Below are 72,089 nucleotides of genomic sequence, written 5' to 3' on the forward strand. Positions count from 1 at the left end.
GGCTGGGCCCCACCCGAGTCTATGACATGTGGGGCCGACCCTAACTGGATTAGTTAGGTGTTACTTAATGCTAATCATCACTGTTAGGTGTTAATCCCCTCGCTAAACTAACCCTGAGCCACTTACATGTGGGCCGAGCCCTGCTGACATTTTTATTATAATTAGTTTAACAATAATTAACTCAGTTAACTAACTGAGTCACTGACCAGTGGGTCCCACTGGTCAGGTTTGACCTCGACGGCACCTATTGACCTGCTCAGGTCAGCATGACCTAATGCTGACGTAGTAATACATTTTCTGGATTTATTATTAATCAGGAAATTCCAGAAAATAGCTAAAAACTCTAAAATTCATAGAAATTCAACCATAACTCCAATTGGAACAAATTATATATGAAAAATGATCAGAAAAAATCCAATTTATCCATATGTACCATTTTCATGCATGTTAGAACAACTTATAGCTATTGTTTAGGAAAAGGTGCACTAGTTCGGCGAAGAGATGGTGATACAAGTGCAATATGGATAGTAGATAAAGGTTTTTGAAATCTGAAATAATAAAAACAGCAAGGTAACTAATGATAAAAGTGAGCACAAACGGTATTGCAGTGATAGGAAACAAGGCCTATGGTTCATACTTTCACTAGTGCAAGTTCTCTCAACAATATAACATAGATAGATCATATAACAATCCCTCAACATGCAACAAAGAGTCACTCCAAAGCCACTAATAGCGGAGAACAAACGTAGAGATTATGGTAGGGTACGAAACCACCTCAAAGTTATTCTTTTGGATCGATCTATAAAAGAGTCCGTACTAGAATAACACCTTAAGACACAAATCAACCAAAACCCTAATGTCACGTAGATACTCCATTGTCACCTCAAGTATCCGTGGGCATGATTATACGATATGCATCACACAATCTCAGATTCATCCAACCAACATAAAGTACTTCAAAGAGTGCCCCAAAGTTTCTACCAGAGAGTCAAGAAAACGTGTGCCAACCCCTATGCATAGGTTCATGGGCGGAACCCGCAAGCTGGTCACCAAAACATACATCAAGAGGCACGTGATAACCCATTGTCACCACAGATAAACATGGCAAGACATACATCAAGTGTTCTCAAATAAAAGACTCAATCCAATAAGATAACTTCAAGAGGGAAACTCAATTCATCACAAGAGAGTAGAGGGGGAGAAACATCATAAGATCCAACTATGATAGCAAAGCTCGCGATACATCAAGATCGTGCCTTAGAGAGAACACGAGAGAGAGAGATCAAACACATAGCTACTGGTACATACCCTCAGCCCCGAGGGTGAACTACTCCCTCCTTGCCATGGATAGCACCGGGATGATGAAGATGGCCACCGGTGATGGGTTCCCCCTCCGGCAGGGTGCCGGAACGGGCTCCCGAGAGGTTTTTGGTGGCTACAGAGGCTTGCGGCGGCGGACTCCCGATCTATCTTGATATTCGATGTTTTTAGGGTACGTAGGCTTATATAGGCGAAAGAAGTCGGTCGGGAGGTGCTCAAGGGGCCCACGAGACAGGGGGGCGCGCCCTACAGGGGGGCACATCCTCCTATCTCGTGGTTGCCTCGAGTATCTTCTAACGTGAACTCCAAGTCTCCAGGATCATATTCTTCCAAAAAATCACGTTGCCGAAGGTTTCATTCCGTTTGGACTCCGTTTGATATTCCTTTTCCTCGAAATACTGAAACAGGCAATAAAACAGCAATATGGGCTGGGCCTCCGGTTAATAGGTTAGTCCCAAAAGTAATATAAAAGTGTATAATAAAGCCCGTAATCATTCAAAACAGATAATAAAATAGCATGAATGCTTCATAAATTATAGATACGTTGGAGACGTATCAGCATCCCCAAGCTTAATTCCTACTCGTCCTCGAGTAGGTAAATGATAAAGAAAGAATTTATGAAGTGTGAATGCTAGAAGGTGCACAAGTTTGATCAATGATAATTTCAATCACCTTTTCTAGCATGATAATATGTCATAACAGTAGTTCATCTCATAAAACTTCTCACGATAAAGTAACAAGCAATTCACATGTCAAAGCATAGACCATAAACTTTCTTGAAAACTAGCAAACTACATTCCCAGTCATCAAACAATTGCAATTCGTCTTATTTTCAGGAATAGCAAACTCCACATACTCAACTATCATATAGTCTTCTACAATCACTAACACTCACACAATACTAATGGTTATGGAGTTTCAATCGAACACTGAGAAAGATAGGGGCTTATAGTGTTGCCTCCCAACGTATTCACCTTTGGGTGATGTCAACAATAATAGTTCATGCTAACTTACATCCAATTGGATATATATATCAGGATCACCCCAACACAAAGTGCTTGCCAAAGGATAAAATGAAAAAGGGAAAGGTGAAGATCACCTTGACTCTTGCATAAAGGTAAAAGATATAAGGTAAAAGATAGGCCCTTCACAAAGGGAAGCAGATGTTGTCATGCGCTTTTAGGGTTGGATGCACAAAATCTTAATGCGGATGAACTTCACTTTATATTGCCACTTGTATATGGACCTTTATTATGCAGTCCGTCGCTTTTATTGCTTCCATAACAAGATCGTATAAAGTTATTTTCTTCACACCAAAAGATCATACATATTTAGAGAGCAATTTTTATTGCTTGCACCGATGACAACTTACTTGAAGGATCTTACTCAATCCATAGGTAGGTATGGTGGACTCTCATGGCAAAACTGGGTTTAAGGATGTTTGGAAGCACAAGTAATATCTCTACTTGGTGCAAGGAATTTTTGGCTAGCATGAGGGGGAAAGGCAAGCTCAACATGTTTGAATGATCCATGACAATATACTTTAACTGAGATGTCGGAAAACATAACCCATTACGTTGTCTTCCTTGTCCAACATCAACTCTTTAGCATGTCATACTTAATGAGTGCTCCCAATTATAAAAGATTTCTACAATAGTGTATTTATATGTGAAATCTCTCTTCCTTCAATATTCTTTCATGAATTGTTCAAATGACCGATACAATGCTTGCTAACCTTCAATAAATTTACAACCTCTACTTCTTAGATGTGAAGTCATTACTCCCCATGGGATAAGCAAATGAAACATATATAATTTCAGATCTATGACATTCAACTCATTCAACCATTTACTCATAGGATATAAGTGAAGCACACGAGTAAATGAAAAACTACTCTAAAAAGATATAAGTGAAGATCAATGAGTAGCTAAATAATTATGTAACTATGCGAAGACTCCCTCTCATTTAAGAATTTCATATCTTGGTATTGTATTCAAACAGCAAGCAAAACAAAATAAAATGACATTGCAAGGATAGCACAACTCATGTGAAGAAGCAAAAACTTAGGCTCAACCGATACTAACCGATAGTTGTTGAAGAAGAAAGGTGGGATGCCTACCGGGGAATCCCCAAGCTTAGATGCTTGAGACTTCTTGAAATATTATCTTGGGGTGCCTTGGGCATCCCCAAGCTTGAACTTTTGTGTCTCCTTAATTCCTCTCATATCATGGTTTCTCTTTTTATCAAAAGCTTCACCCACACCAAACTCAACAAGAACTCGTGAGATAGGTTAGTATAAACCAATGCAAAACCTTATCATTTTCTACTGTAACAAATCACTAAAATTATTATTCAACATTGCATACTAAATGCCTCTGCGTATTTAATACTCCTATCATCAAATAGAATCATTAAACAAGCAAACATAACAGCAATCTGCCAAAACAGTACAGTCTGTAAAGAATGCAAGAGTATCAATACTTACCTAACTCCAAAAATTATTAAATAAAATTCCCACTGTAATGAATTTATCAGAGCTTAATATGCAAAAAGTTTCAACATTATATCATGCTCTGAATTTTCTAGGGAATTTTTGCAACAGCGGTAAACTTTCTGTTTTCAAACAGCAACATGTATACTAGCAAAATAAGCATGGCAAAGGCTATCCTTGACTCTTTTATTGAAACTAAAGATGCAAAACATTATTCTAAATAACATCAAGCAAATACTAACAAAATAAAATGACACTCCAAGCAAAACACATATCATGTGGTGAATAAAAATATAGCTCCAAGTAAAGTTACCGATGAACGAAGACGAAAGAGGGGATGCCATCCGGGGCATCCCCAAGCTTAGGCTCTTGGTTGTCCTTGAATATTACCTTGGGGTGCCTTGGGCATCCCCAAGCTTAGGATTTTGCCACTCCTTATTCCATAGTACATCGAATCTTTACCCAAAACTTGAAAACTCCACAACACAAAACTCAACAGAAAACTCATAAGCTCCGTTAGTATAAGAAAATAAAACCACCACTTAGGTACTGTAATGAACTCATTCTAAATTCATATTGGTGTAATATCTACTGTATTCCAACTTCTCTATGGTTCATACCACTTAATACTAGCCATAGATTCATCAAAATAAGCAAACAACACATAGAAAACAGAATCTGTCAAAAACAGAACAGTCTGTAGTAATATGTATCAAATGTATACTTCTGGAACTCTAAAAATCCTACAAAATTAGGAAGTCCTAGGAAATTTGTGTACCAATCCAGAGCAAAAAGAATAAGATCATGAGCACGTTTCTGTGAATTAAAAAAACTAATTTACTGGGTGCAAAAGTTTCTGATTCTCAGCAGGAGCAACACATCTATCACCGTAAGCTATCCTAAAGGTCTTACTTGGCACTTTATTGAAACAAAAGCTATAAAACATGATTAATACAATAGCATAATAATGTGAACACACAAAAACAGTAAGGATAAATATTGGGTTGTCTCCCAACAAGCACTTTTCTTTAATGCCTTTCTAGTTAGGCATGATGATGACAATGATGCTCACATAAAAGATAAGAATTGAAACATAATGGGAGCATCATGAAGCATATGGCTAGCACATTTAAGTCTAACCCACTTCCTATGCATAGGGATTTTGTGATCAAACAACTTATGGGAACAATAATCAACAAGCAAAGGAAGGCAAAACAAGCATAGCTTCAAAATTTTAAGCACATAGAGAGGAAAGTTGATATTATTGCAATTCCTACAAGCATATATTCCTCCCTCATAATAATGTTTAGTAGCATCATGAATGAATTCAAAAATATAACCAGCACCTAAAGCATTCTTTTCATGATCTATAAGCATAGAAAATTTACTACTCTCCACATAAGCAAAATTCTTCTCATGAATAGTAGTGGGAGCAAACTCAACAAAATAATTATCATGTGAGGCATAATCCAATTGAAAACTAAAATCATGATGACAAGTTTCATGGTTATCATTATTCCTAATAGCATACAAGTCATCACAATAATCATCATAGATAGCAACTTTGTTCTCATAATCAATTGGAACCTCTTCCGAAATAGTGGATTCATCACTAAATAAAGTTGACACTCTTCCAAACCCACTTTCATCAATATAATCATCATAAATAGGAGGAATGCTTTCATCATAATAAATATTCTCATCAAAACTTGGGGGAATAAAAATATCATATTCATCAAACATAGCTTCCCCAAGCTTGTGGCCTTGCATATCATTAGCATCATGGGTATTCAAAGAATTCACACTAACAACATTGCAATCATGCTCATCATTCAAAGATTTTATGCCAAGCATTCTATGTAATTCTTCTTCTAGCACCTGAGCACAATTTTCCTTTCCATCATACTCACGAAAGATATTAAAAAGACGAAGCGTATGAGACAAACTCAATTCCATTTTTTTGGCAGTTTTCTTTTATAAACTAAACTAGTGATAAAACAAGAAACAAAAAGATTCGATTGCAAGATCTAAAGATATACCTTCAAGAACTCACCTCCCCGGCAACGGCGCCAGAAAAGAGCTTGATGTCTACTACACAACCTTCTTCTCGTAGACGTTGTTGGGCCTGCAAGTGCACAGGTTTGTAGGAGAGTAGCAAATTTCCCTCAAGTGGATGACCTAAGGTTTATCAATCCGTGGGAGGCGTAGGATGAAGATGGTCTCTCTCAAGCAACCCTGCAACCAAATAACAAAGAGTCTCTTGTGTCCCCAACACACCCAATACAATGGTAGATTGTATAGGTGCACTAGTTCGGCGAAGAGATGGTGATACAAGTGCAATATAGATGGTAGATATAGGTATTTGTAATCTGAAATAATAAAAACAGCAAGGTAACTAATGATAAAAGTGAGCACAAACGGTATTGCAATGATAGGAAACAAGGCCTAGGGTTCATACTTTCACTAGTGCAAGTTCTCTCAACAATAATAACATAGATAGATCATATAACAATCCCTCAACATGCAACAAAGAGTCACTCCAAAGCCACTAATAGCAGAGAACAAACATAGAGATTATGGTAGGGTACGAAACCACCTCAAAGTTATTCTTTCGGATCGATCTATAAAAGAGTTCGTACTAGAATAACACCTTAAGACACAAATCAACCAAAACCCTAATGTCACCTAGATACTCCATTGTCACCTCAAGTATCCATGGGCATGATTATACGATATGCATCACACAATCTCAGATTCATCCAACCAACATAAAGTACTTCAAAGAGTGCCCCAAAGTTTCTACCGGAGAGTCAAGAAAATGTGTGCCAACCCCTATGCATAGGTTCATGGGCGGAACCTGCAAGTTGGTCACCAAAACATACATCAAGAGGCACGTGATATCCCATTGTCACCACATATAAACACGGCAAGACATACATCAAGTGTTCTCAAATAAAAGACTCAATCCAATAAGATAACTTCAAGAGGGAAACTCAATTCATCACAAGAGAGTGGAGGGGGAGAAACATCATAAGCTCCAACTATAATAGCAAAGCTCGCGATACATCAAGATCGTGCCATAGAGAGAACACGAGAGAGAGAGAGATCAAACACATAGCTACTGGTACATACCCTCAGCCCCGAGGGTGAACTACTCCCTCCTCGTCATGGATAGTGCCGGGATGATGAAGATGGCCACCGGTGATGGGTTCCCCCTCCGGCAGGGTGCCGGAACGGGCTCCCGAGAGGTTTTTGGTGGCTACAGAGGCTTGCGGCGGCGGAACTCCCGATCTATCTTGATATTCGATGTTTTTAGGGTACGTAGGCTTATATAGGCGAAAGAAGTCGGTCGGGAGGTGCTCGAGGGGCCCACGAGACAGGGGCGCGCCCTACGGGGGGGCGGGCACCCTCCTATCTCGTGGCTGCCTCGAGTATCTTCTGACGTGAACTCCAAGTCTCCAGGATCATATTCTTCCAAAAAATCACGTTGCCGAAGGTTTCATTCCGTTTGGACTCCGTTTGATATTCCTTTTCCTTGAAATACTGAAATAGGCAATAAAACAGCAATATGGGCTGGGCCTCCGGTTAATAGGTTAGTCCCAAAAGTAATATAAAAGTGTATAATAAAGCCCGTAATCATTCAAGACAGATAATAAAATAGCATGAATGCTTCATAAATTATAGATACGTTGGAGACGTATCATGGTTCTGTTCCAAAAATAACTTTTCTGAAGGTTTCATTCCGTTTGGACTCCGTTTGATATTCCTTTTCTTCGAAATACTGAAACAGGCAAGAAAACAACAATATGGGCTGGGCCTCCGGTTAATAGGTTAGTCCCGAAAATGATATAAATGTGTAAAACAAAGCCCATAAACATCCAAAAGGGGTAATATAATAGCATGGAACAATCAAAAATTATAGATACGTTGGAGATGTATCACTATACTATCTTCAGAAGTGCCAGGCAAGCAAAACCCCCTTGTTCATTCCGATACAATCCCACTCTCTCGCTCCTGCTCTCTTTTGCAGCATTAGGACAACAACGATTCATCTGTTACTTGCTGCGGTAGTTGAACCCCTTTTCCTCTGCATGACGTGTCATTGCCACAGTAAATAGATGAAACCCACTAGCATGAGTAGGAGTTGTTTGAGCCCTAATGTGCCTACTCATTCATGCTTGTTTGTCATGCCTGCTACTGCTTAGGGTTGTGTCAGGTCTGATTCATCGGGAATGAATTGGAAAGTGGTGAACTTGTCCTACTGTGTGTGAGCTAAGTGTGTGAATACGATTTGGTAAAGGTAGCGGTGAGAGGCCATGTAGGAGTACATGGTGGGTTGTCTCATTGAAGCCGTCCTCAGGAACTGAGTTCTGTGTTTGTGATCCATGAAACAACTACTACCACACGTTGGGCTCTGAAATATGACCCCGCCCGACTTCTTAACCACCCTAGTCCTCTGTCCAGCGGTTGCAAGTAGTTTTTGGTGTTTGTAGTATGCTGGAGGCCGTGCGCAGCACTGACCCGAGGGGTGGGGTGTGATGTGGTAGGCACGTGGCCGGGTATGCCGGGCGCCCGTTTGGTGTCGCAGAACCCTGTACACATCGTTCGGGGCCGTATGTGGAAACCTCGGCCGGACTCCCTGCGGATGGAACCTGGATAGGCGATAAACCTGGACTAGAGACTTGAGTGTTTAGGTAGGTCGTGGTCTACACCCACGTCGGCTTTCACTTGAAGTCTACCGAGCACATGTCGTGTGCAGACGCTAAGTGGTGGAAACATGTGTGAAGAAGTACACCCATGCAGGGTTATAAATAATACTCTATATTTGAATAGTCGCGTCCGCGGTAAAGGACCTCTGGGTTGCCTATACAGTTCATAGATAAGTGAAAGTGGATACTCTAAAATGCGCAAGATAAGTGTGAGTGCTATGGATGGCGTTCTCGTAGGGAGACGGGAGCGGATCCATAATGGTGTATTGTTATGGTGAATATGTGGACTCGTGTGTGCCACCTCAAAAGAGTTACTTGCAGTCGTAGTTCAGGATAGCCACCAAGTCAAGGCTGGCTTGTTGCTGTTAAATCCCACCATCCCCTTTGTTGATACTGATGCATATGTAGTTAGTTCTGATGTAAGTCTTGCTGGGTACATTTGTACTCATGTTTGCTTAATTTATGTTTTTGCAGAGAGACTTCAGTCTCGATAATAGTTCTGCGTGGACTTCGGTGTTTAGCTTGTTACCTCAGCTACGATCTTGTGCCCTCGGCAGGATCTGGTAGATAGTCAGGCTTCTCAACCTTTTTCATTTGTATATGTCTGTGTAGCTTTTGTCGATCCTTATTCTTAGCACTTTGAAGGGTCCACATCTCTAGTCCATGCCATGCCAATCATTGAACATCCTGAAATATTTATCTTAAATGGACATTAGTTCAATGAGATATATGTTGTTATGAACTACCAAAACCACCCGGGGATTAGTTGCACTTTCAGCTATGAAAACGGCCTGTGAACCACTTTCCGGAGAATCTACCAAGAGATCTTTTTCTCTTCCTCCCCCTCCCTATGCAGAAGCATGAGGGATGGAGGCCCGGGAGAGGGAAGCCATGATGAAAGTAGTTGAGGTGATCCATGCCAAAGGACAAGACAAGGGACCGAGAGGACATGGTTTGTGTTGGGAGAAGATGTGATGAGGACATCAATACCATTGTTACACCCACAGCCCCTACTGCTACATATACGGGACCAATTACTAGAGCTCGCGCACGCCAATTAAATTATCAGGTACTTTCGTTTCTTGGTAATGATTCTAATGTTCATGAGAATATGATGCTGCCTAAATTGGATACATTTGTTTTGCTTACAAATGAAGGGCCTAGCTTGGAGAAGGATGAACATTGGAGCAAGAACAAGCATGGAGATGATGCCATGTGCAAGGGGAACAAGAACGGAGTTACAAGTGATGATTTCAGGACTTTGAAGCCACCATAATTGGTGCATGAAGCCTTGGACGAAATATACAAGATGCCACTTCATAAATTTCGTCCCGAGGCTATTATAGGTGTTGTGTCACCTTTTTATTGGGCCAGGCCCATGTAATTTCGAAATACATAAGTATAGGCTATTTTTAGAGTCCGTATGTGTGGGGAAACAAGAGATAGGGTTGATTTCGGACCCCTCCACCAAGGGCCACAAAATTCCCCTCTCTTCCTCCATATATACAGCCCTTAGGGCACCGTTTAGACTTTGGGTTTTGTTTAGATTAAAAGTTCACCATAGCTGCAACTTCGCGTACTTCGTTTGTGTTCAACGACCAGACAAAGGCGTCACAGAACCCCACCTTGATCAATAAAGCTTTCATCTTATATTCGCAATATCTAGATTGCAATCTTAGTTTCTTGCTTGTTCTTCGTTTACTCGCAGGAAACAGACCCTCGTGGTCAGGTTGATCGTGCTCCGGCGTGGTCAATAACCTCTCAGAGTTGGTTTAGCGATTGCTAAGGCGCGACGTCCTCGCACGTTCGTAGTCGGATCGTCAAAGTCGACTTCCACCAAAGCGATATCCATCATCTCATCGAAAGACGGGACACCTTTGCCTCTATCAAGTGGTATCAGATTTCCAGGTTGCTCGGTGAGATTTTACAGTTTTTCGTAGTTTAGATCGAGTCTGTTCTTCATACCTACAGTCCACGAAAAAGCCACAAAAAAATTAGGGTTAGTTCATCATATCCGAACCAATCTGAGCCTTTGCATAATCTTTTTAGGGTTTTGCTTTGTTGAATTTGCGGTTGCATCGTCGTGTGTAGTTGCTGGTCTTAGAGTCTAGTCTTTTAGAGTTTCGAGTTCTGGTCATAAGTTGTCACGCCGCCGCCGCACCATCATCATTGCCCCTGCCATCTACCACCACCGCTCCGAATCCGTATCCATATACCACCACCAATCCGTGTCCATATACCACCACCGATCCATATCCATATACTACCACCGCTACCACCACCGCTGCCATATACCACCACCATATATCCACCACCAATCCGAGTTCCTTGCTTATTAGGTTTGTTTTCGAGATCCATCTAGATTCCGATTCGTGTTTCCTTGCCGGAGTAGGTTTCGGAAAAAAAAAGAGTCCGGAAACCACCCTCCGTTTAGGCCCAAAATTTTCCGAAAACGCACTTGTCGAAAATTTTTCTGGCTATCCTATTTTTAGGTGCTTCTAAGCGTATTGAGACAGTCGCCGTTATAGAAAGTTTTTTTTTGACCGTTTCCAGTTTTTGGGTCCAGGCAGTCGAAAAAAAAATTGGTCAATTTTTTTTTCGTGCCCATCCTGTCAGTTTGACCTGGGAAGAGTTTTGAGACACTCGCCATTATAGTGATTTTTTGCAAAAAAAAGAGCAGCGCAAAAAAAAGAGCGAGAAAAAAAATTCCAGAGTGTGCTTTTCCCCTTGTTTACGTGCAGCGCCGTGATTTTGTTAGTGTTCTAGGCTCGCGTCTCTAGCACGGTCTAGCCTAGGACCAGCACAGTACCGTCGTTGAGCGTTTATTCAACTTTGCATCTCTGAATTGATTATTGCTTACCCCTTTTTGCTACCATATTATAAGCCTTCCCAGCTCCACATACATCTACGTCGTGCGTTTGATTCTCCCTGGTAATCGCTCTATCCAAGCTTTGAGAGTTTTAACTACAACGGTTGTCGATCACCGCCTGTTGCTGGGTAAGAACTGGTAAGAATTTGAGTTTTGCTTGACGGATTTGTGACATCCACCACCACCACTTGTTCGTAGTCTGTAGGATCATATTCTTGTGTGTTTCTATTGCTGCTAACCATGCCAGGATCACAAGCCGACGAGATTGACTGGGAGAACTTATCGAACAAGGAGCTTCATGATAAGTTTCAGCAAATGATGACTGAACAGGTACAAGATGTGCTGAACAATTTTGAAGAGGCCATGGAGAAGATCACTGGCCTTAAGAAGACGTTCGAAACAAAGCTCGATAACAGATTTAATGAACTGCTTGCGCGTCTTCCACCACCGGCTGCACCTGTCGCACCTCTGCAACAACAACAACTACGCCCCCTTTCGAATCAGTATGGACGAGCACAGCGTGTTCCTATTGAGCCAGGACAAAATTCTGGTGCCGCTGCTAGTGCTGTTGGTGCTTCTTTGGCTCCTGCTACTGCTGCTGTTGGTACCCAGGAGGATGATGAGTATGCGGGCGATTATGAGGATGAGGTCGATCAAAATCAGCACTACATGTAGCCACCTGCACCACCACCAGCAGGTCGACCTCAGGTATATATTCGTAATGGTAGGCCTGCACGACCACCTCAGGTACGAGATGATGTCCATATTCCTAAACTGAAATTGAATATTCCACCATTTGAGGGTAGATATGTTCCTGATATATATCTTACTTGGGAGTTAGAAACTGAACAACGATTTACATGTTTACAATATCCTGAGGAGAGACGAGTTGCTGCTGCTGTTTGTGCTTTCACTAGTTTTGCATGTGTATGGTGGTCTGAACATTGTAGATTATATCCTATTCCAACTACTTGGGCTGCTTTGAAAACTGCTATGCGTACGCGTTGGGTTCCACCATATTATCAACGCGAATTGCTTCAAAAATTGCAGCGTTTAAGACAAGGGAAAAATTCTGTAGAAGAATATTATCAGGAATTACAAACTGGCATGATTAGATGTGGTATTGTTGAGGAGAATGAAGCTATGCTTGCACGTTTTCTGGGTGGATTAAATAGAGAGATTCAGACCATTCTAGACTATAAGGAGTATACTAATATCACTCGTTTATTCCATCTTGCTTGTAAATCTGAACGTGAAGTGCAGGATCGACAAGCATTGGCGCGAACTAACTTTTCTGCAGGCCGACCTTCATCATGGACACCGCGTGCATCTTCTACTTCAACTGCACCAGCACCTCAATTAGGTGCCTCCTCCAGTCGTGATACAAGAAAACAGGCACAACCACCATTATCTGCCAAGAGCGCACCTGCTGGGCCTGCACGGAGTTCTTCTTCTTCCATGGCATCAACAGGGCACACAAGTGATATTATTTGTCGTCGTTGTAAGGGAGGAGGTCATTATGCGAGAGAATGCAAATCTCCGCGTGTGATGATTGCTACCGCGGATGGTGGATATGAGTCCGCTAGTGACTATGATGAGGAGACTTTGGCGCTTATTACACGTGAAGAACACGGTGGAGATGATTCTGATCATGAGACGCAATACATGGCTCCTGAAGAAGCTGACAGGTATGAATGTTTAGTTGCTCAACGTGTTTTGAGTGTGCAGGTCACACAAGCTGAGCAAAAGCAGAGGCACAATTTGTTCCATACCAAGGGAGTTGTGAAAGAACGTTCTGTGCGCGTCATCATAGATGGAGGGAGCTGCAACAACTTGGCTAGCATGGAGATGGTGGAGAAGCTTTCTCTCACCACAAGACCACATCCACATCCTTACTACATCTAATGGTTCAACAACAGCGGCAAGGTTAAGGTAACACGTACTGTTCGTGTGCATTTTAGTATCTCTACATATGCTGATTATGTTGATTGTGATGTGGTACCTATGCAAGCATGTTCCTTATTACTTGGTAGACCATGGCAATTTGATAAAAAATCTATACACCATGGTAGAAACAATCACTATACTCTTGTTCATAAGGATAAAAATATTACTTTGCTTCCTATGACTCCTGATTCCATTTTGAAAGATGATATTAATAGAGCTAATAAAGCAAAACAGGAGACGAATAAGAGTGAAAATCAGATTGTGGCAAAAGAATTTGAGCAACAAATGAAGCCTAATAATAAACCGTCTAGTGTTCCTTCTGAAATTAAATTGAAAAGTGCATGTTTATTTGCCACCAAATCTGATATTAATGAGCTAGATTTCAGCAAATCTGTTTGCTATGCTTTTGTGTGCAAAGAGGCATTATTTTCATTCGAAGACGTGCCTTCCTCTTTGCCTCCTGCTGTCACTAACATTTTGCAGGAGTTCGCTGACGTCTTTCCACAAGACGTGCCACCGGGATTACCGCCTATTCGAGGGATTGAGCATCAGATTGACTTAATTCCCGGTGCTTCACTGCCAAACCGTGCACCATACCGTACCAATCTAGAGGAGACAAAGGAGATTATGCGTCAAGTACAAGAGCTTCTCGACAAAGGTTATATACGTGAATCCCTTAGTCCTTGTGCTGTTCCTATTATTCAAGTACATCACGTATGTGTGTTGATTGTAGAGGCATTAATAATATTACTATTTGTTATCGTCATCCTATTCCTAGGCTAGATGATATGCTTGATGAATTGAGTGGCTCTACAATATTCTCCAAAGTTGATTTGCGTAGTGGTTACCATCAAATTCGTATGAAATTGGGTGATGAATGGAAAACAACATTTAAAACAAAGTTTGGTTTATATGAGTGGTTAGTCATGCCTTTTGGGTTAACTAATGCGCCTAGTACTTTCATGAGACTAATGAACGAAGTTTTACGTGCTTTCATTAGATGATTTGTGGTAGTCTATTTTGATGATATACTGATTTATAGCAGATCTTTGGAAGAACATTTAGAACATTTACGTGCTGTTTTTATTGCTCTACGTGATGCACGTTTGTTTGGTAACCTTGGGAAGTGCACCTTTTGCACCGACCGAGTATCTTTTCTTGGCTATGTTGTTACTCCACAGGGAATTGAAGTTGATAAAGCCAAGATTGAAGCTATTGAGAGTTGGCTGCAGCCCAAAACGGTCACACAAGTGAGGAGTTTTCTTGGCCTCGCTGGATTCTATAGGCGTTTTGTGAGAGATTTCAGCACCATTGCTGCACCTCTCAATGAGCTTACAAAGAAAGATGTGCCTTTTCTTTGGGGTACCGCACAGGAAGAAGCCTTCTCGGTATTGAAAGATAAGTTGACACATGCTCCTTTACTCCAACTTCCTGATTTTAATAAGACTTTTGAGCTTGAATGTGATGCTAGTGGAATTGGATTAGGAGGTGTGTTATTACAAGATGGCAAACCTGTTGCATACTTTTCTGAAAAATTGAGTGGGCCTAGTCTGAATTATTCTACTTACGATAAAGAATTATATGCTCTTGTTCGGACTTTAGAAACATGGCAACATTATTTATGGCCCAAAGAATTTGTTATACATTCTGATCATGAATCTTTGAAACATATTAAAAGTCAAGCTAAACTGAATCGTGGACATGCTAAATGGGTTGAATTTATTGAGACTTTCCCTTATGTCATTAAACACAAGAAGGGAAAAGAAAATGTTATTGCTGATGCATTGTCTCGTCGCTATACTATGCTTTCACAACTTGACTTCAAAATATTTGGTTTGGAGACCATCAAAGATCAATATGTGCATGATGCTGATTTTAAAGATGTAATGCAGAATTGTAAAGAAGGAAGAATGTGGAACAAGTTTGTCGTTAACGATGGATTTGTGTTTCGTGCTAACAAGCTATGCATTCCAGCTAGCTCCGTTCGTCTTTTGTTGTTGCAGGAGGCGCATGGAGGAGGATTAATGGGACACTTTGGCGTGAAGAAGACGGAGGACGTACTTGCTACACATTTCTTTTGGCCAAAGATGAGACGGGATGTTGAGCGTTTTATTGCTCGCTGCACTACATGTCAAAAAGCTAAGTCTCGACTCAATCCTCATGGTTTATATATGCCTTTGCCTGTACCTAGTGTTCCTTGGGAGGATATATCTATGGACTTTGTTTTAGGTTTACCTCGAACAAAGAAGGGGAGGGATAGCATATTTGTTGTCGTGGATAGATTCTCGAAAATGGCACACTTTATACCATGTCATAAAAGCGATGATGTTGTTAATGTTGCTGATTTGTTCTTTCGTGAAATTATTCGCTTGCATGGTGTGCCAAATACTATTGTTTCAGATCGTGATACTAAATTTCTTAGCCACTTTTGGAGATGTTTATGGGCTAAGTTGGGGACTAAACTGCTTTTTAGTACTACTTGTCACCCCCAAACTGATGGACAAACTGAAGTAGTCAATAGAACATTGTCTACTATGCTTAGGGCTGTTTTGAAGAATAATAAGAAAATGTGGGAGGAATGCTTGCCTCATATTGAATTTGCTTATAATCGTTCATTGCATTCTACTACTAAGATGTGCCCTTTTGAAGTTGTGTATGGTTTCCTACCTCGTGCACCTATTGATTTGTTGCCTCTTCCATCTTCGGAGAAGGTTAATTTTGATGCTAAACAACGTGCTGAATTGATTTTAAAAATGCATGAGTTAACTAAGGAAAACATTGAGCGTATGAATGCTAAATATAAACTTGCTGGAGATAAGGGTAGAAAACATGTTGTGTTTGCACCTGGAGATCTTGTTTGGTTACATTTGCGTAAGGATAGACTTCCTAATTTGCGCAAATCAAAGCTAATGCCACGTGCTGATGGTCCCTTTAAGGTGTTAGCGAAAATAAATGGTAATGCATATAAACTTGAGCTGCCTGCAGATTTTGGGGTTAGTCCCACTTTTAACATTGCAGATTTGAAGCCTTATTTGGGTGAGGAAGATGAGCTTCCGTCGAGGACGACTTCATTTTAAGAAGGGGAGGATGATGAGGACATCAATACCATTGTTACACCCACAGCCCCTACTGCTACATATACGGGACCAATTACTAGAGCTCGCGCACGCCAATTAAATTATCAGGTACTTTCGTTTCTTGGTAATGATTCTAATGTTCATGAGAATATGATGCTGCCTAAATTGGATACATTTGTTTTGCTTACAAATGAAGGGCCTAGCTAGGAGAAGGATGAACATTGGAGCAAGAACAAGCATGGAGATGATGCCATGCGCAAGGGGAACAAGAACGGAGTTACAAGTGACAATTTCAAGACTTTGAAGCCACCATAATGGGTGCATGAAGCCTTGGACGAAATATACAAGATGCCACTTCATAAATTTCGTCCCGAGGCTATTATAGGTGTTGTGTCACCTTTTTATTGGGCCAGGCCCATGTAATTTCGAAATACATAAGTATAGGCTATTTTTAGAGTCCGTATGTGTGGGGAAACAAGAGATAGGGTTGATTTCGGACCCCTCCAACAAGGGCCACGAAATTCCCCTCTCTTCCTCCATATATACAGCCCTTAGGGCACTGTTTAGACTTTGGGTTTTGTTTAGATTAAAAGTTCGCCATAGCTGCAACTTCGCGTACTTCGTTTGTGTTCAACGACCAGACAAAGGCGTCACAGAACCCCACCTTGATCAATAAAGCTTTCATCTTATATTCGCAATATCCAGATTGCAATCTTAGTTTCTTGCTTGTTCTTCGTTTGCTCGCAGGAAACAGACCCTCGTGGTCAGGTTGATCGTGCTCCGGCGTGGTCAATAACCTCTCGGAGTTGGTTTAGCGATTGCTAAGGCGCGACGTCCTCGCACGTTCGTAGTCGGATCGTCAAAGTCGACTTCCACCAAAGCGATATCCATCATCTCATCAAAAGACGGGACACCTTTGCCTCTATCAAGATGTCGGCATCCTGTGTCAAACGGATCATCTATAGTGTTGGAGGAGGACCCGCGTGGGCGTGCTACAGGAGCACCCTATGGCGCCATGCCCAGGATGGTCAAAAGGGGCACCCTCTTTTAACCATTAGGAGAAGAAAGGACGATCCTCTTTGCCCATTGGGTTCTTTCCCTCCTTGTCTGCTCCCTAGTTACGAGCAGAGTGGGGAGGTTGGCAAGGACGGGGGGGGGGGGGAGGCAAGAGTAGTATAAATATGGGCAAGCAAGGACCTGAGAAGGGGTCAGATTCATTCACAACACAAGTTACACACTGTAGCCATATTGCATATGAAATAAAGAGCAAATGCAGGAGTTGGGTATTACACCAACAAGGTGGCCTAAACCTGTGTACTTAACCTGTGTACTTTCTGTGTGTTCTACCTTCTAGTCTTCCTTCCTTGATCGATCATGACCTAGGAAGATAGATGCGTTTAGTCCCTAGTCGAACTCTCGAAGTGTTGTAGCTAACAACACAATGTCCGGTTCTTAGACACCGACAAATAGATCACCATTTGAAAAAATACTTCGATGTCAAAGTACGTGCACACATGGAGTCTGGGTTCTCAGTAAGCCTCCGAGCCTGTTTAGCCAAAAGAGCAAGATTGAAACAATGGATATCTCTAAAACACACACCTCCTTGTTGTTTTGGTACACACATTTTTCACCATGCAAACCAATGAGTTCTCCTATAAACATCACCATCTCCCCACCAATAACGCAACACCATGTCAGGTATACCCTTGCAAGTTTTTTTTGGGAATTTTAAAGACTAACATTGCATATGATGGTATAGATCGAGCAACTTCTTTAAGGAGCACTTCTTTCCCACCTGTTGAGAGTTGTCTCTCTTTCCAGCCATCAATCTTCGCCATACGTGATCAATCAAATGCTGAAAAGTATAAGTTTTATCCAAACCCACGTGTGCTGGTAGGCCAAGATATTTATCATTAAGAGCTTCAGTCATGGTATGTAGGATGTTGCAAACTTGCACCCTCACCCCAACATCCGTGCATGGGCTGAGAAAAATACTAGATTTGTCAGCACTCATCATGTAACCCAAGGGTTCACAGTTTTGTGCCCATATATTTATCAAAGTATTAGCATTATTTGAATTTGCCTTCATGAGAATCAAAGAGTCATCTACGACTAGCAAGTTTGTAATAGTGGGTGCCTCTCTGCAAACTCTGACTTCTTCCAACAAACTTGTTTCTTTAACATGATTCAATAGAGTTGTGAGACCTTCAGTGCATAAAAAGAAACAAGTACGGTGATAGTGGATCACCCTGTCTTGGTTTAAAGCTCCCAGTTACTTCAGAATTTAGGCGGATGCGATATTGCACAGAAGTCACACATTGCATGACCATGTCCAGCCAACTGGCATGAAAGCCCAACTTTAACAAAATATTTTCCAGAAATACCCATTCCACTCCATCATAGGTTTTATGCATATCCAACTTAACCACACAGAAGCCCTCTTTACCCACACCTTTAATTTTCATAGCATGGAAGCTTTCATATGCAACTAACACATTATCTGTAATAAGCCCTCCGGGCAAAAAGGCACTCTATGTAGGACTAATTAACATCCGATAGAATAAGCTTAAGACAGGCATCAAGCATTTGAGATTAACTTGTAGACCACATTACATAAGCTAATTGGCCTGAAGTATACAACCTTCTCAGGAGTTTTAACCTTAGGGATCATAACAATAGTGGTGTCATTCCACCCTTCAGGAATGCTTCTAGAGTTAAGAGCAACAAGAACTTCTGCAGTCAAATCATCACCTAACATTGGCCAGAACCGTTTATAGAAGATAGAGTGTAACCCATCAGGATTTGGTGCCTTGAGGTCCCCAATGTCAAAAGTGCCTTCCGGAAATATAACCACTGGATCTAAAGGTCCCTAATGCAATCCATAACCACACCAAACTCTTGCATATAAAAAAAACCTAGGCCCCGGTTCGACCATCACTTTTCAGTTTGATACATAAAATCAAGACCTAACCTAATACCGAAAAAGGCTTTCGCCCCGCTTTATAGATAAAGCAAACCGCCAAGAGAACCTAATAGGAAGATCATCTGCCTTAGTTTCAACACCCAAATGGTTGGATTGTCTTCGATCCAACAACCAACTACTAGAGCTGAATGCTTAACCAAGCCACAGCCAGACGCATCGCGGGTTCGATCTATTACAAGATTTGAAATGTTTGGCAAATAGTTTTTGGATCCAAACATCCAGCGAACGTTAGATTTTAGTTATGGCAAATCAAATATTTTCATGGCAAATTATGTTTGTTGAGGGTGACAAATTTAGTTGACGAGGATGACAAATCCGTTTTAGTTTATATCTTTTGCTAGAAAATTGCCGTGATCGTCAACTAATTTTTTCATCCTCACGTCGATATAAGTTGACATGATAAACGTTTGAGTTGCCATGCCTAAAAATCTGATGTCGATTTTTAGCATTTCCGTAACTTTTTTCCTATTATATATAAATAAATAATGTGATTTTGTTTCAAGTTTGGAAACATGTTATATTACCGCGGCCACCTTCGCCATCAAAACAGCACTTCACATCGTTACCACAGTCCACCACCACCGCTGGCTACTGGCTAGTACCACTCCCACTCTCGCGGGAATGCAACTACGGTTTCCATGGCCTCGCAAACCCTAGCCGCCGGCAGAAGATCCTCCTGAGCGACCGATCCACCACATCGCGGCGGCTGGGTCTGGCTTCCCCATGAATCCGCTTTGCTGCATCGCGCCCGTATCGGTCGACTACGCCGCGGACCACCACCACCACCACCAACCCCGCAGTGTCGCAGCCGCGACACTATCTGCAACGCCAGAGGCGGCTCCGCCTCAGCCCACGCCCCCTGTTGTTTCGGGGGTGCTGCACAAGTGGGTGAACTACGGGAAGGGGTGGCGGTCGAGGTGGTTCGTGCTCGAGGACGGGGTCCTCTCCTACTACAAGCTCCGCGACGGCGGAGGGGAAAGCGGTGAATCGTCGGCGTCGACAGCGGCGGCAAGGGTGATCGGGGAAGGTGACGCGCTACGGCGGGCGCGGGAGGACGCTGCAGCTGCTGGGAAGCAGTGGAAGCCCTTCGGGGATATACACCTCAAGGTACGTTACACTTGTGTTTGGCAGCGCTAGATTGGGTTTGTTCACACCTGGGGTTGCGCCATTAGGAAGTTAGATTGTTGAAGTACCAGTTAGATTGTTGAAGTACCATTGCTCGGGTAATGATTGGCCGAAGGAATATTGTATTCTTATTACTGGGCTAGATGTGTTTACGGCTATCAATGATTTTGTTTGCAAAGAATTTAGTTTAGTGCTGAAATTTACCATTATTATGGGGTTATACGAATGCTTTGACAGAATGCTAGAGGGAAGAACAAGACCAGCATTGCTTAACAGTAAAAAAATTCCTGCTCTGGTGTTCAGGTTTCGTCTATCCGTGCAAGCAGGTCGGATGATAAGAGGTTGTATATATTCAGTGGAACTAAGACATTACACTTGAGGTGTGAAACTGAGGAGGACAGGAATGCATGGCTAGAGGCTTTGTTGGTGGCAAAGGATCGGTTTCCGAGGTCGCTAATGACCAATGATTTTGCTCCCGTGGCTGATATTATGCTGTCCACTGAGAAGCTGAGGATGCGTCTGCTACATGAGGGACTGAATGAAACAGTGGTCAATGAATGCGAGTCTATTATGATGACTGAGCTGTTGGAACTGCACAGTCAGATAAAGTCTCAGCAGCAGCAGCACTCTGTTTTAGTAGACCGGCTCCGTCAGCTTGAGGTAACTTTCTATTTCTAGTTTTGTTTACTTGACAATGTTCTGTACTTTTTATTGCGTTTACCATACTTACATAATGCACTTTCCAGAATCCTGGTAATATTAAAGGTATTTTATTATTTTAGCACACAGTAGCATTTGGTTCTTCACATCACATATTAGTGATGAACTGAATACTAGCAGGGATTTTCATTTCCTTTTTGTCTTAATTGCTTCTTGTATACCATCACCACCACTAGTTTCGTTCTGATTGTTGCATAATTGTAACCTTGTAGACGAGCATTTCTACTTTTCTTGAGACAGGATAGTACTCTGTATGCATGGACATTTTGTGCATGTAATGTTTGTGTGTAAGTCTGAGACATTTTGGTGAACATTGGGATATAAACTGTCGATGGTTATAAAATCCTGTGATAAGTGTGAGATTCATTTAAATTTTATTCATTCATTTGAGAACCAGTCGTTGTTAATTGATTTTTATTCATATATTTGGACAAAGGTTGACAATTGACAGCATATGACATCATTTATGGCCGCAACTAAAATAACTGCCCGTGTTATGGAAGTATGGATTAGTGGTAGATGCATAGAGCACACTTCAATTATATAAGCTGTACATTGTTGCTAGCTGCCATAAAATTCTTCTGTTCTGTAACTTGAGTTTTTTTTTTCAGTCTGAAATGACAACTTTTTAAACATGATCTGAAGGACTAAGATGGTTCAGTTCTTTTGGTAGACAGAGAAAGTTGAGCTGGAGAGAACGGTTGTGCATGAAACTAAAGAGAGGGAAGCACATGGCTATGTTAATGGCAGATACAGTGGTCAGTAGTTTCATCTTCATCCTACCATATCTTGCTTGTGATCCCACTTTTTCTTTGTCTTTCTAACCTGGCATTCTATCCTTTCAGTCCTAACAAGTTGAGTCATCCTACCACCCACCTGCACTGCATATTATAGTTAGTACACCTTATGCATTCATACTGCTTTAGAGATATAATCTTCTTACACTTCTAGCAGCTTGTTCATATTACTAGTCTTCACGTTAGTATTGAAACATGATATTCTCTGTTGGCAAGCGGCACATTCTAATCTTATTCGAGTGCTAAATTTATGTAGTGCTGTCCCCTACGCTTCCAGTTAATTCTTTACTGCATTGTTGAATGTGCAGATTTTTATTCAGTTCTATCAGGCGGGAGTGCAAGCGAATCTGATCCAGACACTGCAAGTCAAGTTGCAGATGCTGAATCCGATGAAGACGAAGTGACATACTTTGATACAAGAGATTTTTTGTCTGTAGAATCTCTACGAAGTGCTTCTCGAAGGAGGGAACTTGTGACAAATGGCTGCAATGCATTAGAATCTATTGGAGACTCCAGATCATATACTGCCAAGTTTACCAAATATCCCATTGTTGAGCGTCGAGATAAGTTACCTGAGCCAAAGGAGAAAGAGAAACCAATAGGATTATGGTCAATAATTAAAGAAAATATAGGGAAAGATCTCTCCGGTGTTTGTCTCCCTGTTTATTTCAATGAGCCTTTGTCTTCTTTGCAAAAATGTTTTGAGGATCTGGAGTACTCTTACTTGGTTGACAATGCACTACAATGGGGAAAGCAGGTATAGTTGATAATCCACTCCAACTCTCTGTATAGCTCATTGATGCAAAACAGTTCTGTTTTCATCTCAGTATAAGATATCCCCGTATATGCTCATTAAGTATTTGTCCATACATTCCATTTTCGAAGCTTTCAGGTTTACATTCCTTTGTTAAATACTGTTAGATAATTTGACTGTAGTTTTATGGTTAGTGCATCATTTCTCGTTGTATTGCAAGACACTTGGGGAATTGTACATAAAAGTCTCTTTGGGACTTGAATGCTTGATCCCGCAAGCTATGGAGTTTATCAGTTCTAAAACATGACTATAGGATTTGCAAGGTTAAAAAAAGAGAGGCATTAAGCCCTCGCTAGGATTTGGGCAGAGACTTTGCTTCTCCTCTTTGGCCTAGGCGGCCTTGCTCCTACTATGGAGCTGCTTGGAAGGGGAGGAGATGGTGCTTCCGCGGGTGAGCAGAGTCAAGTGGCATTAAGGCAAGTGGCGTTGATGCAGAGAGGCATCGGTGTTTCCGTGTTGGTGCTGGTGTAGAAGTGGCAATGCGGGGTTGGCGGTTGATAAGCAGTGTTGCTAGGCTTTGCACATTGGCCTAGGAGGGGTTCCCGCACATGCTTTAACTGAAGACCATGTATCCTTCTATCTCTCAGTCTTCCCTGCGAAGACTGCACTCCGTCTGCAACAAAGCTCGAAGAAACGCAAGCGCTTCTGCTCGTCATCTGCCAGGACAACACACTGGAGCTTCTTGTCGCACCAATATTTCCTTCAAGTTTCCCTCCCTAGATACGGGGCAAACCATGGGGTTGGCCCGATCTTCACGAATTGGAGGTGAATTTGAGGAAGATTGCGAAGGAAAAAAAAAGGGGAGGAGTCACAAAGGAAACTAGCACAAATCAACACACAAGTTGCAAAACAAGATGCACATGGATAAATCCTTGATCCAAATCATCCACAAGGGAGAGAGAGGAGGCACTATAAGGTTCTTCCCCAAGTCCTAAGACAAAGAGTGCTTGAATTCCATGGAGTCTTCTCCACATGTAGAGGTCTTGATACTCCTCCGACGGAAGTCAAGGGGGGGGGGGGTCCGGGGTGCCTAGAGAGGGAGCCATTGTAGGCCCGGAGCTCCTATGGTTTGAAGGCTCGGATCTCTGGGGTGTCGAGAACTTGCAATAGTCTTCCCTTGGACTTGCTTGTCGATGCTTCCAGAAGCTCCCCTTCGTCTTCATGGTTGCTTCTATGCTTCCAAGTTCCCCTCTTAGATGGTGTAGGCGTTCTTTTGTGCTTGACCTTCTCCATGGTGTGACGTTCGACACAAACCGAAAGGTGCACATGGTAGGAGTGCCAAGTACTATATCATCCGCGGGAGAACCAAGTAGACACCCATAAGAGAATTTCACCTCTGCATATATGAAGTGTATGATGCGCATGTCTCTTAACGATGGGGCACTTGCCATGGTGATGTCAGTAGGATGCTCCACATCATCTTCCCCCGCTTGAAAATGATTCGACTAGATTCGACCTCGGATCGAAATCCACATCACCATCTGAAAAAGATGACTCGACATTGTGGTATGGGACACTCACCATGTACTTGAGGCCTACACATGCACAAGACAAATCAAAGAGTGTGTTTGCATGGTGGACAAATGCATCATCCATCATGATGCAATGCTTGTCTTGCATATCACTGTTAGTACAAAACATGTGCATTAATGCATTGTGTATGCATGTACAAGTCATGGCAATATGTGCATCATGCATATTGAGCAAAGAAGGACAAGGAACATGCTTTACATGGGATGGATCAAAATCTCCTAATCATGTGAGAAAGCTATGGGGGCATTCTCATGTTCAACAATAAAAACATTGTTGCACTCTACACACAGAAAAGAGCAATTGTTCAACATGGTAGAGGCAACAAAGGGGGAATTTTGACAACAATTATGGCATGGCATGTGCAAAGCATGGGCATTGTTGTGATCGAACATATGGAAAGAACAAGGAAACAAGTTTGATGCAACAAAGTAAGCATAATCAAAATGGTCAAAACAAAGCATGGCCAAAGTATCATTGTGTTGGTGAGAAGTCCTATGTAAAGAACATTGTGTCATCATGACTCCCCCACCACAAGAAGCATCATTAATGGTTTGTATGAAAAATGGTACAACAACAATAAAGCCTTTTAGTCCCAAACTAGTTGGGGTAGGCTAGAGTTGAAACCCATGAGCTCGAAACCAAGTCATGGTTCTGGCACATGGATAGCTAACTTTCGTGCACCCTAGTCCATGGCTAGTTGGTGATATTCCAGTCCTTCAAATCTCTCTTTACGTACTCCTCCCATGTCAAGTTTGCTCTACCCTGACCTCTCGACATTATCAACACACTTCAACCATGCTTACAAATAAACATACAAGTGGAACTGTGGAAGAAGTATGGAGCATGTTTAATGCAAGACATGGGTCAGAATGGCATGTCATCGGAATAGAAGTGCTCAAAGCATGCAAAGTGGATATGGTAATATGGGCACAAGGTATGGAATGGACAATACCCAATAACCATGTGAGGGCCGTGCAGACGAACGTCGTGAGAACTTGTCGAACAACGTCCACTAGTGTAGATGTGTATAGTCCCCTTTGTGTATATCCCCATTGTATAAGGGGTTTTCTGCACTTTACCACACATGTATATGTATTGGCCTTTGGCCCTCAGTGAATACTAGTTGCTCATTATCCAACAACATCCACTAGTGGGACAAGAACATCACCTATATTGTTACATTTGTAGTTCTACTCACGTGGTGTAGGAGTGGTGGAAAGGACCATCTTGTGGCCATCTTCATCTTTATGGAACCATTTGGGGACTTCATCTTCTTGTGCCATGGTCATCATCTTGTCCATTCGAGGGACGAACTTGTCGAGGATTGGTGCTCTTCATGCATGAGACCTAGCACCAAATGAGAAGACACCGAAGAGGTAGAGATTAAGTTGTTAAGAGTTGTAAATGGCCCCACATGACCTATCAACTATGTCACTCAACTCTTGTGGTGGTTCACTCACTCCGTCAGAGTAGATGATCTCAGTGCTCATTTGGTGGAGTCACTCAAGTGGTGGTGGTTGCTCTCCTCACATGGGAAGTGGGGCATCACGTCATATATGTGGTTAGTGGTGATCACTCACTCTCTCAATATGGGCGCAAATGTCTCCGTAGTCATTATCATGTGTTGCCTTTGTTGAAGGGACAACCCCATGCTCAACCATGTCGCCAAAGATGAAGGCTGTAAGATGTGGCTCATCATCACTCGCATCCATAACAGAAGGGAAATTCCCATGCTCGGGTGTCTCACCATATTCGCCTCCATGGGTGGAAGCTTGTTCCTTGCTTGCCACCTTGTCACTTGTTTCCAAAGAATGCTCCTTGATTGGCTTCATTGTCGTCCTCACCGTGCCCACTTCTCCAAAAAGAGTTGTGCTCGACTTGGCATTTTTGTTATCATGATTGTTAAGCTTCATGCACTAGCCAACACAACCAAAAGTCCGAACTGATGGAAAGGGCTAGGTAATCCACATATACACCTCAACACCCCCTCCCACGTATGACGCGGGAAGTCAACACGTGGATAGACTCAAGAGGTATGGTTCAAGAGGCCTATACGTGGACACAAAGGGGGAACAACAAAGTTTGGATAAACTGCGAAAGCTAGGACTTGAACTCAAGACCTTAGGCCCTAATACCATGTTAAGCTTCATGCACTGGCCAAAGCAACCAAAAGTCCGAACTGATGGGAAGGGCTAGGCAATCCACATACGGGGACATTGATCTTCAAAGCGTCATCTTGGAATATCGTCGCGTTAAGCTTTGACATTTTGATGGAAGTATCCTAGTGCTCGTATTGTTGGGTGTTGGTCGCCCTAAAGTGTGCATGGGCGCAAGTGGCCTTGGCCTTCTTGATGTGTCTTCCCGCCTTGATAGCACCATCGAATAGGTCTTCGAGGAACTTGTACTTGAGGGAGGTAGCCTTGGCGATGTCGTGCTTCAATCCCGTTGTGGAGTAGTACTTGTCGGATTTCGGGTTCCGCAAACCCTTGAGAGGTTCGAACTTTGGGGTGCGTGTGGAGATCTCAACCTCCCCAATCTGCCTACTCGCTAATCTCACAGCCTAGCTCGTCGAACTCAAAGGAAATGGGACACAACAGGTTACCCAGGTTCGGGCCACCTTGCAGTGTAAAACCCTACTCTTGCTTTGTGGTGGATTGGCCTCGAGGGGCCGAGGATGAACTAGTATAGTGGAGAACAACCTCAGGAGGTGTGTTCTTGAGCTCGAGTGAGCTGGCGTGGGTGGAATGAAAATGATCCGCTCTCCCCCCATGTTGGTGGCTAGGTCCTATTTATAGTGGCCTTGGTGCTCTTCCCAAATGAAGGCGGGAAGGGATCCCACAACGGCCAAATTTGAAGGGAGACAACTAGTACATCTTATCCTGACGAAAGTAGTCTTCGCATGCAAAAGCCTCTGGTCGTGACGTCGTGGTGGGCTCGGCGACGACCTCTGTCCTGCCGTCCAGGCGGTCTTGGTCTTGTTGCACGGGAATGGAAACCTTTAGCTGATCCCTCGGGACTCCGCGCCTGCGCTTGCCTCCTTAGCACCAAAGAGGAAACTGGTACACTGCGCCCGCTGGCGCCCGCTGGCGCCCGCTTGGCCTTGGTCGTCATGGCTCGCATCATCTGAACCTCGCGAGGTGAGCCTTGCTTGGAAATCTCCGCTCCTTGGGAGCCAGCCTGAGGAGGCTGATCCTTTTGGAGGTCTTGGTGTCGTCCGCCTCGCGAGGCTTGGCCCCTCGCGAGGGTCTTGAGTTGTTGATGTCGAAGCTGGGCCGTACCAGGCAGCCGATGGAGCCACGCCGTGGGCCGCAGGCAGGCAAGTCTAGGTACCCCCGTTCCCAGAACATCGACAGTAGCCCCCGGGCCCAAGGTGCGCTCGGACTAGGCTTCGATGCGAAGCCAAAGGGCAAGTGCGGAGCGCCGCGGGCCCTAACCGCCTGCGGCCTTGGTCGACGTGGCGATTGATGGGACGTGGGCGTCTTCGCTTCCCCATGCAGCCTCGACAACCGTTTGACTTGATGAGTCCCGGCTGTATGCAGGAAAAACCATCATTGCGTGGGGTCGTGGAGGCTGGCGGTTGGCCTCCCTCTGGCTATAAATGAGGGGGAGGGGCAGAGCCCCCCTCGCTCATCTCCATCTTCTCGCTGCCTGCTCCTGCTTCTCCTTCGTCTTGCCGTAGTTACGGAGTCCATGGTGCCGACGAATAGGCTCTCTGCCGTCGAGAAGGGGAAGGCCCCCAAGGAAGGGCCGGTTTCGTCGCCGCCCAAGAGGGGCCGCGACCGTCCCCGCAAGCACGTTGCGACCCCGGCGGCAGCTCCCAGGGGGCGCGTGCGCACTTCTTCGGGGGCTGGCGTCTCCTTCGGCAGCCGTGGCGGCGCTTTTTCTCGCGGTGAGGGCCGCTGGGAACGGGGCAGCCCCCGCAATGAGGGAAGGCGCGCCGTGGTTGCCCGGCCTCCTCGGCCGCGCTTCCCCTCGGCGAATGTGCTCCCAGAGTTTGTCGTGTGGTCGGAAAGGCCCGCCAGTACCTTGCTCCGGCTTCCACGCTTCTTCGCCGGCGAGCTGCCGACCACGGGGCTCGACGGCCTCTGGCTGCAGGCTGACGACTGCTGCACCAGGGCCTCGTGGGTCGGGGTCGAGGTCACTGCGGTAGGCAGGCGTTTGCCCGCGGAAGAGGCCTGAGCGAGAGGTGCACCCTCCACTTCAAGTACGACGGCCTCGCAACCCTCTACGTGAGGGTGTTCAAGGAGGACGGCCGCCACGCGGGGTGTTGCCCAGAAGACGGCAGCGGCGACGATGAGCTTGGTCTTGACGACGGCCGCGACGGCGACGAGGGTGAGCTTGCCCTTGACGACGGCTGTGCTTCTTCCAGCAGCGGCGGCTCCTCTTCAGGCGAGAGCACCAGTAGCTGCGGCTACGACCAACCACCGCGCCGCCGAGCTCGCATCGGGGAAGACAATGGGTCGTCCCGCCGCCGCGCTCCGGTGAAGCGGGAGGAGGGCCCGAACTGAGCCCGGGACTGCCGGAGCCTGGCTTCAGGAGCTGCTGCGGTCATGCAGGCCACTTCTGTTTAACCTTTCCTTTCTCCTGCATTTGAAAAAAGTAGAGTGCCCCGCTGGGGTGTGTAATGAACTGTGGCAGTTATGCCACTATGCTATGCTTATTATCTTGATGTTATGCCGTGATATCTGTATCCCGAGTAGGCGCGGCTAGGGTAACTTAGCTTGATACGCTTGCGACAGCTTCCCACCTCGCGAGGGCGCGTCCCTTGGTTATCTGGCGGAGCGCCCCCTCCCGACGACTCGGGAGCCGTTGGCCTCAGGAGACGCTGTAGAGCTGCTGCAGAGTTGTTAGATATCTTGACGGGGCACCTCATTCCTCCTTGCGCGAGCCCCCTGACGTGGGTCAGTCGTGGCTCAGTGCATCGCGTCGTGCTGCCCGGGGGGCACGGACATAAAAAGGGTGCCCATGCCCATGAGCTCAATCGAGGGCGTCTCGCGAGGATTAAGAAGGCCGAAGCATTGGGACAACGGGGTTTCGGCGAGGTGCGCTTGCACGCGGATGAACCCAAACGCGCACACCTGCCTAGCCCCCATGCGCGAGACACGCGAGGAGGAGCGACGAGCAATTGCCGCTCGTCCCAGGCCAAGGCTGAGAACGATCGAAGTAAGAGAGAAAATCCAACTTCGGCGAACAGAAACGCGAAAACTTCAAATTTCATTAAGAAATTGCGAACCAACTATAGAAAGCAAGCAAAAGAACAGCCGCGTTCGGCTCCTAGTCTAGTCTTCTCACCAGCGCGGAGCTAAGTGCTGCCACTAGGACGTGGGAGGGAGCCCCCGTGAGGCCCGCGGGCGACACTCAGGAGACTTCGAGGCGTGTACAGCCCCACTCATTATTACGTGAGAGTGTCACGAGCGGAGACCTTCAGGTAGAACTTTCGGAGGTGCTGGAAGTTTCAGGCGTTTTGGATGGGGATCCCGTCCAGTGTCTCCAGGCGCGCGGCGCCAGGCCTGGAGACACAGGCGATCCTAAACGGGCCCTTCCACATGGGTGAAAGCTTGTGCAACCCTTACCTGGAGAGCACCCGCCTCAGGATGAGATCACCCACCTCAAGCGTCCTGGGGCGGACGCTGCGGCGGTGGTACCACCGCAACGCCTGTTGGTATCTCGCCGCTTGGAGCGAGGCTTGACGGCGGCATTCCTCCCCCAGCACGAGATCCACCCCCTGCGTGGCGTCCTGGCATGCCTCGTCGAACGCCAAGACCCCCGTGGAGCGATGCCTGACCTCGTGAGGGAGAACCGCTTCAGCTCCATAGACGAGGAAGAACGGGGTCTCGCCCGTCGGCTTGGTTGCGGTGGTGCGGATGGACCACAACACGGACTGGAGCTCGTCGAGCCAGCCCTTGCCGCAGGCCTCGAGTTTCTTCTTAAAGGTCCTTGCCTTGAGGCCTCTCAGGACCTCTGCATTGCGCGCTCGGCCTGGCCATTGCTCCTGGGGTGTGCCACTGAAGCGTAGCATATTTGCGTTCCATGGTTAGCGTAGTATGTTTTGAAAAGGTTGCTGGTGAACTGTGAGCCATTGTCGGTGATGATGCAATTAGGAACCCCAAACCGGCTCACGAGGCCCTTGATGAACTTGACGGCGTGCCGGCCGGGATGGTGCGGACAGCTTCTACCTCCGCCTACTTGGTGAACTTGTCGATGGCGACGTAGGGATAGCGGTAACCCCAGGCGCTCGAGAGAATGGCCCCAGGATATCCAGCCCCCAGACCGCGAACGACCATGTGAGCGGGATGGTCTGGAGGCCCTGAGCAGGCCGATGGATCTGCTTGGCATGGAATTAGTAGGCCTCATAGGATCTCACCAGCTCGATGGCATCGTTGAGTGCCGTGGGCCAGTAGAACCCACTACGGAACGCCTTGCCCACGAGGGTGCGCGACGAAGAGTGATGCTCGCAGTCCCCGCCATGTATGTCGGCCAGTAGCTCGCGCCCCTGCTCCCTGGAGATGCATCGCAAGAGAACATCGTTTGGCCGCTTACGGTACAACTCACCGTCCTGGATGCAGTATGCAGTGGCCTGGCGAGCCACGCGCTCGACATCTTCCTTCTGTGGCAGGGTCCCCTGAAGCAAGTACACCTTGAACTCCTCGGTCCAGCACCCCTCCCGAGGCTCGAGCGCGAGGAGCAGACGGGCCCCCGAGGTTGGGCCGCAGGCTGGGGCGCCTGTCGCAGGGGCTCGGGGAAGGTCCTCCTGAGGCGGTGCCGGTTCCACAGCGGTGGGGGTTGCTGACGGCTTGAAGAGCCATTCTTCAAAGACGCCTGGCTCCTGAGGCAGCCGCCGGGATGCCCTCTTGGCGACGTCGTCCGTCTCCTTGTTTGTGCCTCGTGGCACATGCTGCAATTCCAAGCCAAGAATTGTTTTTCCATTTTGCGTACCTCCTCCGGGTATGCTTCCATGTGCTCGTCCTTTGGGGTGTACTCTTTATTGGAGAAGTTGACGAGGAGCTGGGAGTCGCCCCTGATGGTGAGGCGCTACACCCCCAGCGCCGCAACAGCTCTGAGGCCGGCAATTAGGCCATCGTATTCTGCGATGTTGTTGGAGACCTTTTCGCCTTGCTGGAAGCAGAGTTGTACAGCGCAGTAGAGCTTGTCCTTAGTGGGCGAAATGAGTACTGCTCGAGCCCCCGCGCCCTGGCGTGCGAACGCGCCGTCGAAGTACATGGTCCATCCGTCTGGCACCTCGTCCTCGGGCAAGAGGGAATGGTCCTCGCATACTTCACGGTCAGGGACGCCAGTCCATTCTGCCACGAAATCTGTGAAGGCCGCGACCTTAATGACCCTGGTGGTGCTGAACTCCAGCTGGAACGCCTGCAACTCGATGTTCCACTCTGTTGCAACATTGGGGCTTCGGAGCACCCTCTCTAGTGGGTAAGCCGAGACGACCTTGATGGGGTGGCCTTGGAAGTAGTGGCGCAACTTTCGGGAGGCGACAAGGAGCGCAAGAGCTTTTAGGGCATGGGGTAGCGCGCCCGCGCCTCACGGAGCACCGTGCTGACGAAGTAGACCGGGTGCTCGATGAGGGAGGTGGTGTTGGTGAGGTCTTGCACCTCTTGAGTATGCTGGCCTTCAGGGGTCTTGTCGCTTGTCGCACCAACCGTGGCCTCATGAGCTCCGTCTTCCAGAGCCCCGCTGCCTGGGAGGTCGGCCGGGGTCTCAGGAGCGATGTTGACTGGTGGGGCAGCTGAAGCCCAGGAGCGCCATCCTGGGACTGCAGCGCGCCGCTTGACGACGAGGCGCCCCTCCGTGTGTCCTCGGTTGGGCGCTCTTCCCTTGGCGCCACTAGCGCCGCGCTGACGGAGTGAGGCGTGGCGGCCAGGTAGGTCTTGGAAAGCCGCGTCAGCTTCAGGGGTCCACTCAAACGGCCCCTTCCTTTTCATCAGCTTGAAGAACGAGAGGGTGTGCTCCCCCAGCATGGAAATGAAGCGCCCCAGCGAGGTCACACAGCCTGCCAGCTTCTGCATCTCCTTGAGGGTTTGTGGCGGGCTCATATTTTCTATGGCCTTGACTTTCTCCGGGTTGGCCTCGATCCCTCTGTGTGACACCAGGAAACCCAGCAGCTTGCCGGAGGGGACGCCAAACACACACTTCTCTGGGTTGAGCCGCAGGTCCACCTTGCGCAGACTGGCAAACGTCTCTTCCAGGTCCCCGATGAGGGTTCTTGCCTCCTGAGACTTCACCACTATGTCGTCGACGTAAGCCTCAACGGTCCTCCCGAGCTGTTGGCTCAGAGCGATATGCATTAGCCGCTGAAAGGTTGCTCCAGCATTACGCAGCCCGAATGGCATGCAGGTGTAACAGTACATCCGCATGGGGTCAGGAAAGCCGTCTTCTCCTCATCTTCCACAGCCATCTTGATTTGGTGATAGCCCGAGAAGGCGTCCAAAAAGCATAGTAGATCACACTCGGCGGTGGAGTCGACGATCTGATCTATGCGCGGGAGCGGGAAAGGGTCTTGAGGGCAAGCCTTGTTGAGGTTGGTGAAATCGACGCACATGCGCTCCTTTCCGCCCTTCTTGGGGACAATAACTGGGTTCGCCAGCCACTCCGGGTACCGCACCTCCCGAATGACACCAGCATCCTGCAGTTTGCGGGTTTCTTGGACGATGAACGCCTGCTTCTCCGTGGACTGCCGTCGTGCCTTCTGCTTCACCGGGCGCACGTTAGGGCACACCCTCATGCGATGCTCGATTATTCCCCTCGGGATTCCAACCAGATCCTTGGTGCGCAAGGAGCTGACCAATGCCTTTTCTTGGTCCGGAGGGAGGCCGACACCTATGGTGAAGGTGGCGCCTGATGCTCCGTCTTCACCAACTGGTACTTGCTTCGTCTCGGCACGATCCTGGGAGAACAACTGTTTCTTCTTTGCTGGCGCAGCTCTCGGAGCCTCTGGGGCTCCTTCCTCACTTGATTGCGCGGCCGCCGCGGACCTGAAGGCGAGCTTGAGGGCCAGTAGCGCGTCCTTGGTGTCCCCTGCCACCGTGAGGACGCCGTTGCTTCCCGACATCTTCATGAGATTGTAGGCTGGATGAGTTGCTGCCATGAACTTGGCCAGGGCTGGGTACCCGAGAATGGCGTTGTACGGGAGGCTGATTCGGGCGATGTCGAAGTCGATGAGCTCGGTGCGGTAGTTGTCATGGGTGCCGAAGGTGACGAGGAGGCGGATCTGCCCCATGGGGCAGGTGAAGCCGTCGACGACTCCGGAGAAAGGCTTGGTGGGGCGGAGCCGGCCATGGGGCACATGAAGCAAGCCGAATGCCTCCATAGAGAGCACATTGAGTCCGGCTCCACCGTCGATGAGGGTCTTGGTAACCGCCACGTTGCAGATGCTAGGGGTGCAGAGCATCGGGAGCGCGCCTGCGCCTGCGGTGGTCGCGGGGTGATCCCCTGAGTAGAAGGTGAGGTCGGCCTTGGGCGCCGCCCAGCCCGAGGGAGCCCCCTGCTGCACGCGGGCGGCACCCACTTGGCGGAAGAACTGCTTGACGTGGCGGTCCGAGGGCGGCGCCTGCGAACCACCAAGGAGGGCTGCGACGACGTGGGGCGCCGGCACCGCGAAGCGCGCGATGAAGAGGCCGCACAGCTCCTTCCAGGAGGCCACTGAAGACCCTGTCAAGCTGAGCAGCCAGGCGCGCGACGTGCCCGTGAGGGCCATGGGGAGCCAGTTGGCCATGACCTTGTGGTCGCCGCCGGCCGCCCAAACTGCCTCCTCGTATGCTTGGAGGAAGCCTGTCGGATCTGCCGCGCCGTCGTAGCGAGGCGGCAAGTCCCGCCTGAACTTGGGTGGCCACTGCACCCGCCGCAGGGCGGGGGTGAAAGCTCGGAGGCCCTTCGCTCCTCCGAAGGCGCGCGTCGATCCGGTCGATGGAGGAGCGTCCGCCATGAGAGCCGACAGCGGAGCGCAGCGGACGGAGCGGAGGATCTTCGATGCACCCCTATCTGGCGCGCCAAATGTCAGATTTCGGGTTCCGCAAGGTTCGAACTCTGGGGTGTGCGCGAAGATCTCAACCTCCCCAGTCTGCCTACTCGCTAATCTCACAGCCTAGCTCGTCGAACTCAAAGGAAATGGGACAGTGCAGTTTACCCAGGTTCGGGCCATCTTGCGGTGTAAAACCCTACTCCTGCTTTGTGGTGGATTGGCCTTGAGGGGTTGAGGATGAACTAGTACAGTGGAGAACAACCTCAGGAGGTGTGTTCTTGAGCTCGAGTGAGCTGGCGTGGGTGGAATGGATACGATCCGCTCTCCCCCCATGATGGTGGCTAGGTCCTATTTATAATGGCCTTGGTCTTCCCAAATGAAGGCGGGAAGGGATCCCACAACGGCCAAATTTGAAGGGAGACAACTAGTACATCTTATCCTGACGAAAGTAGTCTTCGCCTGCAAAAGCTTCTGGTCGTGACGCCATGGTGGGCTAGGCGACGACCTCCGTCCTGCCGTCCAGGCGGTCTTGGTCTTGTTGCACGGGAATGAAAACCTTTAGCTGATCCCTCGGGACTTCGCGCCTGCGCTTGCGTCCTTAGCACCAAAGAGGAAACTAGTACACTGCGCCCGCTGGCGCCCGCCTGGCTTTGGTCGTCATGGCTCACGTCATCTGAACCTCGCGACGTGAGCCTTGCATGGAAATCTCCGCTCCTCGGGAGCCAGCCTGAGGAGGCTGATCCTTTTGGAGGTCTTGGTGTCGTCCGCCGTGCGAGGCTTGGCCCATCGCGAGGGTCTTGAGTTGTTGATGTCGAAGCTGGGCCGTACCAGGCCGCCGATGGAGCCACGCCGTGGGCGCCGGCAGGTAAGTTTGGGTACCCCCGTTCCCAGAACGCCGGCACGCCGGCAGTACTTCATCCAAATGAGGCTTTGTTCATCGCTTCAACTTGAAGTACTTGTTGATGGACTTGGTTCCTTTTGTGGTGCGCTCCAATTGGCGCAGAAGAGTATCCACTTACTTGGATGGCACAACCTCATGCAGCATTGCCTTCTTCAACGTGGACCAACTTGTAGGTAAGTTCTTTGAAGGAAGTTGACGCCACCATTCAGACGCATAGTGATGGAAGTTTCTTGTGGCGTGCCTCACTTGATCTTTATAGGGAACTTGTCAATGGGTGAAGGATGTGTCTGTGCTTCATTCCAACTTGAGATAATCTTCGTGGCCATGAGTCCCATAAAATGGTATCTCAGTGTCGTTGAAGTCATTTTAACTCGTGGGAGTGGTGGACTTGAGCCCGAGAAGCATTTCTTGTTCTTTGTTGTGGGGGGCTTGTTGAGATTGCACTTGATGATTGGTTTGGTGGTGGCCCTTGTCGATGTACTCTCTTGATGTGGAGGTACTTGTCTTGTGGGACTTGTGGGCAGATTTGCCACGACCACCATAGTTATCATTGTTTGTGTGGGTCCCTCGCATAGAGTTCTGGGCGGATGAAGTTTTTGAGGCTATGTCGCAAGTTCTTCCACAAGTGCTCCACTGTTCCTACATGATGACACTAGTGCAAATAGTAAGTGGCTAAAGTGAAAGAACAATATCAAGTTACCCTAGTGAGCAAAGCTGATATGCTAATAAGTGTTCCCAAACATAACACCTACAAACTTGCAAAAAGGCTAATATATGGAGCTTAGAGGGTTTAGCGGACCAAAATCAAGCAATAGCGGATCAAGATATGGAAAAAATTGGCCAAGATCCAAATGAACTCAAAACAATGCAAGTTGATCACAAGTGTAGAGGAAGGAAACAAAAGGAACACATGCAAAGATAGCAGGCTTGTGCAACCAAAGGAATGAGCAATTTTTTTTGGCCAAACGAAGACTAATGCTCGTGTTGCACAAACACAAGGAGAGATGCTAACTTGATTGCATGTATAGGGCAATGGATTTGTAAACTTGGCACCACTGTAACGACTTGCAAACTTAATGTTTTCCTATAAGAAGTATACTTCATGTATTTATTTTGCTCTTTCTCTTGCTTATAAGCTTTTCTTTCTTTTTTATTTTGTTTTTTTAAAGCTTTTTTTCCTTTGCTTTTTCCTTTGTGCCAAGTCCAAGATACAAGACTAACAATCACGAGATATGGCTAGCATGTACATAAGATACCAATTGATGCGCCAAGTAGATATCAAATGATTCTTACTATGTTATTGTTCAAGATAGCAATGATGTATATGACAAAGATGTCACTACGGTACTCAAGTGTACGATGCCGACAATACTCAAATAGCTAGTCTCAGTGGGATCAAAGTTTTCGCAAAGGAATAATTGGCTATCAAAAGCAATATTAGGGAAGAGTAAGGTTACGACGGAATGGAGAGTGTACCGACAGTGCTTCCGGCGAATGTGTCAAAAAGGATGAATTAGTGGCTGTGGATGACGTAGTTGTTGGTGAGGTCGATGTAGCGGTGACCGAATGCTTCACCTGATGAAACTTGGCGGTGACCGAATGCTTCACCTGATGAAACTTGGACGACCAAACGAGCTTGATGGTTGGTGTCGATGAAATTCCTCCAAAAGTGTCTAACGCAAATGATGTGGAAACCAATGTGGTGATCTTGGGCATGTCGATAGCATCAAATCTAGCCCAAGAACGCTGGAATTGGAGTCTAGAATGAAATGTTATGACCAAAAGGTGAATGGTGTTGGCTAAGTCGGGAAGGGAGGGAGGAGGGGGGGGGGCTTCGGGGTTATCCAAAGAGCGTGCCAAAAGAGGTTTGTAAATCCGGGGTAGGCCCAGGGCTGCGGGAGGTCGAGTCTGCGGGGTCTTGAGGGAAAAAACTTGGGTTCAAAATCAAAATTTGACGAGGAAAAGAAAACTTGGGCTAAATCCACGAAAAGGAAGGTAGATCAACTAGATATGCAACTATGCAAGAGATCCATGAAGCAAAACCAACCAATTTGCACGAAATCTAACAAATCACTTGAAATTGACTTTGTGCTATTTTTGGTGGGGATTTTTGAATTTGGGCAGGGAAAAAAAGACTAGCAAAGGGAGGTGAGGGGGTTCCAATTCGTTGCAACTTTGCTCTTGATGCCAAATGATACGGGGAAACCGTAGGGATGCTCTTCACGATTTGGAGGTGGATTTGAGGGCTAAATCCACGAAAAGGAAGGTAGATCAACTAGATATGCAACTATGCAAGAGATCCATGAAGCAAAACCAACCAATTTGCACGAAATCTAACAAATCACTTGAAATTGACTTTGTGCTATTTTTGGTGGGGATTTTTGAATTTGGGCAGGAAAAAAAAAGACTAGCAAAGGGAGGTGAGGGGGTTCCAATTCGTCGCAACTTTGCTCTTGATGCCAAATGATACGGGGAAACCGTGGGGATGCTCTTCACGATTTGGAGGTGGATTTGAGGAAGAACGCGAAAAACTCGGGAGAAAACGAGAGGAATTATGAGGGAAACTAGCATAAATCAAGACACAAGTTGGAAAACAAGATGCACATGGATTAATCCTTGATTCAAATCATCCAAGAGAGAGAGAGAGAGAGGGAGCAATATAAGGTTCTTCCCCAAGTCCTATGGGGGAATCTTCTCGACAAGTAGAGGTCTTGAAACTCCTTGGAGTCTTCACCTTGCAAGGTGGCCTTGTTCTCCATGAGGAACCGTATCGGCATTGGAGGAATCCCACAATGGGAGGTAGCTGAGCAAAGCTCTCTTAGTTTTAGATATAATCTTTGCTAACCCTGGAGAGGAGGTGGGAGAAGAGTATATATATAGTCCTAGGCATGAAGGGTTAAGTGAGGGGCAAAAAGGGAAAGGTACATCCATCAACTCTTGTTGGAGTCTAAATTGAGTTTACTATGAAGAACACGTTTTTTTTTCTAACTCTTGTTGAGTCAGATAGTACATGATTCTCTACCTTAAATAATTATTACATCCATCAATTCTTTTCGGAGTCTAAATTGTGTTTGCTATGAAGAATTGATGGACCAATAGTGTATAATCTCCAGCGGTTCATTCTAAATTCTGGAATATTTGCTTAAGTTGGGGCTTTCCTGTCAATCCTTTCCTTTTGTCCTTGAAAAATATGTGATTTCCATATGTCATCTATAACTGACCGAGGTTTTCTAGTAAATATTTAATTTTAGTACTTCTTGATAATATTTTACTATTTTACTTGTATACCGTATTTTATTTTAATATTTCTGGTTACTGAAGGAAGACACTATTCAATCTTGTTTACAATGCCTTTTTAACAGTTTAACCTTTTGCACTAAGGTTACTTTGCACTGGAGACTCGTCATTTGTATTTTGCAATGAATAAATTCTTGGTGAAATACAATACAGGGTGACAGCTTGATGAGGACACTTCTTGTTGCGGCTTTTGCAGTATCAAGCTATGCTTCAACTGAAGGTCGGCAATGCAAACCCTTCAATCCTCTACTTGGTGAAACATATGAAGCTGATTATCCAGATAAAGGACTTCGCTTTTTCTCTGAGAAGGTTGTGTAGTTGTTTCTTAGATAATTGAAGTTATTATTACCCCTGGTCTCATCGATGCATCCAACCAGACTTCTTACATTGTTTGTTACATAATCATGAAACAACAATCTCAACAGAAAAAGGAAGATACCAAAACAACAAGATCAACCAACACCAGACGATAGTAATATGGCATCCAAGACTACTCTATAAACTAAGAAGCCTAGCACTGGCACACCATCCAAACCGGGATATAGACTCCCTGTTAATCTGTTCGAGCCACTTGGCGCCAAGCTTCATGGATTCCTTGTATTGCTTCTTTTGTAACAATGCCCATGACCACAAGCAACTGGTACACCAGAGTAGCACCTGCATACATGAGTGAAATTTCTTTTTGTCAACATCATTCCTGCATAGCCAAATTGGAAGGAGTCCGTAAAGAGAGATCTGAAGGATTGGAATATCACCAACGAACTAGCCATGGACAGGGGTACAATAAAAAAGGATTTTGGATAGTTTCCTGTTCACAGCAAAAGCTACACCATGTGTCCCCCCTGCCACTTACACTTATTCGATTGTCCTTTGTAAGGACTACCCTCGTGCATTAAAACCACAGGAATTCTGACCTTTAGAAGCAGTTTCAGACGCCATAACTGTTTTGATCTAAATCTGACCCACTTAACATTAAGGCCTATACATGGAGTGTACAGAAAAAACTCATGTGGTATGAAGATCCCACTTAAACAGATCTTGCCCCTGAGTTAGTTGAACCTCTGCTACTTTGAGGACAATCTCATTCCAGTCATTTAAATGCTATCCAATGAGGGCCGGCTGAAATCAACCAGTGGATTCGCCACTGTCAGGACCCAGCCAACACTTCTCTGAAGAATTTGACAGCCATGTTCTTGGTCAGTTAAGTTTGAATCGTCTATCGAGCACGTGAAGTCAAGCAAGCTGTCCATCTACCATCTTACGCCCCTCCTTCCTCGGTACCGCTTCGCGTGTAATGATGAAGCAGTCGATGTTGATTCGGCATAGAAGACTCCGAGGCGTCGCTGTTACTTTACCGCAAAGGCTACAGTAGGCAACTACTCTGTTTTACTTTTTCTTCGTTCTTATCTCATTTGTAAGTAAAGCCAAGTATCTGGAGACAGACATTGGGATCATTCTCCCTGTATTGGGGTAAACCCTAGCCGCCGGTGTTCCTGGCTGGCCCTTAGGTGTATCTTAACTTGGCCTATATTCCCACAATTAAGCTCCAAATTTGCTAAGTTTTGTGATTTGAGTGAGAGTTGTCTGAATCTTGTTCTTCAGACCTTGGTGGGTCTGACAGCCACCCGGAGAACAGCGGCTACCATGGCATCCTTATGTCAGACAATGTTGAATAATCTCGGGTACATAACTGAAAAGGGCATATGCCGATCCGTTTATCCTCCCAAAACCTAGGCGATTCCCCATTTTTCATACTGAGTGAACCGACTTGTAAAAAAGCGTCCTTCAACCTCATAAGGCCCTTCCAAAAATGCGAGTCTGTTGGCTTGTCTTTAACCGAACTGAGTGGTTTTTGCCCCAAATATTTATTTTGCGACAATGATTGTCAATCTCCACCCTCTATTCACAGCTTGAATATCCAATAACCTCCAAATCTTGAATACCCTCCAAATCTTGAATACCGAGGCCGCCCTGGTCCTCAGGAGTACACATAATCTCACAATGTGCTAAACAATATTTTCTTTTATGCTGATCAGATTGCCAAAAGAAGCGAGAAGCCAAGACCAATTATAGTCTAGTCTCTTCAACACTCTCTTAGGGATCTCCAAAAAGTCATTATTTGAAGAGATTATGAGTTATTTCCGAATAGAGCAATTCCTAGTTCATGACATTATTTTTCTTATTACCACGCAACTTTATGTAAGTACGATCTTTTTGTGTCTTGTGAAGTGCTCACTCGGCTGATTAAAAATATGTTCTTATTTTAAATTTGATTATTTCAGGTCAGTCACCACCCTGTGGTTGTTGCATGTCACTGTGATGGTCGAGGTTGGAAATTCTGGGGTGATTCGAATCTGAGAGGCAAGTTCTGGGGTCGATCCATTCAGCTTGATCCAATAGGCGTTCTAACCCTTCAATTTGATGATGGGGAGAAATTCCAGTGGAGTAAAGTTACTACTTCCATATACAATATCATTATAGGGAAAATTTATTGTGACCACTATGGCACAATGCACATCAAGGGAAGTAGTCAGTACTCTTGCAAGCTTAAATTCAAAGAACTGTCAATTATTGATCGGAACCCACACCAGGTAAATATGTAATTTCAGTACAAAATGAATTTATATCAAGCATAAAATAGATACCCGTCTAGTCAGATGCTTGCTCATAAATGTCTGTTTGGCCATAGACTCTCTTTTATTTGGACCGCAATAGGGGGGGGGGGGGGGCGTCAGCTCAGGAGGGATCCTGGAGCGAACGCCTGTGACCCAGAAATAAAGCAAAGCGCGTGGGACAAAACTGGCTAGCCCAATTAACTGCTTTTTGCAAAAAAATGCCGTCAACAAAAAATCGAAAAATTATGATACATGAATTGCCAAAAAAATGTATAATTTAGACATAAGAGAAAAAAAAAGCATGGATGTATACATAAAAACAGAGATAGAAATACCATGACAGTAGGAAAATGCCACCTCTTTGTAACATGAAAATGCCACCTATATGTAACATGAAAAATGCCTTAACACAATGAAAAATTCATCTTATATGTAACATGAAATTGACATGCTACATACAAAAAGAAATTTGCCATGGTACAATACGTAAAAAAAATATTATCTACAATTTGCCATGGGGACATTTCAAAACATACCTACAAATTGACAGGGGTGTGTGGAAGTTTAGCTATCCACGTGCCAGAACCATGAGTTGGTTTCGAGATCTTATGGGTTTCAGCTCTAGCCTACCCCAACTTGTTTGGGACTAAAGGCTTTGTTGTTGTATTGAAATGTAATAAACTTCTGTTTTTAGCAAATGCCTACTAGGCTAAACAATAATTTACATTAAAAGTAGCAATTGATTAAAATTAGAATTACTACCTCCGTCCCATAATGTAAGACGTTTTTCGAGTGTAGTGTCGAAAAACGTCTTACATTATGGGACGGATGTATTAATTCTAAGATAATGCATCTTTTAAAACATCAATATAGGCACTAGGATTTTGTTCCTTCTCTTGGAAGGGTCCCTTGGTCTGAAGCAACCCCCTTGTCGTGTTCTGATGCATTCTGTTGTTGTATAGGACAGTAGGAGCACTGATTACGAGTCGAAGGACTAGTCGAGACTAGTCGATGGACTAGTCTATGAGTCGCAACTGTGGTGTCGACTGCGAATCTCGTGTAGACTAATTCGATGAGTCGAGCGGTCAAGAGACTAGTCGACTAGTCTGGACTAGTCCTGTTGTCTGAGTCGCTCGACTCAAATTTGGGAGGGGAAATTTGGAGAGCGAGCTATGAGAACGAGCCGCCTGGACGAGGCCACCGCTAGCACCCACTGACCCGCTGCCGGAACGGCGGATGGTGAAGCAAGGCGCGGCAGCCGGCCGGAGCTCGTGCTCGGGCGGCGGCCATGGCCGTGCCCCGTAGGCGCGTGTGGCCCTGTGGAGAGAGAGGGAGGGAGGGAGGGAGGGGGGGGGGGGGGGGGAGGGATGGGATGGGATGGGATGTAGGTGGCTACTTGGGCCCAAATGGGCCAGGTGGGGGTGGCGTGCTGAGCTGCACTGGGCTGGGCCTGGCGAGCGTTGGCTAGCACTGCTGGTTTTATTGTATATACTGTAATGTGCTGTACAGTTTACTACATACTGCTACTAGGTATTGGTAGTTGACTACTACAGTACTTTGTCGACTAGTCTAGCACTAGTCTAAGACTAGTCCGATTAGTCTATGAGTCTCAACCTCGGAACGACTCAACGACTCGTCGACTCGTAATCCTTGAGTAGGAGTAGTCTAACTAGCTAGGATTGTCGAAAAAATACGAGTTCAAGATTCTTGGAGAATCTGGGGGGAGGTCTGATTCTCAAGATTCTGAGAGAATCGGCCAAAGAACTGGCCTCCGTAGAGAACTGTGGCTGACGTCCTTAAAGGGCGACATGGTCACTGCAATGTACCCCCTCCATCCCAAAATAAGTGTCTCAACTTTAGCTATGCATTTGCTATTGGTCGTCAGTAATTTATTTGCAGTCTAAATATATTTGGGCACACATAGGGTCAACATCTTAAATAATTTGGATCAATCACACAGGTGCAAGGATATGTACAAGATAATAGGACTGGAAAGAAAGTCGCTATGTTAATTGGAAAATGGGATGAAGCTATGTATTATGTGCTTGGGGATCCAAGCGCTAAACCCAAGTGGTACGACCCAATGTCGGAAGCAGTTCTTTTGTGGGAGAGAGACAAGTCTTTGAATCAAACCCGATATAACCTTTCTCCATTTGCAATTTCTTTAAATGAATTGCCACCTCACATGTTGACGATGTTGCCTCCTACTGATTCTCGCCTGAGGCCTGATCAGAGACATCTGGAAAATGGTGAATACGAAAAGGCAAATTCGGAGAAACTCAGACTTGAACAACTTCAGCGGCAGGTATTCCAGTATTATATGTTTGATTTAATCTTTTATCAATGTGTTTTCTTGTTTCTTTTTATCATAGCATCATTTATAGGAGTTGAGATCGTCACATTGGCCGACAAAGTATCGTGGCTAATATTATAAGTCAGAAACCATGGGTTTGGAATCTCATCTGTCGTGTGTAATTTGCACTCATCAGTCTCATGAATGAAGCATCTTCTAATTGTTCCGTGGATCTGATGCTGGCACAATGTTTGTAAAGCTCAATATATGAATTAGTGAAATATATGATTGTAATTTCCTAAGCGTTCTTCCTTACACATTGGAAAAGAAACTTCCCAGGAGTTCTTTCAATTGGTTGTAGCAACTAGCAATTGAGACCCAGTTTATTAAATCTTATTCTAGTTTGATTTGCAAAGATGACAAGATTCTGACAGGTTGAGAATTTTAAGCACTCATATTCATAATGAGGAAGAAATCATAACTTTGGTGCTTATGCTATTTGGCAGCATATCACTTGTGTTTATCACCAGGCTCATTTTTTGGCTGGGCTTCACTCCTGCTGGTGCCACCTGTAATGGCTTATATTTACAGGCTCGAAGGTTACAAGAGAAAGGCTGGCAACCGAGGTGGTTCAGGAAGGACGAGGACGACAGCTACTGCTATCTTGGGGGATACTGGGAAGCGAGGGAAAAAGGAAACTGGGACGGGATCCCCCATATATTCGGCCAGAGCAGTGCATCGACCGGGTAGTCGCAGCTATAACCCTGCGCCTCTTTCTTTTATGGTAGTGGTGTCCACATTTCCTTTACACGGAACATAACTCGCACAAATGAAAATGTGAATGTATGCCAATTTACTGGAGGTTTCACGTAGCCAGAATGTACTGATAAATACTTATGAGATTGTGTTAGTAGGAATGCAGTTAAGTACGCAGGTTTAATGCATGCAAAATTCAATTATGGGCTCGGCTGAAATATACTTATTTTGGAACAATTTGATCCCCTTTTTTACTCTGGATGTTTGTCTAGCAGTTTTGTGAATTCTGCAATCATACTTTTTTTTTGCGGGAAACTGCAATCATCTCTACTACTATTAAAAGAGTAAACTTAAGTTCCCCTAAAACCACCCCACAAAGTGTACACAGGCTAACCAGGATCCTTCGATCTGATCCAAGTAACAAAATCTGAGAGTCAATATTACTTTGTGGTTTGCTTCCCCCATCGAACGACGCACGGTAAATGTTCTGCCACGGTCTGCCAATTGAAGCGCAATGGGTCCGTGATATCCCTCATCCCTCCCCATGATCCCTCCTCCTCCAGGCCGCCCCCTCGCCAGCGCCCTCCTCTTCTAGCCTCTGCCCACACCTCTCCATGCACGCCGCTGTCGGCGCTCCATGTCTCTGCCACATGAGCTGCCTCATCTGACAAGGAGATTGGACGCCCCCGCCACCGGCGCGCCATGTCTCCGCCGCAGGAGTCGCCTCATCTAACAAGGAGATTGAACGCCCCCGTCGCGGGCGCTCCATGTCTGCCGCATGAGCCGCCTCATCTGATAAGGAGATTGGACGCCCCACCGCCACTTTAGAAATCGATGAATTGCCGCCGCTGTTACTCCGCATGCGAGGATCGTCAGTACAATCTTCAGCTACCACATATAGGGGGCGCAGGAATCAGCACAAGATGATGTGATGCGGAGCATCCTACGGACATCATCATGTCAAGAGTCTGTTTGGCAAGTGACACGTGCGACATCTACTTCACATACATAAAGGTGAATCATCTCCTTTACACGTGCTCACTTGACCCCTTCGAGGATGGTATACTACTTGACATTTCTCTCGTGTGCATGCGTAGGTATTGCCAGAGCTTCACGGATGATGATGAGGAGTGCAAACGCCAAGAAACACCTACACCATCCGCGAGGGAAGCATGGAAGCGAAGACGGAGCTGCAGAGTCTACAGTGGCCGAACGACCGGAAGCCACCGGACGTCCAACACTCTACAGCTCCCGGGCGACCGAGCGCCCTCGGACGTCCGACGCGTCCACACCCAACCGAACAGAAGGACGGATGTTGCCAACTCTACAGCGCCCGGACGACCGCCAACCTCCGGACGTCCGACAAGTCCGAGTCACCGGACGACCGACGTCTGACACGTCTCCAACGCATCTATATTTTCTGAAGTATTAATGCTGTTATATTATCATTCTTGATGTTTTACAATCATTTTATACCAACTTTATATCTTTTTTGGGACTACCTATTGACACAGTGCCCAATGCCAATTGTTGTTTTTTTGCTTGTTTTTTACATCGCAGAAAATCAATCCCAAACGCAGCGAAACTTTTTGGAGAATTTTCATGGGCCAGAAGACACAACTTGGGCCAAAGAAGACCAGAGGGGGTGCCCAGGTGGGTTGTGCCCACCTGCGCCTCTTCGCCCTATAAATTCTCAAATATTCCAAAAAACCCTAGGAGAGTCGATAGATCAGAAGTTCCGCTGTCGCAAGCCTCGGTAGCCACGAAAAAACAATCTAGACCTCGTTCCGGCACCCTGCCGGAGGGGGAAATCATCACCGGTGGCCATCTTCGTCATCCCGGCGGCCACCATGATGAGGAGGGAGTAGTCCACCCTCGTGGCTGAGGCTTTGTACCAGTAGCTATGTGTTTCATCTCTCTCTCTCTCTCTCTCTCTCTCTCTCTCTCTCTTGAGATGTCACGATCTTGATGTATCATGGGCTTTGTTAATATAGTTGGATCATATGGTGTTTTCCCCTCTCTATCTTGTTGTGAATTGAGTTTTCCCTTTGAGATTTCGTTCTTATCTGTCGTGGTAATCCTCTCGTTAGATGCCAAGGAGTGGCTTCATGGATGGGCCCAGGAGGACGTCGTCGGGTCCTAGAAGTGGCTTCATGGATGGGCCCAGGAGGACGTCGTCGGGTCCTAGAAGTGGGAGTCAGCACGAGCTCGATCGGACACGAGACGTACCCAGGTTCAGGGCTCTTCGAAGAGATAACACCCCTAGTCCTGCTCTGCAGGGTCTCCACATGATGACTATGATCAATATGAGTACAAGGTTGCTCCTTGAGCTGTGTTGCTAGAGGAGGAAGAAGGGCAGGCTAGCTCTCTTCACCTAGCTATGGTGTGTGGGCTGAACTAAGGTGAACCCTTTGCATGGGTGAGCCTTGGGGGGTTTTATAGGCCAACCACCCAGGGGTACAATGGTAATACGACCGGGTGTAGGACCCGGGTGTCAGTGTCTAGGGTCACCGGGTTCTCCGCCGACTATTGGGGCCCGCCTCTGGAGGGTCCCGCCGGCTGCCGAGAATCCGGCCGACAGGTAAGGCCCGCCGCCTGCGGGCCCCTCTGATTGCTTTTTGTTGTAGCACCATTTGTGCTGACGAGGGCGGCGTCAGGAGACGTATGGCTATAGTGCTCCGTCAGGTGGGTTGGTGGCCGTCTGGTCAGCGCCCACTGTAGCCATACCCCGCCGGGATTCGAGGGGAGCAGGTGGCACTGTTGCCATAATCCGTCTTGTCGTAGTGGTTGAGTGCAGACTCCGAGGGAAGTGACGGACCGCCTGCTGGAGGCCGGCCTATGCCCTAGCCGCCTTCTTGGAGCACGCCGTCTTTTGGAGGCCGGCCGCGTGGCACCAGCCAGCTCTGGAAGCCGGCCGTGCGACCATTCTGCACGAGGGGCTTAGCTAGCCCCGATGTCTTGAAATATCTTTGCGTGCGGATGAGGCTACCCAGGGTTTACCCCCCCCGAAGTAGTCCCCGAAGCTGGTGAGGCGCTACGGATGGCAACTGGAGTGCCTCAGCAGTTTCCCCTTTGAGGGATCCTACACCTTTGCTTCGTCCGACTGGGAGAAGTTGTGTGCTAGGAGCCGGCCGCGGCTGAGGCTACCGCATGTAGGAATTTGAATCGGCGTGGCGGGCGCTGGGGAGGCGCCGCCCGTCACTCGAGCACCACGCGGCGCCAGCAGGCCAGGCTGGCCTGCCAGCCCACGCGCGCGACTGGACATCGCCGTAGGCCCGGGCCCACCACTACACGGCCTTGACACATGCGCAGATCTGTCGTGGCCGAGGTGGGTGGTTGCCCTTCCGGGGCGGATTAAGTGCGCCATTACGGCGCGGGATTTGTGGGGGCGTGCGAGGAGTGGGCGCAGTTAATCCCACGCCCCCACGTCGCGTCGCCTCGGCTTTGTCACTGACGCCCTATAAATAGGGGAGGAGGGGGGCGGCCGAACGCACGCGCGCCCCTCCATCTTCTTCTTCTTCCTTGCCTTCTACTTCCTTGCCACTGCTGCGATGCCGCGACTCACGCTACCGGAGCGCTGCTGCGACGCCATCTTCGTCCCGCTTCACCGAGCCGCCGTCGAGCTGCCCCAAGCCATGGGGAGGAGCGAGTGGGACGGCTCCAATGTGCACGAGGTGATAGAGGCAAAGGTGTCCCGTCTTTCTTGAGATGATGGATATCGCTTTGGTGGAAATCGACTTTGACGATCCAACTACGAACATGCGAGGACGTCGCGCCTTAGCAATCGCTAAACCAACTTCGAGAGGTTATTGACCACGTCGGAGCACGATCAACCTGACCACGAGGGTCTGTTTCCTGCGAGCAAACAAAGAAGAAGCAAGAAACTGAGATTGCAATCTGGATATTGCGAATATAAGATGAAAGCTTTATTGATCAAGATGGGGTTCTGAGACGTCTTTGTCTGGTCGTTGAACACAAACGAAGTACGCGAAGTTGCAGCTATGACGAACTTTAATCTAAACAAAACCCAAAGTCTAAACGGTGCCCTAAGGGCTGTATATATGGAGGAAGAGGGGGTGAATTTCGTGGCCCTTGGTGGAGGGGTCCGAAACTAACCCTGTCTCTTGTTTCCCCACACATACGGACTCTAAAAATAGCCTATACTTATGTATTTCGAAATTACATGGGCCTGGCCCAATAATAAGGTGACGCAGCACCTAGAATAGCCTCTGGACGAAATTTATGAAGTGACATCTTTTATATTTCGTCCAAGGCTTCATGCACTCATTATGGTGGCTTCAAAGTCCTGATATCATCACTTGTAACTCGGTTCTTGTTCCCCTTGCGCATGCCATCATCTCCATGCTTGTTCTTGCTCCAATGTTCATCCTTCTCCAAGCTAGCCCCTTCATTTGTAAGCAAAACAAATGTATCCAATTTAGGCAGCATCATATTCTCATGAACATTAGAATCATTACCAAGAAATGAAAGTACCTGATAATTTAATTGGCGTGCGCGAGCTCTAGTAATTGGTCCAGTATATGTAACAGTAGGGGCTGTGGGTGTAACAATGGTATTGATGTCCTCATCATCCTCCCCTTCTTGAAATGAAGTCGTCCTCGACGGAAGCTCATCTTCCTCACCAAAATAAGGCTTCAAATCTGCAATGTTAAAAGTGGGACTAACCCCAAAATCTGCAGGCAGCTGAAGTTTATATGCATTATCATTTATTTTCCCCAACACCTTAAAAGGACCATCAGCACGTGGCATTAACTTTGATTTGCGCAAATCAGGAAATCTATCCTTACGCAAATGTAACCAAACAAGATCTCCAGGTGCAAACACAAGATGTTTTCTACCCTTATCTCCAGCAAGTTTATATTTAGCATTCATACGCTCAATGTTTTCCTTAGTTAACTCATGCATTTTTAAAATCAATTCAGCACGTTGTTTAGCATCAAAATTAACCTTCTCCGAAGATGGAAGAGGCAACAAATCAATAGGTGCACGAGGTAGGAAACCATACACAATTTCAAAAGGGCACATCTTAGTAGTAGAATGCAATGAACGATTATAAGCAAATTCAATATGAGGCAAGCATTCTTCCCACATTTTCTTATTATTCTTCAAAACAGCCCTAAGCATAGTAGACAATGTTCTATTGACTACTTCAGTTTGTCCATCAGTTTGGGGGTGACAAGTAGTACTAAAAAGCAGTTTAGTCCCCAATTTAGCCCATAAACATCTCCAAAAGTGGCTAAGAAATTTAGTATCACGATCTGAAACAATAGTATTGGGCACACCATGCAAGCGAATAATTTCACGAAAGAACAAATCAGCAACATTAACGGCATCATCGCTTTTATGACATGGTATAAAGTGTGCCATTTTCGAGAATCTATCCACGACAACAAATATGCTATCCCTCCCCTTCTTTGTTCGAGGTAAACCTAAAACAAAGTCCATAGATATATCCTCCCAAGGAACACTAGGTACAGGCAAAGGCATATATAAACCATGAGGATTGAGTCGTGACTTAGCTTTTTGACATGTAGTGCAGCGAGCAATAAAACGCTCAACATCCCGTCTCATCTTTGGCCAAAAGAAATGTGTAGCAAGTACGTCCTCCGTCTTCTTCACGCCAAAGTGTCCCATTAATCCTCCTCCATGCGCCTCCTGCAACAACAAAAGACGAACAGAGCTAGCTGGAATGCATAGCTTGTTAGCACGAAACACAAATCCATCATTAACGACGAACTTGTTCCATGTTCTCCCTTCTTTACAATTCTGCAATACATCTTTAAAATCAGCATCATGCACATATTGATCTTTGATGGTCTCCAAACCAAATATTTTGAAGTCAAGTTGTGAAAGCATAGTATAGCGACGAGACAATGCATCAGCAATAACATTTTCTTTACCCTTCTTGTGTTTAATAACATAAGGGAAAGTCTCAATGAATTCAACCCATTTAGCATGTCTACGATTCAGTTTAGCTTGACTTTTAATATGTTTCAAAGATTCATGATCAGAATGTATAACAAATTCTTTGGGCCATAAATAATGTTGCCATGTCTCTAAAGTGCGAACAAGAGCATATAATTCTTTATCATAAGTAGAATAATTCAGACTAGGCCCACTCAATTTTTCAAAAAAATATGCAACAGGTTTGCCATCTTGTAATAACACACCTCCTAATCCAATTCCACTAGCATCACATTCAAGCTCAAAAGTCTTATTAAAATCAGGAAGTTGGAGTAAAGGAGCATGTGTCAACTTATCTTTCAATACCGTGAAGGCTTCTTCCTGTGCGGTACCCCAAACAAAAGGCACATCCTTCTTTGTAAGCTCATTGAGAGGTGCAGCAATGGTGCTGAAATCTCTCACAAAACGCCTATAGAATCCAGCAAGGCCAAGAAAACTCCTCACTTGTGTGACCGTTTTGGGCTGCGGCCAACTCTCAATAGCTTCAATCTTGGCTTTATCAACTTCAATTCCCTGTGGAGTAACAACGTAGCCAAGAAAAGACACTCGGTCGGTGCAAAAGGTGCACTTCCCAAGGTTACCAAACAAACGTGCATCACGTAGAGCAATAAAAACAGCACGTAAATGTTCCAAATGTTCCTCCAAAGTTCTGCTATAAATCAATATGTCATCAAAGTAAACTACCACAAATCGTCCAATGAAAGCACGTAAAACTTCGTTCATTAATCTCATGAAAGTACTAGGTGCATTAGTTAACCCAAAAGGCATGACTAACCACTCATATAATCCAAACTTAGTTTTAAATGCTGTTTTCCATTCATCCCCCAATTTCATACGAATTTGATGGTATCCACTACGCAAATCAACTTTGGAGAATATTGTAGAGCCACTCAATTCATCAAGCATATCATCTAGCCTAGGAATAGGATGACGATAACGAATAGTAATATTATTAATGCCTCTACAATCAACACACATACGCGATGTACCATCCTTTTTCGGCACTAAAATAATAGGAACAGCACAAGGACTAAGGGATTCGCGTATATAACCTTTGTCGAGAAGCTCTTGTACTTGACGCATAATCTCCTTCGTCTCCTCTGGATTGGTACGGTATGGTGCACGGTTGGGTAGCGATGCACCGGGAATTAAGTCAATTTGATGTTCAATCCCTCGAATAGGTGGTAATCCCGGTGGCACGTCTTGTGGGAAGACGTCAGCGAACTCCTGCAAAATGTTAGTGACAGCAGGGGGCAAAGAGGAAGGCACGTCCTCGAATGAAAATAATGCCTCTTTGCACACAAAAGCATAGCAAACAGATTTGCTAAAATCTAGCTCATCAATATCAGATTTAGTGGCAAGTAAACATGCACTTTTCAATTTAATTTCAGAAGCAACACTAGATGGTTTATTATTAGGCTTCATTTGTTGCTCAAATTCTTTTGCCACAATCTGATTTTCACTCTTATTCTTCTCCTGTTTTGCTTTATTAGCTCTATTAATATCATCTTTCAAAATGGAATCAGGAGTCATAGGAAGCAAAGTAATATTTTTATCCTTATGAACAAGAGTATATTGATTGTTTCTACCATGGTGGACAGAATTTTTATCAAATTGCCATGGTCGGCCAAGTAATAAGGAACATGCTTGCATAGGTACCACATCACAATCAACATAATCAGCATATGTAGAGATACTAAAATGCACACGAACAGTACGTGTTACCTTAACCTTGCCGCTGTTGTTGAACCATTGGGTGTAGTAAGGATGTGGATGTGGTCTTGTGGTGAGAGAGAGCTTCTCCACCATCTCCATGCTAGCCAAGTTGTTGCAGCTCCCTCTGTCTATGATGACGCGCACAGAACGTTCCTTCACAACTCCCTTTGTATGGAACAAATTATGCCTCTGATTTTGCTCAGCTTGTGTGACCTGCACACTCAAAACATGTTGAGCAACTAAACATTCATACCTGTCAGCGTCTTCAGGAGCCATGTATTGCGTCTCATGATCAGAATCATTTCCACCGTGTTCTTCACGTGTAATAAGAGCCAACGTCTCCTCATCATAGTCACTAGCGGACTCATACCCACCATCCTCAGTTGCAATCATCACATGCTGAGATTTGCATTCTCTCACATAATGACCTATTCCCTTACACCGACGACAAATAATATCACTTGTGTGCCCAGTTGATGCCATGGAAGAAGAAGAGCTCTTTGTAGGCCCGGCAGGTGCGCTCTTGGCATATAGTGGTAGTTGTGCCTGCCTTCTTGTATCACGGCTGGAGGTGGCACCTAATGGAGGTGCTGGTGCAGTGGAAGTAGAAGATACACGCGGTGTCCATGATGAAGGTCGACCTGCAGAAAAGTTAGTTCGTGCCAATGCTTGTCGATCCTGCACTTCATGTTCAGCTTTACAAGCAAGATGGAATAAACGAGTGATATTAGTATACTCCTTATACTCTAGAATGGTCTAAATCTCTCTATTCAATCCACCCATAAAACGTGCAAGCATAGGTTCATTCTCCTCAACAATACCACATCTAATCATGCCAGTTTGTAATTCCTGATAATATTCTTCTACAGAATTTTTTCCTTGTCTCAAACGCTGCAATTTTTGAAGCAATTCACGTTGATAATATGGTGGAACCCAACGTGTACGCATAGCAGTTTTCAAAGCAGCCAAGTAGCTGGAACAGGATATAATCTACAATGTTCAGACCACAAAACACATGCAAAACGAGTGAAAGTACAAACAGCAGCAGGAACACGTCTCTCCTCAGGATATTGTAGACATGTAAATCGTTGTTCAGTTTCTAACTCCCAAGTAAGATATATATCAGAAACATATCTACCCTCAAATGATGGAATATACAATTTCAGTTTAGGGAGATGGTCATGATCTCGTACCTAAGGGGAAGCCCTAACATTGCCATTATTTGCATGTGGACGACCTGGTGGTTGCACGTATTTCTGATTTTGATCAACCTCATCCTCATAATCTCCCGCATAATCATCCTCCTCCCCATCAGCAGCAGGAGACACAGAATTATCAACAGCAGCACCAACAGTTTGGCCAGGCTGAAGAGGAACACGGTTCGCTCGGCGGAGGGCTGTTTCACGATGTGGAGGTAGTCGTTGTTGTTGTTGTTGTTGCAGAGGTGCGACAGGTGCAGCCGGTGGTGGAAGACACGCAAGCAGTTCATTAAATCTGTTATCGAGCTTTGTTTCGAACGTCTTCTCAAGGCCAGTGATCTTCTCCATGGCCTCTTCAAAATTGTTCAACACATCTTGCACCTGTTCAGTCATCATTTGCTGAAACTTATCATGAAGCTCCTTGTTCGTTAAGTTCTCCCAGTCAATCTCGTCGGCTTGTGATCCTGGCATGGTTAGCAGCAATAGAAACACATAAGAATATGATCCTACAGACTACTAACAAGTAGTGGTGGTGGGTGTCACAAATCCGTCAAGCAAAACTCAAATTCTTACCGGTTCTTACCCAGCAGCAGGCGGTGATTGGCAACCGTTGTAGTCAAAACTCTCAAAGCTTGGATAGAGCGATTACTAGGGAGAGTCAACACACGACGTAGATGTATGTGGAGCTGGGAAGGCTTATAATATGGTAGCAAAAAGGATCAGCAATAATCAATTCAGAGATGCAAAGTTGAATAAACGCTCAACGACGGTACTGTGCTGGTCCTAGGCTAGACCGTACTAGAGACGCGAGCCTAGAACACTAACAAAATCTCAGCGCTGCACGTAAACAAGGGAGAAGCACACTCTCGAATTTTTTTCGTTCTTGTTTTTGCGCTCCTCTTTTTTTTTCCCGAAAATCACTATAATGGCGAGTGTCTCAAAACTCTTCCCAAGTCAAGATAATAGGATAGGCATGAAATTTTTTCAACCATTTTTTTTCGACTGCCCGGACCCAAAAACTGGAAACGGGTCAAAAAAAACTTTCTATAACGGCGACTGTCTCAATACGCTTAGAAACACCTAAAAATAGGATAGGCAGAATTTTTTTTGTCCAGTGCGTTTTTGGAAATTTTTGGGCCTAAACGGAGGGTGGTTTCCGGACACTTTTTTTTTGGAAACGAACCTCTTCTACGGACGGCAAAAGATTGCTGGAATCCGAAACCTACTCAGACAAGGAAAACACAAATCTGGAAATAGATGGATCTCGAAAGTTAACCTAGTATGAGATGGACTCGGAGTGGTGGTAGTATATGGATGTGGGTCGATGGTGGTATATGGACTCGGATCGGTGTTGGTATATGGACTCGGAGCGGTGGCGGATAAGCGGGATGGTAGATGGCAGGAACGACGTATCTGGTGTGGTGGTGGTATATGGCAGCGAATGATGATGGTGCGGCGGCGGCGTGAAGACCCGTGAACAGAACTCAAAACTCTAAAAGACTAGACACTAAGACCAGCAACTAGACATGACGATGCAACCGAAAATTCAACAAAGCAAAATACTGAAAAGACTATGCAATGGCTCAGACTGGTTCGGATATGATGAACTAACCCTAAATTTTTTTTGGCTTTTTCGTGGACTGTAGGTATGAAGAACAGACTCGATCTAAACTATGAAAAACTATAAAATCTCACCGAGCAACCTAGAAATCTGATACCACTTGATAGAGGCAAAGGTGTCCCATCTTTCGATGAGATGATGGATATCGCTTTGGTGGAAATCGACTTTGATGATCCGACTACGAACATGCGAGGACGTCGCGCCTTAGCAATCGGTAAACCAACTCCGAGAGGTTATTGACCACGCCAGAGCACGATCAACCTGACCACGAGGGTCTGTTTCCTGCGAGCAAACAAAGAACAAGCAAGAAACTGAGATTGCAATCTGGATATTGCGAATATAAGATGAAAGCTTTATTGATCAAGGTGGGGTTCTGAGACGTCTTTGTCTGGTCGTTGAACACAAACGAAGTACGCGAAGTTGCAGCTATGGTGAACTTTAATCTAAACAAAACCCAAAGTCTAAACGGTGCCCTAAGGGCTGTATATATGGAGGAAGAGGGGGTGAATTTCGTGGCCCTTGGTGGAGGGGTCCGAAACTAACCCTATCTCTTGTTTCCCCAGACATACGGACTCTAAAAATAGACTATACTTATGTATTTCGAAATTACATGGGCCTGGCCCAATAATAAGGTGAAGCAGCACCTAGAATAGCCTCTGGACGAAATTTATGAAGTGGCATCTTGTATATTTCGTCCAAGGCTTCATGCACTCATTATGGTGGCTTCAAAGTCCTGAAATCATCACTTGTAACTCGGTTCTTGTTCCCCTTGCGCATGCCATCATCTCCATGCTTGTTCTTGCTCCAATGTTCATCCTTCTCCAAGCTAGCCCCTTCATTTGTAAGCAAAACAAATGTATCCAATTTAGGCAGCATCATATTCTCATGAACATTAGAATCATTACCAAGAAACAAAAGTACCTGATAATTTAATTGGCGTGCGCGAGCTCTAGTAATTGGTCCAGTATATGTAACAGTAGGGGCTGTGGGTGTAACAATGGTATTGATGTCCTCATCACGAGGGGCACATCGAGTTCCTCCCCGAGACCCAGAGACTTCCCCATTAAGGGGTCTTGGGGGTGCGCCTTCCCAACGAGCCGGAGATCACGCCGGCACCGCAGGCCGGCGAGTTTGTCGTCTTCAGGACCCACTTTCTCAGGGGCATTGCCCTGCCCGTTGGCAGCTTCCTTCACTCCTTCCTCGACTTCTACCATCTTCAACCACACCATCTCATCCCAACACCGTAGTGCTGCTGTCCACCTTCGTGACCTTCTGCGAAGGCTACCTCAGGGTGTTGCCCACACTCGAGTTGTGCGACAGGTTCTTCTACCTTAAGTAGGGCACCCAAGCGAAGGGCGGGCCGGCTCAATGCGGGGCATGCATCGCCATGCAGCGCACCGGCTCCGGGACCCGCTTCCCGGCCATCGCCATGCTGGAGTCGACGAAGCTCTGGCAGAAGTCATACTTCTATGTCCAGAATCTCCACCTGACAAACGTCAACTTATCGGCTTTCGCGATCGGTCCGCCTGCTGGATAGCAGAACAACTGGGGCCAGCAACCCCCCAAACAGTTGCCAGCTCTCATCACCAATGTCCTCGAATGGCTTCAAGAGATGACGGACTCAAAGGGCCTCAAGCTGGCCAACTTATTGGCTGCCTTTATCCACCGCTGGGTTTCGCCTCTCCAATTTCGGCCGCACATGATCTGTGAGATGAGTGGCCATCGGGACCCATGCCGGATGTCCATGAAGGAGCTACCGACTATCGAAGTGGTCCGACATGTCAACTACTTCTCCAACAGCAAACACAGCGAGACCGACTCGCACTTCGGCAAGGAGCCGTACAGGTGCGCCAACCCACCACCGGTGAGTATCTGGTCCGCCTTCTTCGCCCGTGCAATACTTTTTATCCTACCTGACCACCTGGCCGCATGGCAGCGCTTCCCGGGCCAAGGCGCGCCAGATCCGGGCCATCAATGGATGTTGGACCGCGAGGCGAGTGACGTGGGTGCCCCTGAGCTTGGGCGGCCACCTTAGATGACGGATGCGAGGATGACGCCACTAGAGGAGGCGGCGCTGGAGCGGGTGGATCTTCGGGAGGCGGCATAGGAGGATACGGCGACGTCCGGTCCTAGCCGGATGATGACGAAGATGATGAGGGGGCACCGCCCTAAACGAGCCGCGAGGATGGGAGCCGACGCTTCGACGCCATCTGCCGCACTCGGTGCGCACAAGCGCCGCCCTGAGGGGATGGCAAAGAAGGCCAAGCAGGCGGCTGCGACCAAGCGGCATGAGGCCGTGAAGGTGGCCGCCACCCGGAAGGCTCCTAAGCCGCTACCGTTCGTATCTGGGTGAGTGCGATGGTTGCACAGTCTTCATATTTTTTTCTTTCTCTTGGGGAATCTCTCATTTTTGTTCTCTTGCTGAGTAGGGCGCCCAATGCCACTACACGAGCTCCATCCGCTTTGCCGACTGGGTCAGCGAGCGGATTTGAGGAGGCCCGGCGCGTGGATCCAGCCGCCGCCCTCCAGGAGGCGACGGAAAGGAACGCACAGGAGGCGTGCGAGGAGAGGAAGGCCACGGAGAAGGGACAGGCCAACGCCCAGGCGGCCGAGGCAGCACAGGTGGAGGCCAGGCCAGGACGAAGGCGCATGCGGAGGCGTCGACCAAGGTGCAGGCGGAGGCCGACGCCAAGGCCGCGGAGGATCCGGCTGGTGGCGGAGTCCCGGAGACCACCAATCTCGAGCAGCCAGAGGTGCAGGTGGGGGAGAGCCGGACGCCGAGTAGGACAGCCGGTGCCAACCAGTCGGCGCCGGAGCAGGTGGTTGTCGATGCCGCCATCCCGGAGTCGGAGGAGGTTCAGCGCGCGCGGGGATAAAGGGCGAGGAGATGGACAACCTAGAGGGCCGGAGGTGCCGCAGGCCGGCACTGGGTTGGCGCCGAGCCAGATCGTGGTAACACGCACTTCCTTGCGCCTGTGCTCGGGGCGAGCGATTTCTGAGCCGACGCCGGGGAAGCTGGGGCTTCGAGCTCACATGGGACCAATGCCGGGGCGACAAGCGCTGCCACTCCGGGCTGGATAGCGGGGGCCGGCTCGGCCACCCTGAACCTCGCAGTGCAGGACGTGCTGGACAAGTTCTCTGCCCACAACGCCACTCTCCAGAGGGCGAGGGAAGAGAAGCCGGCGATGCGGACGTCCGTCCGGGTATGCTTTTGTCTTGCTTTGTTTTCTTTTGGGATCTTCAGTTGGGCGCGCCAGCACACCCACTGGGTGTAGCCCTCGAGTTCCAAGCTAGCTGCTGAGCCGACGAGTTGGAACTTAATGGCGTGCTTCTGATTGTCGAAATGTTTCTCTTGTTGCATGGCTACCACAACATGCGAGCGGCCGCCTACAACACTTAGAACCGGACGCTCTCCACCCGGACTTCCGAGTTGAACCAGAGCCGAGGTATGTAAGCCGACTTTCAGTGGGGGTGCGCAAGCGCACCCACTGGGTGTAGCCCCCGAGATTTGGGCCGACTGCTGAGCAGTCGGGCCAGATCTTCTCCGGCAACTTCTTGTTTTCATTGATGTAGATGTTGACGATTCTTGCTTGCTTTTGTAGAGGCTGCCGCCTGGCTGAGGACCCGCGTGCAGGAGCTCGAGAGCCAGCTCCAGGCTGAGGAGCTGGAACGCAGCCAGGCGGCCACGGTGCACGGCCGGCTCGAGATGGAGCTGGCAGACCAGGCAATCCGACACGTGGAGCAGGTCCGGCTTCTGAAGGCTGAGGAGGAGCACCTCAAGGCCGAGTTCGAGTCCCAGCGCTCGAGCTAGGCCGAGGAGAAGCACCTGTCGGGCGGCTACTCAGTAATTGATGACATGCTTGAAGGTATGTCTTCTTTCTTCACCGACTGGTTAGTTGCCGGCTATTAGTGGAAGACGGCTTCTAACTCTTTTTGTCTTCTTTGAACAGAGTACCTCCCGGGCTACTCCGTTGTCGTCGTCCAGGCGATCGAAGAACGGCGCGAACAGCGGAGGAGCGAGGGTGCAGAGATTGAACCAAACCAGCCCAGGAACTTGGGCGAGCTCCTGATGGCTGTCAAGATGCGCCGCCTTGAGCCGACATGCCACCTACTTCACCGGCTTCAACACCCCGGGTCTCTGGTCTTGGAGGGGCTCCGGCCGGGTGCAACGATCCCTTAAACTCCCAGCCGGACGGCCGACTGGCTGGAGGCGGCGTGGGAGCGGCTCGAGGCTTGGAAAGGCTCCGCGGCGCAGGCCGGTGCTACGAAGGCGCTGGAATTCATCAAGGCGTGGTATCCAGGCATGCGTCTGGCACGGCTGGCCACTTCCCGCCAGGAGGAGGCACCGGAGTTGGCGCTGGAGCGCGAGGAGATCGCCATCTGCGTGTCAGCCCTCGCCGAGTACACCGACGTTAGCGTCTTCATCCTGGAGCGTGCGGAAAATGGCACCGAGGTTCCCCCGTCCTGGTTCGGGCTAAACCAGGACAATGGGGAGGACTCGACGAAGGAGATCGCCTCCATCGATGAAGTTGGCGAGGAGGACGAGGACGAGGAAGGTGGCGGCGTCACACCAGACGGCGGAGCGACCAGCCAGGCTCGGGCCGACCCGGCCCCCGCGAGCAAACAGCCGGAGACCACATCGGCCACCGCCAATGACCAGGCCGAGACCCAGCAGCTGGAGGCCTCGCCAGCCGAAGCTACAACCGACGCCGACCTGTCCGGGCAACCCGTGGAGCCTTCAGCCTAAGCGGCCTTTATCTTTTTAAGTTTTTCTGTCTTGTACATTGTCAGTTATGCACAGTTCCACCCACTGGGGTGTATTTTAAACTCTGATGAATGCTGGCCTTGGGCCTTTTTGCAATGTAAATAAGTTTAAATTCCCCACATGTTTGCATGTGTTGTCGGGTTCTAACCTGATTTTGCCTTTGCTTTTTTGGCTTGCTCCTTTGTCTTGTTCGCCGCCCTACCAGCCGGACAGCCGTCTGCAGTCTGTGGCTGGGTCAGGGACTTGGCCGTTTAGAACGGGCAACTTACTTCAGCCACTTAGAGCGTAGCTAGTCGAACGAGAAGCCGGCCTGCTGGCTACTGAGCAGCCGGTCGAGGAAGGCGAAAGGCCGGTTTGGCTAGAATCAGTATTCTTCCTTAGTCTTTTTTCATGTGGACAACGTTTCCGGCCTTTAGCTCTTGCTAGCTGGACAGTCGCGCTACGAGTTGTGGCTGGAGCGAAGAAAGGGCTTTGGCTTCGGCACACTACTGATCCGACTTCGGATGGTACCAACTTAGGCCAAGGCGGCGAGCCCCCGGGCCGGCTGATCGGACCCGGACGGGGCGAGAGAATAAAAACTCAAATCATGGGAGAAGCTTATCATATAGATAAAAAGGTAGCCCCCGAGTGCGCCTCAAGGTACCTGACATCTTTGCTTAATACTCCCTCCGTCCCAAAATTCTTGTCTTAAATTTGTCTAAATACGGATGTATCTAGTTACGTTTTAGTGTTAGATACATCCGTATCTAGACAAATCTAAGACAAGAATTTTGGGATGGAGGGAGTACAAAAGATAGCGTGGTACATACACTGAATCAACTGTAAAACAGACGAAGGAGGTTCGCGTTCCACGGTCGCTCCATCTCTTTGCCAGCTGCGCTTCTCTTGCGTGCCCTGGGCTTTTGTGCGTCGACGAGGTAGTATGAGTCGTTGCTCAGGGCCTTGCTGATGATGAAGGGACCTTCCCAAGGAGCAGCGAGATTGTGCTGGCCAGCTGATCACTGGATCAGGCGGAGCACAAGGTCGCCTTCGCAGAAGACACGCGGCTTGATCTTCTTGTTGTGGTAGCGGCGCAAGCTTTGCTGGCAGATGGCGGACCAGCTGTGTGCTAGCAGCGGGCCTCTTCGAGCAGGTCGATGCCGTCTTCTTGTGCCTCCTTTTCGTCCGCCTCCATGTACATGGTGACGCTAGGCGAGTCAAACTCGATATCCATTGGGATGATGGACTTGGCCCCGTACACGAGGAAGAAGGGAGTGAAGCCGGTTGATCTATTGGGCATGGTCCGAAGACTCCAAAGGACGGCCGACAGCTCCTCGATCCAGCAGCCGGCCAAGCGCTCCAGTGGTTCGACAAGCCGTGGCTTGATGCCGGACAGGATGAGGTCGTTTGCTCGCTCCACCTGGCCGTTTGACTGCAGGTGAGCAACCAACGCGAGGTCAAGTCGGATGCCCCGAGTCACGCAGAAACAGGCCAAGGTGCCTTTTGGCGAAGTTCGTACCGTTGTCGGGCCGTTTAGCTTCTTGATCGGCTTGGCTTTGATCCACTTCGTGAACTTGTCCATGGTGACCAGCCGATGGGTCATGCCGCCGCGTGCTGTCTTGAACGGGCTCACTATGTCCAAACCCCATACTGCAAACGACCAAGTAATGGGGATGGTCTTGAGGGCGGAGGCCGGCTGGTGTTGCTTGGTGCTGAACTTCTGGCACCCCTTGCACTTCTGGACCAACTCCTTGGTATCGTCCAAAGCAGTCGGCCAGAAGAATCCGTGGCAGAAGGCTTTGGCCACAAGAGATCCGGAGGCGACAGGATGGCCACATTCGCCTTGATGGATGTCCCTGAGGATGGCCATGCCCTTCTCTGGCTCTATGCAATGCTGGAAGACGCCAGTCACGCTGTGCCTGGCGAGCTCTCCATTGATGATGGTGTAGGCACCCGCCCGATGTTGGATCTATCGGGCCAACACTTCGTTGGCTGGTAGCACGCTGCTCACCAGAAAGTCGCGGATGGGCTGCGCCCAAGACAGAGCTTCCACCACCACCATGACGGCAACTAGCACTAGGGTGGCTGGGTTGGGAGGCGGCGGGCTGGAGTCGGCCGCTCCTGGTGGCGTCGATGAAGTTCCCGGGCTGACTGCAGCAGTCCTCGGGCCGGGTGCTAGAGTCCATGGGCCGGGTGCAGGTGCTGCAGCCCCCGGGCCGCGTGCAGAAGTCCCCGAGCCGACTGCTGAAGTCTTGAGCCGGATCCGGCTGCTGGAGGCTCAGCCGGCACGAAAATGGACTTTGATTTCGGCGAAGGCTTGATAGATGGCTTGCGTAGGAACTCGAGGGAGACGCCGGCTGGAATGGCGTGCCGGGTGAAGCCAATACATGCTAGGGTGTCGGCTTCTTCGCTGTCGGCCCATGGTACATGGATGAACTCGCACTCATCGAAGTGCCCGCTCATCTGCTGGACGAGGAAGCAGTAGCTCGCCATGTTGGCATCCTTGGCGCCCCAGTCGCTAGAAGACTGCTAGACCACAATGTCTGAGTCATCGTAGCACAGAATGCGGCGGATGCTGGTCTCCTTGGCCAGTCGGAACCCGTAGAAGAGCGCCTCATACTCGACTACGTTGTTGGAGGCGGTGAAGTGGATTTGCAGTGTGTACTTCAGCTTGTCGCCTTTGGGGAAGGTGAGGATGATGCCGACTCCCAGACCAACCCGCATCTTCGAGCCGTCGAAGTGCATCCGCCAATGCATGGAATCCGGCGCTGGTGGCAGGTACTAGGTCTCGGCCCAGTCAACAAGGAAGTCGGCCAGTGCTTTGGACTTGATGGCGGTGCGGGGCTGGTAGAGGATGGTGTGGGGAGCCAGCTCGATGACCCACTTGGCCACCCGGCTCTAGGCATCTCGGTTTCCCATGATCTCGGCAAGGGGCGGTGCAGACAACCGTGATGGAGTGCTCCTGGAAGTACTGCTTCAACTTCTTGGCGGCAAAGTACATGCCATAGCACATCTTCTGGTAGTGGGGGTAGTTTTGCTTAGAGGCGGACAACACCTCGCTCAGGTAATAGACCGGCCTCTGGACTGTGCCTTGCCAACTTCTGCGCGCTCGACGACGATCACCGTGCTGACAACTTGGTTGGTGGCGGCAATGTAGAGGAGCATGGGTTCCTTGGCAGCCGGAGCGGTCAGGACAGGCGGCGTGGACATCACACGCTTGAGCTGGAGGAAAGCTTCGTCCGCCTGGTCGGTCCACTCGAAGCAAGTGGTTTTCTTCATAATCTGGTACAGGGGGAGGCCCTTCTCGCCCAGCCGTCTGATGAACCGACTGAGGGATTCTAGGCACCCGGTGAACTTTTGGACGTCACGCAGCTTGGTGGGTTTCTCCATCCGCTCGATTGCCTTAATCTTCATGGGGTTGCACTCGGTCCCATGCTCAAAAACAAGGAAGACAAGGAGCTGGCCGACTGGTACTCCGAAGACGCACTTCTCTGGGTTGAGCTTGATCTGGACACGGCGCAAGTTATCGAAGGTATCCTTGAGATCCTCCATAAGGGTGCCGCACTTCTCCGTCTTCACCACTATGTCATCCACATAGACATGGGTGTTCCGACCAAGTTGCTTCAGGAGGCACTTCTGCATGCAGCGCTGAAAGGTGGCGCCGACATTCCTCAAGCCGAGCGTCATCATGATGTAGCAGAAGGTGCTGAAAAGGGTGATGAAGGCGGTATTTAAGCGGTCGGCCGGGTCCAGCTTGATCTGGTGGTAGCCGGAGTAGGTGTCCAGGAAGGACATCTCGCAGCCGGCCGTGGAGTCTATCACCTGATTGATCTGAGGCAAGGCAAACGGATCCTTGGGGCAGACTTTGTTGAGGCTTGTGTAGTCGATACACATGCACCACTTGTTGTTTTTCTTCAAAATGAGGATTGGGTTGGCAAGCCAGTCCGGGTAGAACACATCAATGATGAAGCCGGCTGCCGGAAGCCGGGCGATTTCTTCACCAATGATCCTTCTCGATAGGCGGCAGAGGGGTTGCTGGACTGATTTAGCATTCGGCCTCACATGCAGCTTGTGCTCGGCGAAATCCTTCGGAACACCCGACATGTCTTTGGGGGACCATGCAAAGATATCCCGATTCTCACGGAGGAAGTCGACGAGCTCGCTTTCCTATTTCCTGCCTAGGTTTGACCCTATGACAACGAACTTCTTTGGGTGCGCCGGGTCCAAGATGATCCTCTTGGTTTCCCTGGCCGGCTGGAAGGAGGCCTCACCTTCAACATCCTTGGGGTTAGTGGGCATTTCCGGATGCTTGCTGGCCATGGCCACCACCCGGTCAAGGAGGCGCTTCTCTTCAGCGATGACAAGGGACTCGGCCAACCGAGAGTTGGCGGCAGTGCACACTAGCGATTTCTTGTATTCGCCGGCAATGGTGATGATGCCCTTGGGACCCGGCATCTTGGCCTTCAGGTACGCGTAGTGCGGGACCATCATGAACTTGGCCAGCATAGGCCGGACCAAGAGCGTGTGGTAAGGGCTGTCCAAGTCGACCACTTCAAACCAGATGGGCTCGCGGCAGAAGTGTGTCTTGTCGCTGAACATGACATCAATCTTGATCTTTCTAATTGGAGAACAGGAAAGCCCAGGGATAATGCCATGGAAGACGGTCCAGCTGGGCTGGAGTTGCTTCTCCTTGATGCCCAACTTCTCCATGGTGTCGCTTGCCGCCCCGCTGACGCTTGGGGCCGGTTGCCCGGCCGGCTATTGATCCTCGAAAGTGGCCACTTGGCGGTTGTTGGGAGCCGGCTGCTGGGCATTGCGTTTGTTGTCGTTTGGCTATTGGCGCCGGTTGGTATCACCAGCCGACGCTTGAGAACCCGGCTGGATCACCTTGCCGGTTGCGACAACCCGGATCTCTGACTTCATGGAGGAGTCGACCGTGGTGTACTTGTCCGCCACAACCAGAAGCTCATCCAATGTGGCCGGCTCATTGCATAGAAGCTTGTGCTTGAGCAGGGTGTCCTATATGCACTTGGCGATGAAGTACTCGATGGCCTGCACCTCGTGGACCCCCTTGCAGGAGTTGGGCAACTCGGCCCAGCGCGTCAGGTAGTCATGCATTGACTCGGTTGGGCCCTGGACGCACATGGAGACCTGGCGAGGCTTGGGGGGACACTTGTAGGCGCTGGTGAAGTTGCGGATAAGACATCACTGAAATCCAGCCAGGTGTTGATGCTGTTGGGCTTGAGGCTGTTCAGCCATGTCCGGGTCGTTCCCTGGAGCATGAGCGAAACATACTTCACGGCAACGCGCTTGTTGCCGTTTGCTATGCTGACGGTTGTGGCTTAGTGGATCAGCCAGTCCTCCGACTTCACGGAGCCAGTGTACTTGGGAGTATCTCGAGGGAGCGTGAACCCTTTGGGGAAGGGCTCATCACGGATGCGGGGGCCGAAGCAGGCCGGACCAATCATGTCTTCCTCCTCCACTGCCAAGGACTGAGCCAGCTGCTTGATCCGGCGACGAGCGTCGTTCTTGCTGACTGGTTCGCGGGGGCCTAGCCGGCCGCTGAGAGTCGGGTGATTAGCCGACGCCGGAGTGGTCGCCCTGGGCCTCCGGGTTCAGAAGGTCTTGCCGGCAGCCACAACCGTACCACGAGAGTTCCGAATACGACTAGCTGCTGGCTCTGGGTTCCGCTGGTTGCGGCCGCCCCGCTAGGGGACCGGGAGGTCGCTCCGTTCTCATGGCGGGGTGGCGGGTTCTCGGCCTGCCGGCCGGCTTCCACCACACAGTTGCACGCGTCTTGCTGCGTGTTCGCACTGTCGAGGAGCTCCTGGAGCGAGTGCATCTGGCTGCGCCGTTCCTCGCCCTCCAGGTTCTCAAGTTCTTCTGCAGCCGCCTGCACGGCGCGTAGGTTCTGCACGGGAGTCTCCTAGACTAGGCGTCTGACTCCCAACATGCTGTCAATGTCCGTGCTGCGTTGCCGGATGGCACCGGCCCGGCTGGGCTCTCCACCAGCCGGCGTGCCGCCCACTATGCAGTCGATCTCGCGCTGGTTGGTGCTACGTCTTGAGCTTGCGTTGGTTTTCCTTGAAGAGGAAAGGGTGATGCAGCAATAGTAGCATAAGTATTTCCCTCAGCTTTTGAGAACCAAGGTATCAATCCAGTTGGAGGCTCCTCAAAAGTCCCACGCACCTACACAAACAAACAAGAAGCAACCAACGCAATAAAGGGGTTGTCAATCCCTTCACGGCCACTTGCGCAAGTGAGATCTGATAGAGATAATATGATAAGATAAATATATTTTTGGTATTTTATAGTATAGATAGAAAAAAGTAAAGATGCAAATAGAAGTAGATTGAAAGCTTATATGATAAAAGATAGACCCGGGGGCCATAGGTTTCACTAGTGGCTTCTCTCAAGATAGCATAAGTATTACGGTGGGTGAACAAATTACTGTCGAGCAATTGATAGAAAAGCGAATAATTATGAGATTATCGAGGCATGATCATGTATATAGGCATCACGTCCGTGACAAGTAGACTGACTCCTGCCTGCATCTACTACTATTACTCCACATATCAACCGCTATCCAGCATGCACCTAGAGTATTAAGTTCATAAAGAACAGAGTAACGCATTAAGAAAGATGACATGATGTAGAGGGATAAACTCATGCAATATGATATAAACCCCATCTTTTTATCCTCGATGGCAACAATACAATACGTGCCTTGCTGCCCCTGCTGTCACTGGGAAAGGACACCGCAAGATTGAACCCAAAGCTAAGCACTTCTCCCATTGCAAGAAAGATCAATCTAGTAGGCCAAACCAAACTGATAATTCGAAGAGACTTGCAAAGATAACTTAATCACACATAAAATAATTCAGAGGAGATTCAAATATTTCTCATAGATAAACTTGATCATAAACCCATAATTCATTGGATCTCGACAAACACACCGCAAAAAGAGTTACATCGAATAGATCTCCAAGAAGATCAAGGAGAACATGGTATTGAGATTCAAAGAGAGAGAAGAAGCCATCTAGCTAATAACTATGGACCCGAAGGTCTGTGGTGAACTACTCACAACTCATCGGAGAGGCTATGGTGTTGATGTAGAAGCCCTCCATGGTTGATTCCCCCTCCGGCGGAGCGCCGGCGAAGGCTCCAAGATGGGATCTCGCGGATATAGAAGGTTACGGTGGTGGAAATAGTTTTTCGTGGTCGCCCTTTGATGTTCTCGGGGTACGTGGGTATACATAGGAGGAAGCAGTAGGTCAGTGGACTCCCAAGGGGCCCACGAGATAGGGGGCGCGCCCAGTAGGGGGGGGGCGCCCTCCACCCTCGTGGCCTCCTCGATTGCTTCTTGACTTGCACTCCAAGTCCTCTGGATCACGTTTGTTCCAAAAAGATCGCTCCCGAAGGTTTCATTCTGTTTGGACTCCATTTGATATTCCTTTTCTTCGAAACACTGAAATAGGCAAAAAAAAACAGCAATACGGACTGGGCCTCCGGTTAGTAGGTTAGTCCCAAAAATGATATAAAAGTGTAAAGTAAAGCCCATAAACATCCAAAACAGGTAATATAATAGCATGGAACAATAAAAAATCATAGATACGTTGGAGACGTATCAAGCATCCCCAAGCTTAATTCCTGCTCGTCCTCGAGTAGGTAAATGATAAAAACAGAATTTTTGATATGGAATGCTACCTAGCATAATTCTCAATGTAATTTTCTTTATTGTGGCATGATTGTTCAGATCCAAATGATTCAAGATAAAAGCTTATAAAACATAAAAAATAGTAATACTCGAAGCATACTAATCAAATAATCATGTCCTATCAAAATAGCACAGCCAAAGAAATCTTATCCCTACAAAATCATATAATTAGGCCATGCTTCATTTTCATGACACAAAATACTCCTATCATGCACAACCCCGATGACGAGCCGAGCAATTGGTTCATACTTTTTAACGCGCTTCAACTTTTTCAACTCTTACGCAATACATGAGCGCAAGCCATGGGCATAGCACTATGGTGGTATATGGTGGTGGTTGTGAGGACAAAAAGGGAGAAGATAGTCTCACATCAACTAGGCGTATCAATGGGCTATGGAGATGCCCATCAATAGATATCAATGTGAGTGAGTAGGGATTGCCATGCAACGTATGCACTAGAGCTATAAATATATGAAAGCTCAACAAAAGAAACTAAGTGGGTGTGCATCCAACTCGCTTGCTCACGAAGACCTAGGGCATTTTGAGGAAGCCCATCATTGGAATATACAAGCCAAGTTCTATAATGAAAAATTCCCACTAGTATATGAAAGTGACAACACAAGAGACTCTCTATCATGAAGATCATGGTGCTATTTGGAAGCACAAGTGTGGAAAAGAGATAGTAGCATTGTCCCTACTCTCTTTTTCTCTCATGTTTTTATTTGGCCTTTCTCTTTTTTTATTTGGCCTTTCTTTTTTTTATTTGGTGGGCTCTTTGGCCTCTTTTTTTAAAGTCGAAGTCTCATCCCGACTTGTGGGGGAATCATAGTCTTCATCATCCTTTCCCCACTTGGGACAAAGCTCTAATAATGAAGATCATCACACTTTTATTAATTTACAACTCAAGAATTACAACTCAACAATTAGAACAAAATATGACTCTATATGAATGCCTCCGGCGGTATACCGGGATATGCAATGAATCAAGAGTGACATGTATGAAAATTATGAGGATGACCTTGCCACAAATAAAATGTCAACTACATGATCATGCAAAGAGCAATATGACAATGATGGAGCGTGTCATAATAACGGAACGGTGGAAAGTTGCATGGCAATATATCTCGGAATGGCTATGGAAATGGCATAATAGGTAGGTATGGTGGCTGTTTTGAGAAGGTAAATAATGGGTGCATGATACCGGCGAAAGTTGCGCGGCACAATAGAGGCTAGCAAAGTGGAAGGGTGAGTGTGCGTATATCCATGGACTCACATTAGTCATAAAGAACTCATATACTTATTGCAAAAGTCTACTTGCCCTCGAAGCAAAGTACTACTACGCATGCCCCTAGAGGGATATATTGGTAGGAAAAAACCATCGCTCGTCCCCGACTGCCACTCATAAGGAAGACAATCAAAAGAGCACCTCATGCAACAAATTTGTCACATAACTTTTACCATACGTGCATGCTACGGTACTTGCCAACTTCAACACAAGTATTTCTCAATTTCATAATTACCCACTAGCATGACTCTAACATTACCGCCTTTATATCTCAAAACAATTATCAAGCATCAAATTGATCCTAGTGTTTAATGCACTTTCTATGATAGTTTTTATTATACCCAACTTGGATGCTCATCATTCTAGGACCAAATTTATAACCATAGCAAATACCATGCTGTTCTAAAATACTCTCAAAATAATATAAGTGAAGCATGAGAGATCAAAAATTTCTTCAAAATTAAGCCACCGCCGTGCTCTAAAAGATATGAGTGAAGTACTAGAGCAAAAACTATCTAGCTCAAAAGATATAAGTGAAGCACATAGAGTATTCTAATAAATTCTAATCAAGTGGGCTTGTCCCAAAGGTGTGTACAGCAAGGATGATTGTGGAAAACTAAAAAGCAAATACTAATATCATACAAGACACTCCAAGCAAAACACATATCATGTGGCGAATAAAAATATAGCTCGAAGTAAAGTTACTGATAAACGAAGACGAAAGAGGGGATGCCTTCCGGGGCATCCCCAAGCTTAGGTTTTTGGCTATTCTTGAATGTCTCGGGGTGCCATGGGCATCCCAAAGCTCAGGCTCTTGCCACTCCTTATTCCATAGTCCATCAAATCTTTACCCAAAACTTGAAAACTTCACAACACAAAACTCAACAGGTAATCTCATAAGCTCCGTTAGTGAAAGAAACAAAAACCACCACATAAGGTACTGTAATGAACTCATTATTTATTTATATTGGTGTTAAACCTACTGTATTTCAACTTTTCTATGGTTCATATCCTTACATACTTGCCATAGATGCATCAAAATAAGCAAACAACACACGAAAAACAGAATCTGTCAAAAAAAGAACAGTCTGTAACAATCTATAACTCTCGAATACTTATGGAACCCTAAAAATCCTACAAAAATAGGAAGTCCTGGGAAATTTGTCTCTTGATCTACAGCAAAAAGAATCAATGCAAAAGAACGTTTCTGTGTATTACTAAAATTATTTTCGTGCGCGCAAAGTTTCTGTTTTTTAGCAGAATCAAATTAACTATCACCATAGGTTATCCTATAGGTTCTACTTGGCACAAACACTAAATAAAACGTAAAAACACATCTAAACAGAAGGTAGATGCAAAATTTATTACTAAACAGAAATAAAAACAAAAAAACACAAATAAAATTGGGTTGCCTCCCAACTAGTGCTATCGTTTAACGCCCCTAGCTAGGCAAAAAAGCAAGGATAGATCTAAGTAGTGCCATCTTTGGCACTCAATTCTTCAATAGAGCATTTGTTATCCCTAGGAGTTTCTTTCTTTTTAGTAGTGATTAAGCTCCTAGGTAAGAAATCAAAAAATTCGTTTGTAGCAAAAGGTTCCTTAATGATAGCAAGAAAATTGGGGTGAACACTAATTGATTTAAGATCGGCACTTCCTTTACTAGAAGATTCACCCTTATTTTTAGGAACATACATGACCTTGGCAAATTTGGTAGGAGGAGTTGGGGTATTTTCACAGATGCAAAGGCAGACCCTAAGTTGGTGATAATGTCCTCCAGTTTACCAATTCTTGTAGAATCTAGATCTGTTCTTTCATTAACTATAAGTTGTTTTTCTTTAAAAATTTTAAGGTAACACCAACCCTAGATCCATATTGGGTAATTTGATTGTGGATCTTTTTATCCAAATTTTCATTAACTCAAAAGTGGCAACCTTATTTTCAAAAATTTCAAGCCTTTGCATCACATGTTCCAAAGTTAAAACAGTTCCATTAACCAAAAGAGGGGGTGGACCAAACAAATCTAACATAGCATTATAAGCATCAAAAGTATGGCTACCCAAGAAATTCCCTCCGGTAATGGTATCAAGGATGTATCTATTCCAAGGAGTAATGCCCACATAAAAATTGCGAAGAAGAACGGAAGTGGATTGCTTCCTAGTGGATCTATTTTGAGCATTACAAATTCTATGCCAAGCATCTTTCAAATTTTCTCCCTCCCTTTGTTTAAAATTGAGTACTTCATGATCAGGAGTATTGATGATAATAGGAGGACTAGCCATAACGACGAGCACACAAAAGGCAAGTGAAAGAGAGAGGAGATTGGGAAAGAGAGGGCGAATAAAACGGCAAAGGTGAAGTGGGGGAGAGGAAAACGAGAGGTAAATGGCAAATAATGTAAGTGCGAGGGAGATGAGTTTGTGATGGGTACTTGGTATGTCTTGACTTGAGCGAAGACCTCCCCGACAATGGCGCCAGAAATCCTTCTTGCTACGTCTTGAGCTTGCGTTGGTTTTCCTTGAAGAGGAAAGGGTGATGCAACAATAGTAGCGTAAGTATTTCCCTCAGATTTTGAGAACCAATGTATCTATCCAGTAGGAGGCTCCTCAAAAGTCCCACGCACCTACACAAACAAACAAGAACTCGCAACCAACGCAATAAAGGGGTTGTCAATCCCTTCACGGCCACTTGCGAAAGTGAGATCTGATAGAGATAATATGATAAGATAAATATATTTTTGGTATTTTATAATATAGATAGAAAAAGTAAAGATGCAAATAAAAGTAGATTGAAAGCTTATATGATAAAAGATAGACCCGGGGGCCATATGTTTCACTAGTGGCTTCTCTCAAGATAGCATAAGTATTACGGTGGGTGAACAAATTATTGTTGAGCAATTGATAGAAAAGCGAATAATTATGAGATTATCTAGGCATGATCATTTATATAGGCATCACATCCGTGACAAGTAGACCGACTCCTGCCTGCATCTACTACTATTACTCCACACATCGACCGCTATCCAGCATGCATCTAGAGTATTAAGTTCATAAAGAACAGAGTAACGCATTAAGAAAGATGACATGATGTAGAGGGATAAACTCATGCAATATAATATAAACCCATCTTTTTATCCTCGATGGCAACAATACAATACGTGCCTTGCTGCCCCTGCTGTCACTGGGAAAGGACACCGCAAGATTGAACCCAAAGCTAAGCACTTCTCCCATTGCAATAAAGATCAATCTAGTAGGCCAAACCAAACTGATAATTCGAAGAGACTTGCAAAGATAACTTAATCACACATAAAAGAATTCAGAGGAGATTCAAATATTTCTCATAGATAAACTTGATCATAAACCCACAATTCGTCGGATCTCGACAAACACACCGCAAAAAGAGTTACATCAAATAGATCTCCAAGAAGATCAAGAAGAACATGGTATTGAGATTCAAAGAGAGAGAAGAAGTCATCTAGCTTATAACTATTGTCGTGGAATTGTCACGTCAGATGTCCTTAGTGTCAGGACTTAGTCGCGAGGCCAACGCATCTATGTGGTAGCTTGAGAGGGGTTGAGCGGAATCAAGAGACGCAACACAAGACA

The 72,089-nt window shown here is 47.0% G+C and overlaps 1 protein-coding gene across 2 annotated transcripts; it reads left to right on the top strand.

Annotated features, from left to right (window-relative positions):
* The first annotated feature begins 19,944 nt into the window (after positions 1-19,944).
* LOC123111019 (oxysterol-binding protein-related protein 1D) lies at positions 19,945-44,457 on the top strand. Of its 2 annotated transcripts, XM_044531672.1 has the most exons (9): positions 19,945-20,503; positions 20,825-21,181; positions 21,915-21,999; positions 22,087-22,095; positions 22,347-22,795; positions 38,710-38,865; positions 40,839-41,147; positions 43,132-43,476; positions 44,056-44,457. In XM_044531672.1, exons 1-9 carry the CDS (start codon positions 20,120-20,122, stop codon positions 44,212-44,214), a joined length of 2,253 nt encoding a protein of 750 aa, XP_044387607.1. In that variant the 5' UTR covers positions 19,945-20,119; the 3' UTR covers positions 44,215-44,457. The 2 variants fall into 2 exon arrangements, with proteins under 2 accessions (XP_044387607.1, XP_044387608.1); XM_044531673.1 differs by lacking the exon at positions 22,087-22,095 and having other exon boundaries at positions 19,958-20,503.
* The last annotated feature ends 27,632 nt before the right edge of the window (positions 44,458-72,089 follow it).

This window comes from Triticum aestivum, chromosome 5B (genome assembly GCF_018294505.1).
Source record: "Triticum aestivum cultivar Chinese Spring chromosome 5B, IWGSC CS RefSeq v2.1, whole genome shotgun sequence".
NCBI classification, from domain to species: Eukaryota; Viridiplantae; Streptophyta; class Magnoliopsida; order Poales; family Poaceae; genus Triticum; species Triticum aestivum.

What these genes read in the sequence shown, in the direction of transcription:
- LOC123111019 (XM_044531672.1), top strand. Translation starts at nt 20,120, where the DNA reads ATGAATCCGCTTTGCTGCATCGCGCCCGTATCGGTCGACTACGCCGCG. An exon ending in TTCGCTTTTTCTCTGAGAAG is followed by an intron (nt 38,866 to 40,838) that starts GTTGTGTAGTTG and finishes TGATTATTTCAG; the next exon opens with GTCAGTCACCACCCTGTGGT. An exon ending in TTGATCGGAACCCACACCAG is followed by an intron (nt 41,148 to 43,131) that starts GTAAATATGTAA and finishes TCAATCACACAG; the next exon opens with GTGCAAGGATATGTACAAGA.